The sequence below is a fragment of the Corvus kubaryi genome, unplaced genomic scaffold (genome assembly GCF_017639235.1).
Source record: "Corvus kubaryi isolate FWS band 111438036 unplaced genomic scaffold, C.kubaryi_AGA036_p1.0 split1-131, whole genome shotgun sequence".
In the NCBI taxonomy this organism is placed as follows: Eukaryota; Metazoa; Chordata; class Aves; order Passeriformes; family Corvidae; genus Corvus; species Corvus kubaryi.
This window is the reverse complement of record NW_024582073.1, coordinates 492,524-560,403: the sequence shown is the minus strand read 5'-3', so window position 1 is coordinate 560,403 and position 67,880 is coordinate 492,524. Positions and strand designations below refer to the sequence as shown.

General features: G+C 37.8%; 1 protein-coding gene across 1 annotated transcript; it reads left to right on the top strand.

Annotated features, from left to right (window-relative positions):
* Window positions 1–8,442: 8,442 nt before the first annotated feature.
* Window positions 8,443–65,475, top strand: MTNR1A (melatonin receptor 1A). Its single transcript, XM_042053461.1, has 2 exons — window positions 8,443–8,907; window positions 60,195–65,475. The coding sequence occupies exons 1-2, from the start codon at window positions 8,487–8,489 to the stop codon at window positions 61,061–61,063; spliced, it is 1,290 nt and encodes a 429-aa protein (XP_041909395.1). The 5' UTR covers window positions 8,443–8,486; the 3' UTR covers window positions 61,064–65,475.
* The last annotated feature ends 2,405 nt before the right edge of the window (window positions 65,476–67,880 follow it).

Sequence of the window (67,880 nt, the reverse complement as noted above, 5' to 3'; positions counted from 1 at the left end):
ATGGGGAAGGCAAATCGCTGTCATGAACCCTATGATCATCTACAAACTTCATCCAAGCCTACTCCGGGAATAATTGGGGGATGTGTGTGTATGTAAGCGCATGTGTAGGGGGAGAAGGGGGTGTGTGCAAACAGAAACAAACAAATGAAAAGCCCCCAAACCTAGAAGTTGTTATTTGTAGACTCAAGCCTGAAAAGGTCTCTGGAAACACTGCAGACAAGGCAAACTGTTTAAAAATCTCTTCCTTGATTTGCTGATGATACTCAAATTGAAGAAAATGGCTCAACTCATATGTGCTGAATAAAAAATTAAAAGCAACTATGTCGCTGATTCTTTTTTTTGGTGAGATTCTATAGTGACAAAACCATTCAATACTTAGTACAGCATCTGAGGATTTCAGTTCAGATTAAATCTTCGTGTTTTTCCATCAATTCTAATTGCAAATGATTCCATATTTCTTAAAGGGCCCATTGTGAAGTGCGCCCTAGCATTATATCATGGAATTGTGTCATCACCATTTCAATCAAGTCTTATTCCGCTGATTTCAGTTCTTTATTAACAGCCTGAAACTAGAATATTGACTACACACAACAATCCTATGCTTCTCCATTTTAAGCATTTTAACTTCTTCCAATCCCCCAGACTCAGCACCCCACCCTACCCTTGGCTCATTCTTTTCTTGCTTTATGCCAAAGACTACCAATTTCAATTTTTCCCATTCATTTCAACCGTTTCCATTGTAATTTCTCCATGCACTCTCTGAGGCTGTATGCATTTTTCTGCTTTTCTACACTTGGTAAGAACTGCACTGGCTGGATTTTAATACTTAAGCTTTACTACAGTCAATTCTTTCTGTAGTCCCTTTCCAGTTCAGTGATTTCAATTCAAGACATGTTCCTTTTATTCCCCATATTTAAACAAAAGGAAAGCCAAAGAAAACATTCACTCAGACTGACAAAAGAGTCATATAAAAGAATACAAGGGGATATTGAAAGGTTTTAAAGTAGCTGCCAAGGAGGAAAAAAAAAAAAATAAACACACAACAGCAGAATATTCAAAGGTGAATATAAAAATATACAACAAGAAAGTGAACGTTATTTCTATTTTAAACCATTCTGTATGCTCTGTTAAAGGAATATGCTATTTCCCTGACTGTAATAGATTCCTGTATAGAAAAAAAAAAACCAAAACAAATTTAAATGTTAAGTAGACAGGCTGGATTTGGTCAGCACAGTGAGAACATCAGAGAAATGGGTGGGCTGGAATCACTGTGAATTTTTGAGCTTGCTAAATAAGAAAGCTCCGTAATGGCATAAAAAAACAGGCAACAGCATTGCAAGAAAAGAATACCAGCTAACAATCTGAATGTGCAGGTACATTCTGGCTTTTGGCACAGCTTTTATTTTATTGCAGGAGTATTTAAACCTCTATAGTTAATGCAAGTAAATGGTATCTACCAGGAACTGTGGAACTGTGCTCAGGGGGCAGGGCAGAAGAGTGACATGTTGTCATGACACTGTAAAATGCTACTGCCATGGAAATCCTTATTCTTAACATTTTAAATGCAGAGTTGAAGGAAGCTGAAGGCAACCACAAATAATAGGACAGTTCTGTTTCCTTGGTGCACACACGTGTGGTAATACAGAGTGCCCTGTCTCTAGCAGCCTTGTTTGTTACTGGACTGGCTCACATTGTGGAACAATCTACATCAATCAGCTCTCAAAAGTAGTTGCTGGGGCCAATATCCTGAAGAATCCCAGGACAAAGAAATGGACCTGGCAAAGAAATAGACCGGAAGAACAGTCTGAGGTAGCAAAGTAGGTCTCTTAGTGTGATCTACAACGAGATGCACTGATTTAGAAGTCTTGGAGCCACTGAAGATAAAGCTGAGTATTAACTCATCTATCGCAGCAACTTTGGTCTGTGACTGTGGGCATCAAAAAGTATCAGCTTCTGATCAGGATTTATAGCCCTGAACCTTACCCACCCTCATCTCCCCGACTTCAAAATTAGCTCCAAGTTAACCTTTAAGATCAAAATTATGAGGTAGCATGCTTAAAACAGTCAATTGCAATATACAGCATTGCACTTTCCTACCCTAAAATACAGATAAGCTGAGATTGGTTATCTTTTCTGCTTGCAAAGTGTCATAGGTTAGCAAGCATAGTCCCGGAAGGGACGTCCTTGCTAAGGGGTGCTTACAGTGTCCTCTGGGAACTGACAGAACCTATCAGCTGGCCGGTTTGAATATGGACAATTCTCTAAGCCACTTAAAGTTGTGATCACCTCTGTTATCCACATTTAAGAATAGGCAAACTCCCCCTCCAAGCTCTCTCTCGTTTCCGGCGCTGGCACAGGTGGCTGCAGGGCCCGAGCAGGGCCCAGTGGGCCCGGCCAGGCCCTGCTCGGGCCAGGCCGGGCCGGGCCACGGCCATCCTGGGTCGATGGACCTGTTCCAGCCATGGAACCCCCCCCACTGCCTTGCCGTGGGCAGCCGGAGCGGCTCGGCTCTCCCCCCTCTCCACTGCGATAAGAAAAATTCAACATTCCAGCTGCAAAGCTGCAAGGCCGAGGTGAGATTAACCCTTTTTATTGCTGTAAAGAGCTGAAAACCTGAGGGAGAAGAAAGAGGAGATGCTTAAAGCTGAAATTCTGTTGTGAAGCTATGATATATCAGAGTATCCTGTTGTAATTTCATGAAGATATGGGGGGTGGAGTGTTCAACTCGTAAGCAAAAGCACCTGCGCTGAGATAGGCAGATGCTGACGCAGCTGTAATTCCATGAGAAGTTTGGACAGGGAGAGATGGACCAGATGAGGACTTTTGCTCCAAATGGGAAAGGAGAAAACCTCAGTCCCTAGAGATGCTCCCAGAGATAGTCCTAACAATGAAGATGATGAAGACCCTTTGCTCCCAGGGAAGGAGAAGGGCCTCTGTTTTTGTTTCTGAACGGCTCAACCTTAAAATTGTACCCCAAAAAACTTCAAGAGTGGACCCTCGAAAGCAGTTGCAGGAAAAGCTGCAAGTCAGGGGAAAGGACTCACACGCAGGCAGAGAGACTCCTCTTCCTAAATGGACTGAACAATATTTGGAAGTGGGCGGCTGTCTCGTTGTGATACTGTTTTCATTCATAGCATGAGCAAGAAGAGACTTCTCTTTCTAGATGGAGTGAAAAAGGTTATTATGGAAGTGGTAACAGACTGAACATCTTAAGGGTTGTCTTTTTACATTGTCAGTGGGAGAAGGGAGGAAGGTGGGGGGAGGAGGAGAGTTCTGAAGGTGGTATAATTTTTTTTTTTTTCTTCTTTTAGGTCTGTTAATAAACTTCTTTATATTCTTTCAAGTTTGGTGCCTGTTTTGCATTTCTCCTAATTCTTATCTCACAGCAGATAAACAGTAATGAGTATTTTGGACCAAACCACTACACAAAGTTTCAAAGATAATTTTCTAATCATCATGGAGAATGCTTTAACAATTATATAAAATGCCATTCCACAGTGAGAAGCTACTATTTCTTCCTTTTGAGGCCATTTCATATTGCAGGAGAAGAGAGTATTAATGCAGAGAATAGTCCTAGGATGTAGTTTCATTTCTAAAGAACATTGGTCCCTGTCACAGCCATGTGGTGAATGACATCTCACCTTAGAAACCCCAAAGCCAGAAGCAAAAGCAGGCTGTGTTGCACAAGAATTGTCATAACAGCGCTCTCTGAATACAAAAACTGGGCTCTAAGGCAGTGCTGAATGAAGAATTAAAGAGCTGGCACATTTCCCATCAATCTCTTACATCATCCGCCCAAACCTGATACTCATAGAGAGGATGCAATTTACAGTTATTTTATGACTTACAACATGAAGGCAGGAGATGCCACAGATTGTAAGTAAGAAAAAACCACTGAAATAAAAGACTTGTCAGGGAAAGAAAGCCACACATCACAAAATAAAACATGACAAAATTGCAGCACTCTGAATCACTCCTCTAAAAGACAAAAGAAACAACAGCCACGATTTTTTGTAGTGCTGCATCACAGCCAATGGTCTGATGTAATGAGGAGTAGATACCTCTTTCCATGGGATGAGCTGCAGTAAACCTGCTGCCACAGAAGTTTAACTGTTGAGGAAGTGGAATTGCCCCATAGGTGTGTCAGCAAGATTTGTGTACTGAACAGCAGCTGTCAAGGCAGGTTTATGGGGAGAACTGTGACAGTGTGCTGGGAGAGCAGCCCAAGAGGCTGCCAAATGTAATGGTGAAAATGTCTCCAAGCACCACAGTGGAGAGGAGCTGTGAGTTTCCGTTCTTTCCTAGAGTGCTCAAGAACCGTCAGCATCATAACTGTTCTTCAGCATAACAGGGGAATTATGAAGGTCTCAAAACAGTAAGGAATGGCACCAGACAGAATCTGCACCCACTTAATTTAATGCTAAGCATTCAAATGGGCAGCTGCTCCTACTCTCCACACTACTGCTCACCACAGAAACACACTGCCAGTTGGCTTACCTCATTTTTTTGCCACCTCAATTCTAAGATAGTTTCAGCTTTTCACTACAGAAATACCTGTTGTGATTGAGCAGAATAGAGTCTGCATTTATACATTTCATGCAGCTTCTGGGGTTCTCTGAAGGAGAGAAAGGCACCAAACCATAAAGGATATCAGAAGCTGCTGCTTCACTGCTACAGGTAGCACAACTTACCTACCTCCCTGCTCCAGTACAGCCCTCCAAGGCCTTCCTCCCATACTTGTATTCAAGTCAGCCCTTTCCAAGATATCTGTCATCAGCCTCCACAACTATTTCCTCTGATGTAAGAAAACCACACCGTACCATGGTGAAAACTTCTGCAGAGGGAGACAAGTGTTCTGCCTTTTACTCTCCCACTCCATTCTCTGCCAGGCACCCATACCAGCAAGCTCTGAGTACTTGCCCCTGTTACTGACCATCTCAGTCCTGTCTGCCAGGCAGTCTCCATTCTCTTACTCAGAGAACCAGCTGAATTGCTAATTTCTTCTCATGTTTTCTACATTTCAGATGTACGGTGCTCCCTCAACTCATCTAATGTGCCTTGCTGTGTAGCTTTAAGAGCTTCTCCACAGGAAAGACAAACCAGGAGCCAAGGAAAACCTGAACCCAGGCACTGCCCACATGAATGAGCATGGTCTCACAGGACCTAAGAGCAGCAGGCAGGGTCAGATGCTGGCAACAGGCTCAACTGACAGCCTTAGTCAGGACAAAAACAAGACTCAGGCCTAGCACTCACCCAGAGAGGCCAGGTTGCATCAAAAGGAGACAGGACCAAAACCGAGATTACAACATCAGTTCAAGATCAGCCAGGAAACTTGGCTGGAGACAGAATGGGCAACAGGCACACCCAAAACATAACTCAAGCAAAAACAAATAAGGACTCTTTTGTGACAGATCAGACAAGTTCTGTGTTTCTGCATGTAATAAAAGCTCTGCCAACTTTGTTCATTACAGTCAACCCTGATTTAAATTATTATAATATGGGGTGACTGGGACAAGTGATGTTCTTGTGCCTTGATCTTATCTTACGCTGCTTTAATGTAAAGCATCGTTTAACACTCAGTTGTACTTTAAAAATGCATATGTAGAAAAAGTGTAGAAAATGTGAGGGGAGAGAGACCAGCCTCAGAGGATGTAACAAACAGTACCAAACAGCCTCTAAGATTGTCTGACTGACTGAATGTTGATCAGTGTGAAGTAACTGATGTTGTTAGATCTGCTCCTCTGCAGTTTTCACAGCTTGCTTGTTTTGGGTGGCATCTAAGAGTCTAACTCTCCAGAATGTGAGTAAACACATGCAAAACCTTAAAGAGCAGCATTTTCTAGTATGAGGTGTCTCTGTCAAGGTGAGAGGGAGGAAAGAGAAGGTTGTCCCACTCCCTGGTAGGGAATGGGAAGGTGGTTCTTGCTGGAGCCTGACCCACATCCTGATGCTCATCTCCCACTCTGCATGAAACAAAGCCAACACATGGAGCAGCAGCACAAGGGCTTCTCAATGTATCATGGTGCTTGCTGCTGCTTGGGTCACCCTTAGCTCTCATGTAGGGTTTTCTAGTAGGACATCTACAGTCCCCTTTTCAGGAAGAGTTCCCTTCCCTAAGCATTGCTCTCACCAGCACAAGCAGCCTTGGTCCAAGATACACTCTTGTCATTAGACTAAAATGGGATGGATTGAATGATATCTCCATTCCCCTGTGGGTCTAAATTGTAAATATGTCACTGAACATCCCAGGAATGAGGCAATTAACAGCAGTTCCTGCACGGACCAGATTCCCTTTCTTTGAAACAAAATCATGGGCTGATCCTCATCATCAATCTACCTTCTGGTTAAAAATACCTGACCTTGTGAAACTTCACAGCTCTCTCTGGGCAGCCAGCCCCTCCCTGTCCAGTGAAACACCCGTGGAGGTCTACTGAGGACCAGGCAGTTCTGCCTGTATCCACGTGTGCCTGTCCTTGATCTAGTATCCCCCTGACACTGGCTCCTCCTATATTTAATCTTCTCCCACAGCTTGCTAACCTACTTGTTATGCACCTACACGGACACATGCACTGAGCTAGCTGCAAGGGGGGATGGAGGGCGGGGGCTGGTGGTGGGTGGATGTGGATGTCAGGGCGTGCTCACCACCACCCTCTGCCCAGGAGCTGCGGCGCCGCTCTGAGGGGTTCCTCCGGCAACCTCCTCTGTAGTGAGGGCTGCTGCTCTCCATCTCCAGTGATGGATGGGCTTTGCTCTCCTGGGAAGCAGTTGGAAGGAATGCTCTGTAGCGCCGACACTTCTCCCCGGGTCTGCCGTTTATCGGGACGGCGGGGAAACACGCTGCCGGAATATTGAGCGTTTAATAAGTCAGTAGGTGATCAAATAAATCAGCGCTTCCCCCACGAAACAAAAGCGGTCTCATTCACCAGCGGGAGGCTGAGCGGCGGTACTCATCGCTCCGCTGCCCGCGGTAGTGAAAGAAAACCGTGGGTGAATGGGAAGCTCGGGGTTTCCCCGGCACTCAGTCGTGCAGGCTGGGACTGCGGCGCCTGCCGGGGCGGGGGTGCCGCTGCTGCCGCCGCCGCCCTGCCTGTCCGCGCCCCTCCGCGGCTGCGGGCTGGCCGCTCCCGCGTTCTCCTGTCACACCCGCCGCGTTAGGCGGCAGCTGGTCACAGCGGTGGCTTTGGTTATCCCTCACCTTGGGCTGCCACCGTGAGCCCGGGCGGCTGAGCGCAGGCTGCGGCCGCATGAGCCCCTCCCGCCCCGCGTAGAGCCGCGCAGAGACACCGCCTGCGCTCCGCAGCGCCCGGCGGAGGCTGCGCCGCCCAGGAGCAGCCCCGCGCTCCCTCTGCGGACTCCCCGCTTGCTCCCAGTCGCAGCACCCCCATGAGCGCTCCGGCCGGGATGGCCGTGGGTGCGCGGGGCCGTCCCTGGCCGCCAGCACCGCGCCCAGTCCTGAGCACAGCGGAGAGCAGCGCGCACTGCCATCCGCGCTGGCAGCCCGTTACCCTGAATGGGAGACTGATCCCCCAAGCCCAGTTTGCTCAGAGATTTTCAAAAGCTCTGTATCATGCAAGCGAGAAGACTCAGTCAGAAGAAAGTGCCTTTTTTTGTTTTTTCTTTTTAAAATTTATTTAGCAGAGCGCCCACCGCACGAGGGGGTGAGGGGATAGCCTGTTTAGTCAGCTGGGTCCTCCTTACGGCTGGGCTATGGCTCCCTGTTCCTTCCTTTCTTTGAAGCAAGTGCTGCTTTTGGGGAAGAGGGGAGCCAGACTTCACCGGGCTCATAGGGGTGGCACAGGGCATCCCCGCTACCTTTCTCTCTGTCTTCCCTGTGCAGATCGTCCCCGCTGCCGAGGGTGCGGGGGAGGAAGAAGGGCTGCAGGGGAGGAAGGGGGGGGTGCCGAGGTGGTGCGTGTCCCCCCCGCCGCCCCCTCGCTGCGGCGGCACGTGGTGCTCCCGGGACGCGGGTCCTCAGACGCCCCCCGCCGTCCCCCCCGCCCAGACAGCCAGCCTCCTTCGCGAGGAGCTTTTTATAGCAGCCCCGACCCGCTCCCCAATGGGAGGTTTCTCGCCGCGCTCACGTTACCGTGCGGGTGCGATGTTAAATAAAGGAGGGGGAGGAGGGGAAGGGAGTTCGGCGCGCTCCTAATTAAGAGCCGGCGTTAACCAGGAGAACTAAAAATAGCGCCGAGCGCTGCAAACCACCCAACCGCAGACAGCAACCCCCGTCGATCCCTGCCGCGCCTCCGCCGGTGAATGGAGCGGCCGGCGCTGAATGAGCGGCCGGGAGCATGAATGGAGAAGCGGAGCGCGGCGTGAATGGGGCGGCGGGGGCCCGCGGGGGGGCGCTGTGGCGCCGCGCGGCAGCAGCTGGAGCCCGGGCCGCGCACGTGCCGGCGCGGGGGCGGTCGGTGTCACCTGGCGGCAGCGGTGGCGGCGGGCGGGGCGGCGGCGCGGGCGGGCTATAAAAGTGTCCCGCTCGGCACATGCACGCTTCGGGGAAACTTCCTGCCTGCAGTGGCGGCGGCGGCGGCCGCCATGGGAGGTGCGCCCGCTCCCGCCAGCCCCGCTCCGCCCTAGGGCGGGCAGCCCACCGGCACAGGGCGGCCGCGACCCGTGTCCCGACCTGCCCTGCCCTGCCCCCGCGGGAGGCAGCGCTGGCGGGCGCACCCCCTCCGCCGGTACCCGGTTGTGCCCTGGGAGGCGGCGGCAGGATGAGAGTGAACGAGAGCGAGCTGAACAGCTCCGTCCTCCCGCGGGACCCGCCGGCCGAGGGCGCCCCTCGCCGCCAGCCCTGGGTGACCTCCGCTTTGGCCGCCATCCTCATCTTCACCATCGTGGTGGACCTGCTGGGCAACCTCCTGGTCATCCTCTCCGTCTACCGCAATAAGAAGCTGCGAAACGCGGGTAAGGGGCGGCGGGGAGGCCCGGGGGCGCCGCCCGGGCTGGGGTGGGTGGGGGTCCCGTGGCCCCGGGATGCAGCCCCGTGGCCTCTTCGTCTGCCCGTAAAACTTTCCCCGGGCGCGCAACTCCGGGGTTGGGCTCTTTGCCTCCATCCCCAGCTGGCGGTTATAGACTGTGACAGATGCCAAGAGCTCCGTCTTTCCTGCCGAGTCGGTAATCGAGCGGGAAAGGGTATTTTTAGCTCCCGCCACCAAATCCTGGTGTTATTTTTAGCGCTCGGCAGTTCCCACCTAGCAAAAGAGAATGGCAAGTAAGTCGTATTTAAGAATGAAATTTAGACATGGTACCGGGAATGCTGCCTTGGCATACAGTGTGTGTCTGTGCATGCTGGATGCTCTTCTTCTGATTGATTTTCTTTAAGTTACAGAAATGTCTCCAGTAACATATTCTATGGTTGGAGCTTCAAATCAAGCGAATACGAAGTTATAAACATTGCAGGATTCAGACAATTCCCTCCCCCCCACCTTTGTTCACCTCCTACTTGCTGTCTAGGTGTTTGGGGAATGGAAAATATCTAACAGAAAACGGCTTTAGGCACTTTAAAAAAAAAAAAAATCTCTAATTTTGACAGGATGGAATCTGTGCTGGTCTATTGAGTAAATCCCTCTTAGTTCATGGATTATTGGTCAGACAGGCAGGAACTTCTTCAGATTCATTCTGCTTTATCATGTCAGACCAGCTGCTGTGCACGTGTACCAAATCTGTGCACTCCAAACCCTATGCATCTTTCATTGAAAAAAATACAGGAGCATGTGAAGAGAGCTGCACTGGTAATGAAAGCAGAATTTCACTCCCATGACAACTGAGAAGCTTGTTTTTTTCACAATGGAGCTGTCGGGGTTCTCATTGTTACTGCACTAAGTTCATTAGTTAGTGGTTTAAAATTCATCTGAGGGGGAACTTGAGCCTGGGCTTTGCTCTGAGCTAGACTAAGAAAGGTATCTAGTATTGGACTCTGGCAAACAGTGGCATGCTTATCTTTCTAAGGTTAATTCAGGTAATTCAAGTTTCAGGTTTTTTTCAGCCATAGTGGAATGCCTCACACAAGATCAAAATGAAGAGTAACAGATTTTAATTTTTTCCTCCCTATGATTGCCACTGATGTAAATTCTAAAGGCAGTATTATCTTCCTGCTTTCATTGGCAGAAACTTCATTCACTGGAGCTGGCATTGTAACACGTGCAGTAGCATATAATTGAGAGGAGATTCCAACTCCAGAAGTCCACGTCAGGACTTGACTACCCTTCTTCCCCGGAAGATTTTTAGATGGAGGGAGAAAGGGTTAAGACAAGCATATTACTGGAGTTACTCTAGGGAAATGGGTGATATTCTCCTCCTCCTTAATTAGTAATTCTGTACTTTAGCACTTCTGTGGGGAATTTGCAATATAGACAAGTCTGGTGAAGTCCGAAATAAACGTGGTATCTGTTTTCTGGAGATGTAACTGAATCCTTGGGCTCTGTGTGTGTGCATACTCTCTGCTGTAGATATCGTGTAATCCCTCCTGAATCTCAACACGTGCTCACTTGCTCACTCTTACTGCATTTCTTGTTCTTGCCTTTTCTGTCATAGTGACTGTTAAGAACTGCAATAAACTGGCAACAGCTAGGAGAATAGAGCATTCTTCTGAACATAAAGTCTTTGAGACTGGAACATGAACTAGATACTGATTGACCCTCTGAAATTAAGGATTAATTAAAACAAGTAGATACTTGGTACAAGATCGTAAATAGTTTATAGTCTCAATTTAGGGAAAAAATAGGAGCAAGCTTTTAAAGTTCTTAAGTTTGGGGTTTTTTTCTTTAAAATATAGGGGCGTTTGGTACATGGATTAAAGGAATCTTTGGAAATAACACAAGTTTTAAAAAGGTCTTCTAAGTGTTCTTGACTAAGCCTGGGCATAACTTTACTTATGTGAGCACTACTGTTAAATTGGGCCTTCAGTTAGGAAGGGGTTACCCAGGCAAATAAATTTATAACAGAGCATACATATTTAGAAGAACCTGGCCTAATACCTGTAAGTTTGAAGACTGAAGTCTCCCAACTCTTGTTTATCCTAATTTGGATTATTCAGGAAGAGATCACATTGAAAACAATATGATTTATACATACAACTAATTTGTAACATGGTAATGCCAAAGGCAGTTATGACTTTTTACAGAAATGTAATAAGAAAGAAACTTCTGCTTTTGCAACAACTTACGTTAATTAAGTCTTGCTGGCACATTTATTGAGGAAAAAGGACACAGGATGAAAATTCCACTGGAAAAAGGTCAGGGAGGAACAGAAGATGCCTCCTGAAGAAAATGTATCTCACTGAAGATTTTCTTCCCTCTTGGCAAGAGAGGACTAACAGAAATAAGGAGTATATAACCCTTTCACAAAAAGGTGGATTTGGTGGGGGAAAACATCTTGCATCTCTGTCCTACTCTCTATTATATACATATTTATTGGAAGATACTACAAATTGAACCTGTGGACTTATGATTTAAAAAGTGCATTGGGGAATAGTAGGAAGGCCTAGAAAAACCTTCTCAACAAGTGGTGTAACCTTCCTGACAGTCAGAAGGTTAGTAAAAGACACTGATCAAAGCAGAGGAGTCAGTAACTCGAAGTTTGTCTCAGCAAGCGAGGAGTGTCTGATACTACAGACTCCTTCATAGGCACAAGCATGGCTTCAATAGATGCTCTTCTAGACACAGAAGCTGATGATGCAACTGGTAGGATCCTCTTTTATTTAATGTACTTGACTTGTAATAAGTTTCATAGTTCTGGTCTGTTATTTCTTTTATGGTGGCTTTGTAATCCAAGAGGTGCCTGACACCAATTCAGTCCTGATGGGAGCAGCTGCAATTGAAAGCTGACCTACACAAAGACTGAATTTGGTTTATGATATCTGTAATCTTTTGACTTTGAAACAAAATTCAAGGGAAACATTCAAGGCATAAGGATTTTAATGACCGTATCTTGATAGCATATTCATGCAGCTTGAACTTAAACTGATGTGCGCCTTTAATAACTGATTTTTAAAAGGAATGAGAATAGAACACTTTAAAAAGAAGTTTTGTGTAAATCCTTGTCTCATTTACAATTACTGATATTCATAGATCAGAAATAAGGTCATTCAACAGGTCCACCCTGGGAAGATGCAGTAACTAGCCTTAGGGAATGTGTATTTAAAAACTGTTGGTACTTTTAGCAACAAGTGGAATTTTTACTTGAAACTGTCAACATCAAATCAGAACATCTCAGAAAACCGAGGAGATCATTCAAGTGATTTACGTAATACTGCACGCAAATTTGGTGATTGGTGGTATCCTTATGCCTTTGATGTTACCCACACCAAGAAAAACAATGCATCAAGAACAAGGTGAGGAAGCAGTTCTAAGTCTTTGACTATGGAGAGTAGTTTTCTGGTAGTGACATCAAAATGTCAGCTTACACCTGTTCTTTTGGTGAAGGTGGATTTGGGTACTCAGTAATTGCAGGACTGGACCATTCTTAAGGTCAATGAAGAAAGTTTTCTTGAATGGTAGTACACCTCTTGCTCTTCTTTCTCTTCCTTTTGAAACTGTTCCCTTGGCCTGGTGGGTTGCTTTTTTTCTGGGTGCTTTGTGTGCTGAGGTCAAAGGTTCCCTGACTACCCCTCCAACAGAGTCCTGTGTGGGAAGGGAAGCCTCCAGCAGGCAAGAAGGGAGGCTCAGCAGTCTCACCCTCACTCCTGTGTGCCTGTCCTGTCTGCTAACACCTGATATGGGTTGGGATAATCCAGGGAGTGGTGCCAAGCTGGTAACTAGCACCTACAAAATCAGGGCAGAAAGCTGCATTAACCCTTTTCTCACCAATCTCTGTTCTGTGTTAGGTGTATTTGGGTTTTTGTACTTTTTTTCTAGTTTTCCATGTCCTTGGCCCAAATGCTTTGTTGCTAAAACTTTGTTTTGTTACTGGTGAAGAAGGCAGAGAGGAAGTTTGACATAGCTGAGGCCCCAGGGCCCTGAGCAGCAAGACCAGTTAACTTCACTAGGACTGCACACATGCTTAAACTTACCTATGTGTGGTAACTACTTTTCAGAATGGGATGGCAATGAAAAAGGGAAAAAACCCCAATGTTTGTATGCTCAATCTGCCTCACATGTTTTAGATCCCCAGAGTTCTGTGAAGACAGCACTGTGAGTGCTCAAAAGAATAAAATGAACTTGAGGGTAAACGCTTTAAAATCTCTAAGATCAGTGAAGTTGCTTTTGAAAGAACTAAGGAACACAGCTACTTCATGTTCCTCAGCCATGTGTTGCAATAGGGATGTTGCAACACTTCAATTTTTTTTTTTTCTTTGCTAAATAGTACAACCATTGCAGAATTAGGGATGGGAATCTATCAGTAAGAATTTAACTTCGGAGGCTTTTCAAGCTGGCCCTGGGTTTTGATTTGAGCAGTGTAAGAATCTAGTTCAAGAGTGCTCCTCTCTTAATGCATTCTCTAGAATAAAAATTTTAAAAATAAGGATGGAGCTATCATCAGCCTTTTCAGAAAAATATTGTTCTTGATGATGTTTTGTTTTTTAGTTTTAAAATTATAATGTTAAATGCTCTAGTAAAGATTGTTTTATCTAATAAATGAAACTCTTGTTGTGAATTGAGACTAATGAAATCATTCTTTTTGTCACAGGTGATCCTTGGACTTCGTTTTGTGCCCTGAGAGACATGGTAGCCTGAGAAATACTTGACTCAAGGAAGAGAATTTAGAAGATGAAGTTATAGCACAAATTCAGGGTTCTGATAAAAACTGAGATGTTGATGGCAATGAACATTATTTCAGAAATTAATAGCTTCCAGTATTAAAAATGGTAAGCTGTTTGGGAGAAGGGAAAATGTCTAGAGGAGATGCTGAACTTTGCAAATTGTTGAGCAGAACTGAGCATAAAAAAATACAGTTTCAATAAAGTTGTTCCTCAGACTGGTTTTGATTGAATATTTTACTGAATCAGAGGTTTGCTTCAAAGACTTGTTTAAATAGGGCTGTGCTGCTAGTGACCAAAAGTAGAGGTGAGTATTTCAAATAATTAATAACTTATTCTTACTAATGAATTTGTCAACCTCGGGTATTTATTCTTTTTGCAAGATTCTGCATTTTGAAGTTTTTAGAGACATTGCTTTTTCTAGTTAGCTGCCAGTGGGCAATGGTACTTATATGCTCTACTATTTGCTGTCTCATTTAGGTTATTTTTGAGGGGTTTTCTCTTTATGCAAAAAGTTTCTTTGCATCTTTAATTTTCTCATTAACAATTTCTGATTTGCTTCTATTCTTATCTCTTTCCTATTTCTTTTTATGCTATCTACTTTTCTTTCATAACATAGATAATTGATGTCTTTCCAGCATTCAGACATCATCAGCAAGTTTAGGTTAGTGACAGAAAATGCTACCAAGAGTAGGCATCCGCTGCTGATGTGACAGTGTCTGTTCTGTTTCTCTGGTGAGGCTTGCTTTCCTAGGGCAGTAAAAACTTTGCAGTGTCAATTCAATGCTATACATCACAGTTTAGTTTTGCAACGTCAATAAGAACTTGTCCCCCTTGCTGTTAGCAGTTTTTCTTCTAGTCACATCTGTGTGCTGCCTTAAATACCATATTTCCACTCCGGAGAAAAAAATTACAGACCTCTGTTTCAGGAGGACAGGTCTTACTTAGAATTCCACAGGATAACAGAACACAAATTGTTAACAAAGCAAAAAGTGTTTGCTTATTGAATGAACAAATAAACATGTATTTAATGTGTGTAGTTAAGTAATGCTTGGGACTATAATACACATTCTACTACTAAACAAGTGTTCTTTCCAATCTAGCCCTCCTGAAGTCACCGGTGGGATAATCAAGGTTTCTACTTTAAATGACAGAATAAAGGTCTGATTAACTTCTTACTTATTTTTTAGGAATGGATAAAATATGCAATTGAATTTTACCAGTGCCCTTTAATTCAGATGAGAAGCATGCTGCAAGCTTCTTGATAACTTTTTTTTTTCAGCTAGAGTGGCAACTGAAAGTAATCAGCAAAGCTATTTATAGTGTTTAGATAGAAGCTGCAGAAGTCACTAAGTAGCTTTGTGGTGATAACTGACCAGTATGTGTAAAAAGTTTCATGTTCTATGGTTTTTTTTAATGAGGAGGCAACTTTTTACCCCTTCCTTGACGAAACACCTAACACCAGAAGTAAAAGATTTTGAGCTCATTCTTTTAATTTCATAAATTTCCTAATAGACTACCAGGTCATATAGTTATATGTTTTTATATATATTCTTCAAAAATAACAGTTTTTGATGAATAGGTATTAGACTACTGGTCTTTGTAAAAACTCAGTTCTTGATTACATCAGAGAATCCATGCTTGAGTTGGGGACTTAAATTTGGTTGTTTTAGTTTTGGGCAGGGTGGTGGGTTGGGTTTTCTTGATGGTGGAGAACTCATCTTTTCCATTGATAGAATTTCAAAATAGTCCTTCAGTGTTTCATTTGGACTCTCTACCCTATCATAAGAACCCGTTCTCTAAAATGAGAGAAAATAGAAGCAGCTGATTTTAAACACATGTGTGACCAAGCACTGAAAATAAAATTTGTCTCTAGACAAATACATACTAATCAGCTGGAAGGGTTTATGGTTAATTTCGGATTAATTATATTTTTCAGTTTACACCTTTAAACTGACTGTTCAGCTACCTTTATTGTGTAAGTTGGACTGGATATGTACTTTTTTCATTTAGGCCTACAGAAACCCCATTCAGAATGATGTGTACATGATATTCTACATGTGGTGCTGAAATATAAGGTCTATTGATATCATATCACCTTGGGGTCGTTGGTTTGTTTGTGGGGTTTTTTTGGCTGCAGATGCAAGGTTAGCAAAACTAATTTGTCTTCAGGGAGAGGTTACCAAGCAGAGGTGGTTTGCCCCTGTGCTGACAGAGGTCAGCTCCATGCTTGGTATTGAGGTCAGTCAGTAATGTGACTTCTTTTTTAGTCAAGTATAAGCCTATTGTGGTTATGGTGCAGCTGCCAGAACTTTGTTGTTTAGCCAAAGTGCCCAGCTCTGTAGAGATGAACCAAAGTGGTGAATGGGCATGGGTACAGGGATCAGCTTTGAAAATTGGTATCCAGTCACACCATGCAGAAGTTTCTCCAGATCTTCACATTCTGCAAAAAATCATGAGTTTTTTTTTCTCAGTAGTGACTACAGGTTTCATTTTATGTTTCTGTTTTCCAGAATGACTGATGAAGAGTTTTCTACTCTTTAGTCTAACTTGACTTTTAAGGACACATTCATCTCCCTGTGTGTATTTGGGAGAAGAAAGTGTTTTCATTTTCACAGGTAAAAGAGCCCAATACAGTTAGGGTGTGACATTTTTGTTAGGAATACTTTTAAAATATGAGACTTGCATATTATGAAGAACCAAAGTTTGCATAAATGCAAATGAATCATTTACCTCAGTTGCATTTTGTTTCATTTTGGATGAAGAATTAATGGTCTCTAAATAAGTTTGTGTATTTTCATTAATATGCTCTGTCTTAGTTATAGTAATTATTTACATTAAAGATGTCTCCAGATTATCTCTGACTGTGTAATGCTGAGATCTGCCTTCTGTAATTGGAGTACTGCAACAGGCTGCAACTATCATGCAGGTTCACATAATTTTAATCTACTTTTTAAAACCAGGTTCTTCCCCACATTCCCATTATTCTGTATTGCAACTCTGAACCTTCCCTGAATCTGTTACCGAATTAGTTCTTACTTAGAGCACAGGATTGAATGGGACATTTTTCAATCTCCAAATACAGCTTTCAGGTGTTGTAGGTGTTCACAGAAGTCCTTTTGGAATCACCTATTTCCTTACTCCAACTGAAGAAGATTGTTGAGACACTGGAAGGTGGCTCAGTGAGGTTGTGGATGTCACATTCCTTGTTCAAGTGTTCAAGGCCAAGTTGGATGATGGTTTGAGCAATCTGGTGTAGCGGAGGCTGTTCCTGCCCATAGCAGGGGATTGGAACTAGATGGTCTTTAAGGTCCCTTCCAACCCAACCCATTCTATGACTCTCACTGCCTAAAAATATTTCCTGTCAGTTTATATGCTTTTGCTGTTGTACTTAAATTACATAGCATTACTTAGCACCTCTCTATTCCTGTAATGAGAATAAAAGTATCACCTCTTGGCTGTTGTTTTGTTAGTCAAAGACAGGTTGGTATCAAATTCTGTTAGTCTTTCTACAAAATAACCTTTGCCGTTTGCAAGAGAGCACCACCTCTAGGAGTATGCCTGATCTCTGGAAATAACTTCCCTAAAAGTGGTTTTACTGAAATCAATAGCAAATCTCTTATCAAGGTCAGTGCCTGTCTTGCTTCCATTTTTATGTCTGCAATACTTGCCAGGGAGTAAGAAGGCTGCTGCTCACAGCCTTAAACCCAAAGTGTGGTAAGCAGAGCAATCTTCTGTAACTGGACTGAGAATAGGATTTTTGTTGGATCGTGGATAGTCTTGTAAGAAAGCTGAGTACAGGTAAGGTCATAAGTGCCTGACCTATATATCTTGGGGTGGGTGCACTGTAGGAAGCCACTTACAATTTCATGTGGAGTATGTATGCAAGCTATTAAGTCTGAAAATTGATGCTTCAAGAACACACTTGGGAATAAAGAAAACACAAGAGGCCACCAAGGATTGCTACTGCAGTGCTGTCCTTTGTAGGGTTACAAATGGGAATTGTTACTTGGGTCAAGGACAGTTAGCTTGTACTAGAGTTTTCTGCTCCAATCACATATGTTCTTGATATATTTGTCTTCTTCTACTTTCTAGGAACTCATTATTCTTTATTATGTTCATTAATCAGAGTAAATTGGGGTTTTGCTGCCTCACTCTACAGATGGGTGGTTCTGTTCTGAATTATATTGTCTTATATGTGTGTGATGTTCCTTTGGAAATTTCTCAGTCTGACTGTCTGTGACCACTAATTTTTCAGTTCTCCTTTGTTGGGTTTTTTTTTTTCCCTTGTCTGAAGAACTGTACTGTTGAGAATCTCTGCAGAGCTTATAAACCCATCTTACTCTCTGTTCCTGATGAGGTAACACATTCCAACACCTGTCACTAAGGATTTTCATAGCATTGGCTGTGTCTTTCCTTGGGTGTGTACAGAACCACATTTATATTAAAGCATATGTAAATCTTACTGGTTTTTACCATGTTGCAGAAGTCATTCAAACCAAAGGTTGCTTAGTTTTGTGTAGTTTGGGTTCTTGAATTTACAGATAGAGATACATCCAGAAACATTTGCTCTGATTTGGTGGTTTTTGCAGAAAGGACCTTTTCATTTAACCTTTTTTTTTTTTTTTTTCTGTAATGCAACATCTGCTGCCACATCGTAACTCATATTTTTGTGTATTGTTTTTGAACTCCAGAAATTACAATCTCTCATACACAGGAGAAGAATATTCAGCATTCCTGAGGGAAGGGAGGACAGTGATCTTTCCTTACTTTCCTCCACCTAGACACAGGTGCTGGCTTTAGTTCTTAGGATAAATTAGAAGAATTTTGCTGTTCTTGTAATTTGTGCTTATTGAGACAGCTTCCACAGGAATTTTTGTATTGGTGAGTGTTGTGTACACATAACCTTCATTGGCCAAGCTCATTCTAACTATTCTGGATGCAAACTTTCAGGGCTACAGAGTTAACAACGTAGTCCTCATCAAGCTCAGTAAAAGTGCTTTTCATCTCCTCTTTATACTAGTAAGTATGGAGAAGACAGCAATTTGTGTCTTAGCATATATTAAATATCTAATGTAGAGCTCAAAATGCAGTCAGATTTTCTTGCTCTTGCAGCAAAGGTTTTTGAACAATTTTTTTGGCAAATAATTGGCGTTTCTTTTGTGTCCTCACAAATTTGTGTACATACTACCATTTTTTTGCAGCTCTTCTGATTCCTTTTTCTCTTGCCCATCCAGTGCATCCCACTACTGCAGTGCCTTATGATATTCTCAACTACGAACATTTTGTTGGTTGGTGGGAAATTGCCTTGATTTTCATAATTTTTGTGGCACAATACTTGTCTTGCTTGTAGGCAATCCCCAAAAATATTTTGTATTTACCTAATGTGCCCACTTTTCTTCATTTACTTCTGCACGTTCCTATGAATTTGTTGTGCTTCTGCTCATCATACATTTGTACTTTTTCTTTGGATGATCCATACCCATTGGGTATTATGCTGAGGATGGCATATCTCCTGTATTGAAGAAAAATTTTGCACTTTTCTTCCTAAATTATTTGCTGCTGAATTTTTTGTTTTGTTTTTCTTTGGCTTGTTTTTTCCCTATGTTTTGAGTGTGGATGTCGGGTTTTTTCTGAAAGGCTCTTGTTTTAGAGTTATTGACTTGGGTCTCTCTCATGGGATCCTTTACACATATTCTGTCAAAACTGGTATGTATACACTCTAAAAACAGAATTCTAAGATGCTGCCCTATTCTTAGGGGCATTATGAATACTAGTATTTTAAACAAAGCGCTGCTTTTGTTATTATTCCTGGTAAGAATTTCTTATGCATAATTTGTGACAATCTAGGGAAGATTATACAGTTGTGCAAAGCTCGCACTTGTGCCTTGTTAATACCTCTTGCAGCTATTGTTACCTGCAACGTGACCTAAAGATGTGGCTGAATCTGACAAACATGGGCGTGCAGAAGTATGAATGGAAAAAAAATTGAAGTGTACACGATAAGTTTAAGTAACCTAGTGGGTGTAGAATTTGCAATCTGCTTGTTATTGGTGCTTGTTTTGTACTGGGATATCCCATCTGTCACAAGAGTGATACATCTCATTGCAAGCTTTTCTAGTGGGTGTTTTCTTTTACTTTTCTCAAGCTATTACTTTGCTGCCAGAATGCTTCCTGGGGTAAAGCTGCCTGAGCACGTCTTTCTAGTGCAGCCATAACTATCACCAAAGCAGTGAATTGTTTTCAAAGTCTTTTTGCTTATATTTAGATATTCATATTATTTCCTGTCCCCATATTTAGTCAGAAAAATTTCTTGATCATATTCAAATTTCACAGAGATTTCACCTCTTTCTGTGTTTTGAATTGCTGATTGTTCTCTGTGATGACTGGACAGAATGTTTGCTTACTTTACTCAAAAACAAGAAATTGCTTGTCTTGCAAATAAATCTCCAAAACATGGATTTGCTTGTGTTGTTCTTTGGTCTGCTTTCTTATACAGGTATTTCAATGAAGTTAATGAAATTTTCAGTAGTAACACTGTGAAGCAGCTCCAGTATGTTTCATGTAAGCTAATACCCATTCTGAAGAAATATTTACCAGCATTATTTTAAGAATTTATTTTGTTGGAACAATTCTGCATATTCATTTGATAAGTGCAAATCCAGTATGTGATCAAATACTTTCTATAAAAACACAGAATGTTGACTCTTTAGTACACTGGAAATAAAGTGACTGTCTAATGATCATCTGTAAAGTAAAATTCTTTTGTGTCTTCTATATTCAGAAGTGCTGAGCCTATACTGAGGTAAGAAAAGAGTCATGTGATCTGGCAAATTAGGAATGCAGTGTAACTGGAAAAATTAGATTACTATGTCAGCTGTAGTAGGGCACTTACTACTCTGTAATCCTAAACCTTCTTCTCACAGGCGTAATTATGGAGTTGGTTACTAGAAGTAAGGTACTACCCTCTGCCTGTGCACCTGTATGACTTCTTGGGGCTGGAGTCTCTCTGTCTTAACAGAGAGCTCTCAGGATTAGAAGCCCCACCCCACACCCAGTGATTACCGTAATGCAGTAATTGCCGTGCTCATGATGAACAGAAGGGGACTCACTGCAAACTGATTCATTCGAGGTGATTTCAGTCCACAGGGTGTCATTCAGCTAGCAGCCTCAAAATGGTGCTGTTCTTTCTTGCTTTCTTTAATTCCTCTTGCTTCTGGAAATCGGCGTACAGAATATTTCAGGACAAGTTTTTTGCTGCTAGTGTCACTTGATAAGTATAGCTGACAAGTATTGATATAGTTAAGTACCCTGACTTATTTGCCCTGAACTTAATTAATCAACTTAGTTTTTAGCTCCAACTTGAAATTATTCTCAGCCACCATGCAGAACAGTACATCTGCTCAAGGATACCTCTGCATCATCTGTGAAATGGGTGCGCATGGAACTAGATGCCAATCATAAACCTTGTTACAAAGAGGCTTTCCAGAAGGGATTTCTCTCTTGTTCACAACATCTTGCTTCCACCAGGTTTCTGATCATCTTAGATTGCACTATTAAGGGAACCCATTTGATTCAATTCTTGTACCTGATAATTGTCTGACGGGGATATGAAACATTTTGTTGCTCATAACTAAAACAAAACAGTACATTATCCAGCATGCCCTAAAGTTCTATATAATATGTACGAGTTGACATAGTTAATTTTGTCATTTTCTCTTCCCCTTTATTTGTCTAGTGTTAAGCAGCTTTAAGTTGTTTTTCCAGCTCTTCAACAACAAATGGCAGCAGTCTCTCCAATGCTGTTATTTTTATTCCTTTGGAAGAACAGACTTAAAACACCTTCTATTGAAATTCTAATAAAAGGGCATCAGTTGCCCTTTTCCCTACTGTCCTCCAGAACCATCTTCCCAGTCCTCTGTAGACTTCATTGACTCCATATCCATACTCAAAGTTCAGATGTGACCTTTATCTTTCAATCTCTGTCCATATGTTGAATGCTAAATTTCTGAGCACTTGCATATGTGTGACCCCTCTCTTGTTCTCCCTGAGATTTTTGCTTTTAGGACTGTCCTTCCTTTTGTACTTCTATCTGTCATGAATGTTTTTCCATATTTGTTCCCAGCCAAAGCTTATAATTAATTACATTTCATTTGATCCTCTCATAGATCTTGCTTTTTGGAGTCTCTAGACAATTTTTTTCCTACATGTGTTTTCTATATCAAACCCTGTTTCATTTTAAACTGTGATTACATTTAGGAAACGATGACTTTAAAAATTACACTTTATCACCTCATATATTCTGCATCTACATCAAATCCCTTCAGTTTACAAATCATTGTGAAACACCAGGAATGTTCAGCTGTGAAGTCTTTTCTACATGTACAGATAGGCTTGATAGCATTTCAGTTAATGACTACTACTGGTAGTGTCTGGAAGAAAATACAGCAGCAATGCAACTTCAGTCAAAACAATTTTGAAAGATTGGAATTTTACAGTAAGTAGGGGGGAAAAAAATTGAACAATCTGAAATGTAGCATTTAGCTTTTACTGACAAGTGTTGATTCTTGCTGTTCAGCTTTTCATTTGGATTATGGCCACTGGACAATACAGTCTGCTTGGAGTTAAGCTGTTTAAACCAGTACCTACTGCTTTGTTAATTGTCCAGACAGATGGCTTATTTTAGTGAATCAGCATTGCCTTCAAAATTTCATGGTGTACTCTCACTCTTCAGAGAGGAGGGGCTGTGGAGAAAGGAATTAACAGGAATTTTGAAATTAATCTCAGTGAAGTGAAGCAAATGGTAGAATAATTCTGAACCTGAAATTCCCATTTGCTAGTTTTGGGCATCCAGAAAAAAAATTCACTGCATGTTCTTTTCTGTCACTAGTGACTTTTACTGATGCAGTTAATTATTGTGTGGGTCTAAACTGATTTCCCTGATACACCGTAAAGTCCTTCAAGCAGTAGCAGTGTATGCATTGTGCAAACTACTGACACCAAAAAAAAGGTGACAGAAGTATGTAATGAAATAATAGGAGTAAGGCCTTTCTAAGTGTGGAACAAAATATTCCAACCATATGATTTTTTTTCAGAATTCTTGTATTAGAAAATCTGGACTCAGCAGTAGTTAAAAGTAGTGACTCTCATTTAAGGTCCTGTGTATTCCCTAGAGTCTATTCTGTCCAAGCCTAATTGGACTTTATGCCTTTGGCTCTAGAACTGAAGATGCCACCAATGCCAAAGGATCTTACGCTTGCTTAGTTTTCAGAGCTTCTAAAGCTCTGTACGAGTCTGTTATACTTTTTCAATGCGACTTGAACAGTGTAAAATATTAGTCCAGAAAATGAAAAATATTAGATTACATGCTGATTTAAGATAAACAGGCAGTTATGTATAGGAAAGTCGTAGGCAGAGTTAGTCGTGTATTTGAAGAAGAAAAAGGACTAGAATGACCTCCTAATTTCCTTCTATACAAACTGAAATAAGAATATGACTTTATGAGCAATTTTTGGCTGAAGTAATGCTCAACATAGCTTGGGAAGCATTTTCCAGGAAAATTAAATACCACCTGGAATTGACATAAGTCTGTTTTATTTGGACCCATATTGTTTATATGTTTGTTGACTTTGTTTTTGAGGCATATGAAATGCTAAGTAATTTCTTATCAGCTGAAAATCAGTTTCATTCTTATTTTACAACTGTCTGTCTCCTGTTACATCTACTGTTGTAATATTGTAAAATCCCAGTTTCTAAGCCATTTTTGGTCTTCATTGTTTGGGTGATACTGGCTTGTATGTAGCATTATAGTTCTGCTACTGAATTCTACTTGTTCCAGTACTTTATGTTCTCATGAACATTTCCCAGCTGCATTCTGGGACAGTCTTTTGTCTCAGTATGACAACCAAAGATACTTTCTGCAGTTATTTAAGATAAAGAATCATTGACAGCACCTCTGTGCCATAAAGAAGCCTTGTATTAGACTATAACGGCAGCTTTTCTTCCAACTTGGTTTTTCATAGAAAGAACATCTAGGTAGTGCTTTTAATTTCTTTTATTAAATCCCCAATGTTATCTGATCCATCTTTCTACTTTCTGTCATTTGCTTTCTTCAGTGTCTCCTCATATGCTCTCTGAATTTGTGTCATGTCTTTAGCTATTGCATGGATGCCTGTAATGTCCCTGAATTAGTCTCTTTAGTTCTTTTGTCAGTGTGTTGCACTAATTCACTGTTTATTTTATCCCCAAAAAGAATAAGAAAAAAATTTTAATTCTGTCTAGCATGCACTGTTTAGCAGTGTCTTTTTTTTGTAAATATCCTTTTTTCAGAACAGTTAATTTATTTTCATCACGTTTGATTATCTGATCTTAAATGTTGCTTAAGTTATGTATATAGACTCTTCTTATTTCTTAATAGCTGTGTTAGGATTTTCAGGATCAATACGAATTGTAGTTGGGAGGGTTCCTTAGGGCTGTCCTATTAAGCTTTGTCATGTCAAATTCACACTAATTATGGTTCTTCCATTTCTAGGTGTATTTGTGAATTTATTGGCCAAAATCCATTTTTCCTAAAACTTCTATGTTATTCATATGCTCCTTTAAAATATAATTATACGATACTCAGGAATGCCCACAGCCCCTCAAAGAATTTCAGGTTCTGCATAATGAGCTTTATTTGAGTGATGGATGCATATTCTGACCATGCTTAGTTTAGCATATTTAGCTATAGCAAAGATTTTCAACTTTAGTGGCACTGTAAAACTTTTTGAGAGAAACTATTAAGATGTATCCTTATTCTGGACTGTTGCTTCCACCGAGGTCATCTCACCTCAAGCTTTCTGGATCCTTTCACATCTTAAAGCACAGTGTCAGACTATCTTACCTGTGTGAGACCTATTATCTCTGTGAGTATCCATAATAATGCAGTGTGTTAACTTCAGTCACTTGAAAAAGCTTGAGAGAATCTCTAAGTACTGTGAAGGATACTAAGTGTCTCTGAATTCCAAGGTTTCTGTGTTATTATTCTGTAGTACTTTAGAGCTGAGGTAGAGATTTCTGAATTTGTGTTTGGGGTAAGTCACCTGTTCTGAATATGACAAACTGTGATTTTATTTCCTACATTTGTGACCCTTTACTTCAAAACCTGAGGCTTTACATAGAGTTGTGCAGACTGTTGTCCTGTGCGGGGCCAGGAGTTGGACTCAATGATCATTGTGGGTCCCTTCCAGCTCAGTATATTCTGTGATGTATCATTGCACATATTAATTTCTGATTTTCAAGTTTTGTACTCTCCCTGCTCTTTCGTTAGTGTTTTATGAGTCTGTCAGTATGCAAATCGGTCTTTATTGTCCCATATGTTTTTAAACAATTTTTGTGCAGCTTGTGAGATTCTGTAAATGCACCTTGTACGATGTATGAATAACTTTGAAACACTTGAGTTTTTCCTCAAATATCCTTTTTTATAAAAACAGAAGTGTTTTACTCAATGAATATGTCTAATACACCTTCAAAAAATGGAGTTATCTATGTAATTAAATGTTTTTTCATGATCATGTACTGACACAGTTTCCTACTTAAGTTGCACAGCTCTTTCTGGGTGAGGTGATAGAATGAAGATAAACATTTGGGGGTGTTTGCTTAATTTTTTTTCTGGGATTATTCCAAAATGTATCATTTTGAGAAGCATCAATTAGATGGCAACAATAGGGGACTTCACGAGACTATGATTCAGCTGATCCTTGGTTCAACTACAGCACAGTCTTTTCAGTACAACTGTAGCTAAATATTTGTTACTGGGTTACAGGTATTGGATATTCTGACCTTCCTTTAAAATGTCTTAATTTCCAGCATTTTCATATATTACCATTTAAAACTCTTATGTCCATTTGTCTCTCTTGATCTAGGTACATCATGAAGATCATTCACTAGTGATACAAGTTCCAAAGGTCATGCAAATTCTTTTAGCTTTTTGTCAGCCCCTTTAGCCATGCTGTTTAATTGACTTTTCTGACTCAGATTTCCTATCTTTAATGAAAATAGAGCTTTTAGACATTTTTACTCAAATGACAATTCAAGTAATGTCTAAGATGTCCCAGGATGTATTTCCTGTCACTTTTTGCATCAGTACCTAAAGCTTGTGATATTCTTCACAGAGCTGGTCCTGAAGTCTTAATTTTACTAGGTGGAGTAAATTTCCTCTCTTCCACCACACTTCCATAGCTTTCCATACTGTTGAAGTCAGAAACTTCACAGGAGATACTGTACTCTGCCACAAGCAGGAGATGGGCTTGAGGTGCAAATCACTCCTTGCTACATTGCTCCCATCAATGAAGTTAGCATCGTTTTAAATTGTCCAAAAAAACCAGTCTTCTGTACTTGCTGGGAAACCTACAATGCTGCTTATTTACAGGCAGTTTTGTCTTTTTTCTCTTAAGACCAGCATGTCCAATGATCGTGTTCAGAAGACTGCAGGATATCGGTGAATAGATTTACAGTAAATTTTACAGGTCTCCTTTAGCTTGTGAATTTTTAAACTTCTAATAAAATTGTTTATGTCCTTGTAAACAAGGTGAAATACCAGTCAATGGTGACTATGCATGTGTGAAAATTCTACTGACAGCCATAAAGTAGTCATAGAATATAGGCTTGGCATAGCTTTAAAATCACTACAAGAAAAGCTAATACTGTTTGCTACTATAGCTATGGTCTTTGCCACTTAAATTGCAGATATCAGAACTTTCTAGAAAGTTTCTGTTCTGCTGACACTGATGTTTATCACGTTGATGTTAAGGGCTAATGAGTGACTTTGGCTTAGAAGTATTATCATCAGAGAATTAACAAGATTTTTACATTAAAACATTAGTCTGGTACTAGCAGCCAAATGTTCTCTCTCATAAAAGCTAAGTTAATCAGAGAAGACTCCTGAAAAATCTTGTCCCTGAAGAAAATAAGTAGGAAAACTGAGGTCACTGAGTAAACCACAAATCAAGCCACCGGCATGACTCAAAGATTTTTTTAGTACAGCTGTAAACTGTAAACAGAAATTTTCTAAAAAGCATTGCAATGGTCTCTCTGTTTATAATGAGCAATTAAGAATTGAAACCATTGTGACCATTTTAAGGGGAAAATACAAATATGAAAACAGTCTTTTTTTCATTTCCACAAGCCTTATCTACCACTTTGAGAAGTATTTTCCTAACCATAGGAAAAAGATGAAAGACTTATGTTTATGACAACAGAAATTAAATTACACAGTGGTAGGAATAATATTACCAATTTCATGCTTTTATGTATACTGCTCATCATGGATTGAGCTTCTACTTAGTAAACATTGCAAAAGCACCAAAAAAAGAGTTCCCTCTTAAAATGGTTACAATTAAGCCATTATGAACTTGGTTTGTGCAATTGTTTATTATTTGAAGTCTGATCAAAGCAGTATTCCAGAATTCTCTTCTGAGCATTCATTCCAGATGTGTGTCAGAGCTATAACTTTTATTATGGTTGGGCAAGACATGTGACAGTGAAAGACTGTTTAGTGTTTATATACTGTGTATACCATATACTAAGGGAGATACATCCCTGTTACGTGATATCTTCTGTATTGCCCAGAGCAGCACCCCTTACAATAATAATTTAGTTTTTAATTAACTTCTGCATAGCTTTGGCTGCAGATTTTCTGCCCTCTCTGTATGTAAGAATACACCTACTGATGTATTTATCTTCCAGCCTAATTTCAGATGGACTGAGTATTTCAAACTGTTCTTTTCAGTTTATATTTCATCTACTGAATGAAAATCCAGAGCCATCTGCTCCCTTGAATTCAGCTACTTTGGGTTTTTTACCTTGAGCTGAGATTCTCACAGTAGATTTTAATAGCAGTGGTATTGCCCACATTTTGGTGTGTGAAAGTAGGGTGTCTGTGCCACTAGGGAGTTTGGTAGTTTCCTCCTTAATCTGCTTTAAATGAAAAAACCACATCCTTAACTCCTGTTAGTGTCCTCAGCTTTAGGTACTGGAAGGCTGCTCTAAGGTCTCCCCAGACCCTTCTCTTCTCCAGGCTGAACAGCTCCAGCTCTTTCAGCCTGACTGCATAGGAGAGGTGCTCCAGTCCTCTGATCAGCTTTGTGGCCCTCCTTTGGACCTGCTCCAACAGGTCCATATTGTTCTTACGTTGGGTATCCCAGAGCTGGGTGCAGCACTGCAGGTAGGGTCTCACCAGAGCAGAGTGACAGAATCCCTGCCCTTGCCCTGCTGGCCACGCTGCTTTGGATGCAGCCCAGGACACGACTGGCTTTTTGGGTTGCAGGTGCTCATTTCTGGGTCATGTTGAGCTTTGTGCCAACCAACACCCTCAAGTAATTCTCCCCAGTTCAAAGTTATTGACACACCAAGACTGAAGTTCAGAAAAACTGCGAGGTGGAAAGCAAGTACCAGCTTCTCTACCCCAACTTTGGAGTAGAGAAAACAACAGGAAAGTTGGACTCAGAGAAGCATTCTTGAGATAAAACTTTCCAGCTGAAGAGTGTACAGTGTACAACCCTCCTGTACTGTTATGGGCAAGCATAGAGTTGTGAAGATCTGTAACTATTATCGATTTTCTTTTTCTCTCCTTGAGATAAAAGATTTGTGTTTTGGGAGCTACTGACTGGGAAAAAGTTCATTCTGTCCTCTTCAGAAAAACCTGGATAGGTAGGCAAGGCTTTGCAGTTTACAGTCCTTACAGCTGTAAGGACTTTTTTAGAAATTCAGTTCCTGCTGTCTTTCGAATATAGTCACCTCACAGAGGACTCACATGAAGTTTCTGGGTTTTGTTTTCTTTTTTCACATTTTTTGTACAAGTGAAGAAGGAGGAAGGTGGTCACTGACGCATCATTGTGGTTTGGGGTTTTTTTTCAAACAGATTATTTTTCAGGGCAGTTCCATTTAAACCCATAAGCATCTTAAGGATATGAATGCCCCAGTCAAACAATGCTTATCCCTGAAGCTAACATATGTTGAAATACTTTTGCAGCACTTAGCTATGTATGTCACTACTGAAGTGTCTGGAACTGAAAGGCATTATGAAGATTTGGGGGTTTTTTTTCTTTTTTTCTTTCTTGTCTAAACTGAACTTAAGATTCAAATGTAAACAAACACAGTGCTGACACTAAATTTGCAACAAGTCCCAAGAATATTTCAGTTACTTCAGATAGTTCTGTCTTCATCTTATTGCAGCACCTACACAAAAGGAGATCATGATTGATGTATTAAACATCTAGGGAGAAAAAATAGCTTCAGTGCCAGTTATACTTGAGAAGAAGAGGCAGAAGTATTTTGTTTTCCATCCAGATACTCAAGGCACTTTCTGCTCAAATGACTCGACTCTTCTTCTGGTAAACAAAGTATTCAAAATGAAGTTCCTAAGACATGTTTTCTAGCAATAGTAACTGAAAGATTTCTTATGTCACTGTATCTACATGCCTCCTCTGCCCATGCTCCAGTCACTCAAATCCATGGATTTATCTAAAATCAAAATTTATTCCAACACACTGCATTCCCCTTTGGCTTATCCTTAGCTGCTTGAATTGTCACAAAAGTCATATTAATAAAGGCAGCTGCTTTTCAGCAAAATAAAGTTTGTGATGCTGTTTCTTGAATACTGAAAGGCCAAAGCTGTGCACATCAATTGCAGTCCAAAGTTCAGAAAGAAATTTCAGCTGAATTTTCTGGTATATGTTTTTGTTGTTTTTAAGTTATTTCTTAGGTGATTTTACATTTTACCTTATCTTTCAAATATTTTTCATATGAAAAAGTTCTTATGAATGTGATGAAGCAGCCAGAGTTTTTCTGGTTTCTAAAGGCAAATGGATGGTTCACAAATGACGTATTTGACCATTTCCAGCAAGAAAATAAGTTGACCGTTTTGTGTCAGTGATTCCTTTCCCTAATCATATCTTTTAAGCTAAATGACACATTCTGCAGAATTTTTTTCTCCCAAAATTTTAAAGATCTTGACTGGCATAAGGGAGCATCATTTCTCTTTAGAAACAAGATGAGGTTGCTACCTCAAGGACTGTCAAGCCCAATCTGCCTGATGTATATGCTTTGTGAATAATATCATTAACAACTGCATGAAGCAGAAAGTCTCTTTAGACTCCATCTGCATTTTGGTTATCCAGAATGGAAAAATTTCTCACAGCAGTATTTTCAACGGTTTAGGAATTATATAGCCACAGTGATTGCTGTCTGATTTCTGCCTGGCAGATAGCAGTGGCTGAGAAATGATCTATGACATTACAATGGCTTTTGAATACTGAATGCAATGTATAAACATGACCTTAAAAAGATATTTTAAGACATTTGGGTACCTAAAATACATATGTATTAACAATTTTTTTTTGTAGTTTGAAATTTTGATTTGTTCCACTCTGTCTCTCTTCAACTGTTTAGTCTTTGGGGAATGTAGAAAGTAGCATTAGTAGCTGCCAAAATACTGGATATGTCAAATTCTGTAGGGATGAGAGAAAACAGCTGTTGTAAAAATTTCAAGGAGTCAGTCTGCCTCTTATCCTACCTAACACAGGATCAGCTCTACTACCATGACCCTGAAAAAGCATCTCCTCAGTCAATTCATTACTGGATTTTAGAATCTTCCTGCTTAATTCTGTGCTGCAAAGTTATGGAGTAAAAACGGAGTTTACATCTATGCATACAGGAACTACTTTCTAATTCTCTTCAGAGTCGTTTCTCTTCCTGCTTCTAATGACATATGAAATTGATGAAGAGAACTCAAAAGTATCACCATCAATCTCTATCTTTTTCACGTCTGTGAGGCATACAGAGATTAAAAATACATAATCATTTTTCCAATAACATGAGAAATATTCACTTGCCCTTTATCCTTCACCCAAGGCTTTATGAAGAAAATTCTCGAAAGATTTTGACCAATTAGGAATCTTGGACTTTGGGTCCTGTGAATCATCTTATTGAGGTTTATGACAAAAAAATGCTGTACATGTTGAAGTGTTTAAAGTTTTTGGAGGCAAAGTCTTTAATTTCAAATTATATTATGTTTTTGTGCTTCAATATAGATTATAATTTCATGATTATAAAAAAGAAAAAAATACTTTTAATATTATTACTTTTTTTTTAAATTAAAATAATAAGGTTTTTTTTCTATAGCTTGAAAGCAGGAAGATATGGTTTAACAATGAAGTTTCCATACTTATGTGTTGAAAACAATCTTTATCTTCTTGCTGAAGTTTAGTTTGGTTTTTTTTCCCCTGAAAGTTTTTTCCAGCACCCTACCGATGTTAATGATCCATTACTCCTTCAGTTTTCTCATAGCCTAATTATGAAGGCTTAGTAAGCTTGATATGTTGCCAAATTCACTTTCAGATTCTGTTTCCTTTTTCCTGGTTTAGGTTTGTAGAATTTATTTAGTCTTCGTAATAATGTCCAAGAAAAGCACCTTGGTCTGTTGATACTTGAGAAAGATAAGAGGATCCAACCTTGGATGATTACACAAGTCACTGTCTAGAACAGTTCAGTGTGCTTTTTGCAGGCAACATCTAAAAAAATTACAGAAGAGGGGAAAAAAACCCCATATTTTTGATTGCTTTTCATTCTGCTGAGGCTAGAAAGGGCTGTTTCTTCTGTTGCTGATTTCTGAGAGATTAGTTAATGGTTTTGGCATAAGGTAAGCAAATTAATATCTGTAGAATCAGAACTTTTTTTTAACCTAACAAGTACTACATATTTTTTTACTGATTATAGGCTTGAAAAAAGTCTTCCAACCTTTTCACATATATCTTGCCCCCTTTCTTACATAAAGTACTCATTTTTTCAGCCATGATTTTAATGACAGTTCTTCTGGAAGAAAAACTGTGTAACAATTCCTTGGTAGATATTTATAACATTATTTAATCTTGTTTCATCTTCTGAAATATAATTTCAGGTATTCTCTTTTGAAAAACTTTCCCATTAAATTATGAAATAATAACTCTCTATATCTAATTGAATCTGAATTTATTTCAAGGGCAGTATTAAGATGATGAAGTAAGTGCTGGTTGACCCTTCATATTTGGAAAGGAAGAGTGAATGGCAATATTAAAACAATCATGAATTACGCAGCAAGTCAGGACACCGGTGTAAAACTTCAGATGCTTGAATTTGACTAACACATCAATCATTAATAGACAAAATTAACCCCTGCAGCTCAGCCCCTAACTCAAATTGTTGCTTTTGATCCATTTTTTGGGGGGTATTTTCCTGAAGTCTTAACCTTAATCAGCTTCTGCTTTACAGTCAGTAGACAGCTCAGCCCATTATCTTTGCACCATTCAGCCTGTCAGAATTCATTAGCATGCCATCTACAGAGAACTCCCTCTGCAACCAACCGTTTGTTAATTCATCTACAGTAAACTCTGAGGAATTTTGTTAAAGAGCCATTTTAGGCAAAATATTTGATTTATACTTCCTTTGGCACCATTTAGCCAAAGGTTCAACAAATGTCAGATTTTTACAGCTCACCCACACTTGGTAAGAGTTTTTTCTTCTCGAGATTTTGGAAGTAAAGTACTTTGTTAGCAGTGATTCTGGCAGTGGGTAGATACTACAATAAAAATCACGCAATATTATTCCATCAAGCTGTTTAGAACTCTCTTTCCCCTGTAGGGAATTTATCGTCAATCAAGTACGCTAAAAATAATAAGTTACAGTATCTTTCAATTTGGAAGTCCCGTAAGAGACATTAATTACTTCATGTACCAATTGCATATTTTTCTGAGATTGCTACAGGGCGTTGAAACTTTCTTCTTTTGGAATGCAATTTTTTCATTTTTGTTAAGCCTGACTTACTTTTGTAAGAATGTCTCCATGAGGATGGCCAGCATCTTCTTTAACTGAAATGAGCTATTTGATTTCATTCTTATGTTGGAATGCTAAATACTTTAAACAATAATGGACTTCAGTATTGTATTTAAGTTTATAAATAAAATTCCTATAAAAATTTTTCACCTTTTCTTGTAGACTTCATAGGAGTGTCAGAATAAAATGATCTGTCATATGCAGGAGTTCTTTCTCCTCCATGAATATTTCCTAGGCAAAAAATGCTTAGTTTCCTGAACAGGGGATATATTCCCTGTGTTGCATCAAAGAACTAGACACCAAAATGTCTACAGATTAAAGTACCAACCAAATTTGCTGTAAAGAATCAATCAAAGTACCTCAGTTACGAGAACAGTATCAGACACATCTGTAAAATCAATGGAAATGCCTCAAGAAAGCTGGTCAGCTGAGACAGAATGTCCCATCAAGTTTTTTCACAAAGTCTCAACTCTTCATAAGAGTGCCATACAGAAGGTTGATAATAATGAGCACTATTATGAATTTTCTGAGAGCCGTAATTTTCTCATTAATCAAACATCTGGTTGCTGTTTGCTCCCTTCCCCTAGTAACTATTTCTGGGTTTCAGTTTGGTTACTGGGATAACTACTCATTCTTATAAACATACAGTGTATGTGAATCACTGAGAGGAAGAGGGAGGCCTATTAATTATAACGGAGAAGGAACAACGTGAGAGGTTTCATTGAAAGGTATGAAGTTCCATTTTTCTCAGTTAATACACAGTAATATGGAACATCATTATGAAGACACCAGAAGCCAAAACAATGAATACATGTCTATGCAAGTTGGAGCAGAGGTACAGAGGGACAAAGACAAGAAAGACACAACTTCTTACTTCTCTTTGCCTCTTTTTTTTTTTTCAACTTGATTAGAAAACAAAATAATTGAAGCTGTCCTTCTTATTTTTCACCTCTGGAATCTGGGTATGCAGGAGTTAGCTGTCTCTCTTTGACAGTCAGCAGATCTTTAGGAAAAAAAATAATAAACCAACACAGAAATAAACAAAGGAACAAAAATCCCAAAACCCAACTCCAAAAACCCAGTAAGAGAAACAATGTTCAAAATCTGCCATTAACACCCATTTGAAAAAGTTACAGAAATTTAGTTATCTGAGTTAAATTTTGTCCAAAGGGATAAATTTCACTAAAATAATGCCTGTAGAAAACAGACAGACTTCCAAATGTAGACTCCTCTAATGAGAGCTGAGAAAAAGCAGCAAAATCCATATAAGTCCCATGTACACACAAAGGCTTTTATCTTAATTGTACAATGGTTTGTAAACCCTGTAGGAATGTACACTCAGTGCAGAAAATTAGAAACATTCCATTGCTTAGTCTGAATTAATAATATTTGCCACTTGCTGGGTGCATTCAGAGAATGGACTCTCAGGCCTGTGAGAAAGTCTGGTCACTACAGTGACACTGCAAGTAGCAGTTAATGTTTTTCTCTGCTCCCCAAAGCACCCGACACAGACAGGAAAAGGCCACACATCTGCTTTAAGTCCCTAGACCATGTGCCTGTTTTTCTCTGTTGACTCTATAGGGCTCCCAGGTGATGGGTACAGGTGGCAGTCACCTTGAATTGCTCTTCTCAATTTCTTGAATTTGGCTGCTCTAGTAAGTGCCAGGATAAATCTATGACTTCACTGTGTTAAATATATAAAACCTATAGAGGCAAACTTGGATGGGGCAGATCAGGCTCTGACTGAAAGTTAAAAGATGCTAGCTATTCCCAGAAACTATTACTTTGTAGTGAAGATTATGATGATACATCTGAAGATTTAGAGCTTTTCCAAAAGTTAAAGATCCACATTATCAATATAAGTTCCAATGAACATCTGTTGAATTGCTTTTAACTCAGTACTATGGTGTGACTTTAATCTGAAGTTTCTGAAGATATATCTTTTCCCCACTTTCTTATTTTAATACGGAATTAAAAGCCCTTTGACATCAAAAATAAAACTTTCTTTAGTAAAAAATTCAGTATGAGTTGGGTCTGATATTAATTCTTCATTAGAAAATAATTTCAAAATAATGCATTAGCTTAGACTTTAACATGGTCATATTTAAAAAAGAAAAAGGTATAAGTTAAAAAATATACCTTTTTTTTAATTAAAAAATGCATTCAACCCGTTGTCATTTCCACTACCAGACACTAGAGGGGAAAAATGTTTCATGTTTTAAGACCATTAAGATGGAAACTAAACTGTAATGTATTCCATTTTATGCATCACTTCTCAGAATAAGAATGCAGTCTAATACATTTCTTATAGATTTCCTAGCTGTATCAGGAAATGATTAATTATACTGTATTCATATTGTTATTGATTCACTGAATTAGCATTCAGACATGAAATTCATAACAGTATTCTTTACTAAATAGTCAGCTGGTATCAAGATGTGATTCCATGTGTTTATTTAATCCTTACAGAGTATGAAAATCCATAAATATACAATGTATTTTAATTACGACGTAACAACTTTGTCCAGGTGATGGTAGCTGGTTCATTTAATTCCTATCTACTCATAAGTTCTTGTGAACATGTTCATTCGCAGAAACTGCATTTTTTTTCTTTTCTATGAAATATATCCTAATTTTCACGAGTTTGTTTCTGATTGTGTTTCTTAAAGCAAGTATGACAGGTTTTTTTTCTTGAACTCCACACTATGTTCTGCTTTACTCCAAAAAAAAAAAAAAAAAAAGGAAATTTGGAATACTTAGACCTTTGCAAAATCCAAATACTTTGAATATTTATATCCAAATATATATAAAAACACATTTTAATGGAAATAATCAGGAGATTTTAGAAAATTCAGTGGTGTTTTCCCCCAGACAGGCACAGAAAGCAGAAATATTAAACAGTGATGGGTAACAGGGAGAACAACAGATGTGTGCAAGTGTGCTCCACAAACTAAGCCAAAAAGTATTCTAACCTAGATGCTGGAATATGTTTAGTACTACAGGGCAGATGGCATTATAGGACAGTATTAAAACCCGTGGGTTGTTACCTGCTTTCTTTCTCTATGGTTGTTTCTGTTACAACTCCTTAATACAGCCTGCTGTTTGTACTGCTGACGAATGCAATTGAGATTCTCAAAGAAGCCCAGAGATAGTAGATTTCTGGTTCCCCCTGAACCTGAGTGAGGTCTGGGCATCCAAGTCCCTGAGGTCCATTTTAGAAGCTCAGACCAGGAGCTTTTATGGAACTATGAAGACATCTCTTACCTTACTTCCCTTGCTGACTACAAGCAGGTTAGTTTCAGCAGAAGGTCTAGGGCAGAGATGCCCACATAGGGCACAGATGCATGTTGTTCTGTTTTCATACTGACAGATGCAAGAAACAGAGTAAAGGGGAGGAAGGATAAATAGAATAGTCAGCCAGGAGAATTACTCAATGTAATTGGTTACCCCTTGTCTGAGTGCTACAGTACAGTGAGAAATGATGCTGTGCTTGTTCTACTAGGTGACAAAAGATGAATTGACAAGTAAAGAATGATATGAACTTCTGTTTGATACTCATTTGCCAGGTGAGAAAACAAGGCTGCAAGTACCTTTGGGGGTCACGAAGGTAGAAAAAGGTGATCATAACAAGCAAAAGACTGACACCTTTCTCCAAAATTATTCGGGTTGTTTGTTGTTTATCAGGAGTCCCCAAATTTGTGATGAGATTATATTCTAAAGTCTAAATACATCTGAACATGAAGGAAAAGAGCTCTAAAACCAGGCTTGTTGGTTTAGTCATCTGGAAGCAGATAATTTTATAGAGAGACAGCCAAATACAGAGTTTAGAGAGGATACCATATAGCTAATTTAAATAACTGGGAAGATTTAATACTTTTATTCTTTTACAAATGTAAATTTAGAGAGATTTTTCTGAAAATTCTGTTAGCAATTTTTCAAAATTCCAGTGCCTCTCTCAAATTAAGTGTTTTATTTTTAATCAAAATGTGCAATTAATTAGATAAACCAAAGCAACACATACAGAAAAGTAAAACATCCCTAATGGAATGATATATAAAAGGGAGCACTTCACATGTTTTGAACAGCTTCATTCACAATGTATAGCAAATGTGACTACTTAACAAGGCTGAAACAATTTCCAGATGCAAGTGTGATTTCCAAAATGAGTAATTAGATTATCTGAACACATATCCATTGCTGATGTAGTTATTGAATGTCATCTTCAGTTTTAAACAAGCTTAAATCACTCCTGCTAGTATCAATGAGACTGATGTATGTTCAACAAGGAGAAAATATATCCCTAAAGAATGAGAGTTGTCACTGAGATTTCTGATTATGTCAAATAGCTTAATTTTCTACTATCCTATCGCATTGTTTTCTAACATTATTAGTCAACAACTTCGGCTATACTATGAGTCTTGATCAAGAAAATGCACCTAAAAAAATCAACTTGGTTTGTAACAGAGTCAGGCTTCTGCCATAAACTAACTTGATATAAACTTAAACTTCTCTGATACTCCTAGAGGCATCTATCACAGCTACCTCCATTTTATTTCTTGTTCTATATTTATACCAGTGACAATTTGGCATCATGTACCTGTCTATAATACAATATATGTGTATATAAGCATGATTTTTACATGTATATAAAGACAAGATTTTTCTCCTATAGTTGCAAAACTATACATAGAAGTTTTTAAATTATCCTAGAAGGGAATAAAGAGAGCTTCCTATTGAAAAGACTGTATATATTCAGCAAAAATTTCATTTTGTTCTGCGACACCTAATTTTTTGTCTCCACCTATTTTGTAGAGACTCTGTCAATTGCAAATGCAGTGTTTTTCCAGTATTGAAATCATAACCAATAAAGCTTTTGGTACTGGGCTCTAAGCTATGCCAGTTCTTAATCACTAGAAACATTTATGTGTAATCTAGAAGAAACAGGACAATATATTTTGTTAATCTACTATCAAAGATTATGTGCAATCTAAAATGGATTAGCCTGCTGTACTCAGTGTGAGTCCTCCTGTTTCGTAGTGCTACAGGTAATCCTTAGTGGCACAAAATGTTACTGAGAGAATTAGCAGCACAGTAGCTGAGAATTAGTACAAAAAGCCAAAATGAAAGATCTGGCATAGTCGTAGTTTCTTCATGTTGCCTCAACAGTGTTCTTTTCTTTCCTGTTGCAGCAGTGTGAAATATATACATAGTCCTCAAATATCGGCCAGCTCTCCTGGACCATTCTGCTCTCCAGGGCCATATCCTCTGAAAAGGTTGAAATGTAGGGCTGTGATCCTGCTTTTGTTTTGCTAACTTTTTCTCTTAGCATCCTGAACTCCATCATTTCATGTTCACTGCAGCCAAGGCTGTCTCTGACTTTCAAGTTCCTCGCAAGTTCTTCCTTGTTCATAAGTACCAGGTCCAGTGTAGCACCTTACTTGTTGGCTCCTCAATTACCTGTGCCAGGATGTTGTCTTCAGTGCTCTCCATAAACCAAGGTTGCTTAAGTCCTTCTGTATTATCCTTCTGGCAGGTAACAGGGTGGCTGAAGACGTGCTTGAGAACTAGGGCCTTGTAGAAACTTTGCATAAATGTCTTAGAGACCCTCTTTCAAATTTGATTGAAAAGTTTCAATCATGAGAAAAGGGAACGTCCAGACAGCAATGACTTTAAAGCATTTTTTTTTTTGAGGTTTTATAATATTTAAAGATTTTACCTAAAAAAGGATTTCCTAATATTTAGAATACAAGATTGATCTTTCTGCTAGGAAATGTATTTGTCAATGAATTTTTCCTCCTCCTGTTTTTTCATCATAATGAAAAATATTATGTACAGCAAAAGATTTTCAGTAGGTATAAAATATGAAAAAAAATCCAGAAATGTTCTATTTTTCTGTCTTCATGTAGATGAAAAATATTTTCTCCTCTATTTTCTCTTGTATTGTCATTTTAGTTCTAACCCAACAGCTTCAGGATTGTGCCTAGTTTAACAACTAAGACATTTTAGCACAAGCTGCTGATAGAGTAGAATAGTAATTGGTGGGTAATATTTGTAAAGCCACCTCAAGCTGCTAGATGGCCAATTCCAGTTAAAATTGGTAAAAAATGTGCGTCTAAAGATTAAATGCAGCTTTCAAAATCTGAACTAAAGTTATTAAAAAAGGCTATGATTGAATCTGCTGCAGCTTCTTATCCCTGTTGTCTCTACTGTCAAATCATTACTAAACCCACTCTTCAAATGGTATGTGTTGGCTGTGTAACCAGCCTACACAAACAGTTCTGTATGAACAAAATTAAAGTCTACATTATGCATATTCCTAGTGCAGCTGCATGGTCCTTTCTGAGGTCTGTGTTGTACATTAGGGCCATTTCAGATGCAGCTAAACTGACTGCAGACTCTGTTCTAGCCTGTTCCCCACAGAGTAGTAAGAATCAAACTCATATCTGCATCTTGACTAGCAAGTAGGTTGGAAAGTACTTCTTTTATATGTGTAGAGCTATCTTTCCACTGCAGCTCACAGTGCAGGAAGCATGTTTGTTTGCTCCTTAGAATAGACCACTGTCAAACATTACAGACAGCTTTCATAATATCCTAGTTTAAAAAGTGGCAGTAGAGATGCAGTACTGCCATGTGTTGGGTTGCTAGCCTGTATACTTATTTGATCAGTTTTGGAATATTACTAAAGAGCTTTCCATAGTAATTTTTTTTTCTTAAAAAAAGCAGTTTGTACATAAGTTAAATTTTTGTTTTGAAAGGGAAGACTGCTTGATCAGCTGATTACTTATCCAGTAATCATTTCTCTTATAAAAAAATCAGAAACGTCCAGTCACTTACTTCTGCATATTCTCCTAACTGAGATATTTTCATAGAATCGTAGAATAGTAGGTTGGAAAGGACCTCAAGGGGGATTAAACTTTATTGGCAAGAGCATGGTAAAAACACAGTCTCAGCAAGATGTCTCAGCACCATATGCAGCTGAATCTTAAAAATGTCCAGTGTTGGGGAATCCCACACTTCCCTGGGGAGATTATTCCAAGGCAGATCGTTCTTATTGTGAAAACTCTTGGAATCTTCCCAGGAGTAACTTGTACCCATCACCCCTCATATTTTCCATGTGACTCCTTGTAAAAAGGGAGTTATCTTTAGCCTTTAAATACAGGGACATAGTGATAAGGTCTTTCCAAGCCTTCTTCTCTGAAGGCTGAACAAACCCAATCCCCTCAGGATTTCCTCACAGCCTTCCAGTCATTTGGTCATCTTTGTGGCCCTTCTGTGGACTCTCTCCAGCCTGTACACACCTTTTTTGTAAAGTGGGGACCAAACTGAACAGATTTTGTCAGGTGTGGCCTGACAAGCACTGAGCAGAGTGGCATAATGACTTCTCTCTCCCTGCTGGTGATAGTCTCATTGGTGCTACCCAGCATCCTTTTGGCTTTCTCTGGTGCAGCAGCAAACTGTTCACTCATGCTGAGCTTGCTGTCCACCAGACTTCAAATCAACAGAAGTGAAGCAGCCATTGTAGTCATCAATCCAGTACTGATTAACTTTTGAAGATGGACTGCATTTAGATTACAGATGCAAGCATTATGAGAGAGCTGCCCTGTGTTCAAGTCATTAAGTTACTACTTTACTAAAATATTTTTGTGGACTAATTCACGGATGCAGTTGTGAAATGCTAAATTTAGATTATTGGCTCAGAAAAGATTCTTGACTTCAACTTGGACACCCATCTCTTTTTCCAAAAAAAAATTTTTAAAGATGTCATTACTAATTTATACTTGACTTTTCTTTGAGTATTGAATTTTGAGAGCAGACTGGTTTTTAATCTCATTTGAAATGAGTGGAGCTTGACAGGCATGTAAATACCATGTGTAGTTTATTGCATGAAAAAAGTACCTAGGATATGATTCTCCCATTATATTTTAATCCACACTTGAAAGCTATCTAAAATATTTTTTAAAACATATTTCAAATGTAAATTTAAACTTCATGAAGCAACAGAAATCTTCTCTATGGAAACATTATTCACTGGATTAATGGCATCCTTTAATTAAACAAACATATTCCGAGCGATGGCTTTGGCTGGGTCTTTGCAGAGTTTTTCACATAGTCGTATGATCATAGCTCTCAAAAAGTCAGTGGGTGGAATTATGGTGCCCAATATGCAAATTCAGATTGATTTGATAATTTTGTCTCAGAAAAACTGAGGATCTTGAGAAGCTAGTCTGCTTGGATGTGACTGATTCCAGAGTCTTCTGTTGCATACAGATATCATCTGGACCTGAGCCAAAGCTTTTATCTGTATACTTTCTAGCTTAATGGAGAAGGAAAGTGTTTAGAAGCTTAGGTAAATTTCCTCCAAGTCTGATCCCTGTCTGTATCAAATATTTCGGCATATTGGTTCATAGACATGCATTCAGGGCTCTGAAGAACTTACCTTTTCCTTCTATGCAGATCTTCTTACACTGAGTGATTCTGATTTAGCTGACTATAAGGGCTGTTTGTTATTTTCAGTGTATAACTCTGTTCAAGTTCACAGTCATCTACCAAGAAAAATATTAAGGATTAGCAATAATAGCTAAGAAAATAAAGATTTTTCCCAAAATTATAAACTATTGCTTTTGCAAAATTATTTTAATTTAAATGTACAGAGTGAGATCTGAACCAAAATAAAATGTTGCTAATGAACAGAATTCCAATGGGTGACAATTGCAATATCCCCTGAAATACTATACTATTTTTATACGTGTAGGGAATAATTAGAAATTATTATTTCCCAAACCTGTAGCTCAAACAACTGCCCAGAAATTTCATATATGCTGAGCTGCTATGTCTCCCACTAGCATGGGATTTGTGAATATCATAAATAAATACACCTCTAAAAGCCCAATGTTTCATAAAATGTATATCTGTTCAGGTTATAGAACAGAAAGTTGTTCCTGTGGTAAACATTGTAACTTCTGAGGTTATACTTATTACAGTAGATAGCATATGTCATTATGAATTTAGAATTACACATACTTCATTTTTTAGTCCTTTTTTCGTTTGTGCATGTTGTTCCTAAATGACCAAAAAGCCAGAAATGTGGATATCCTGCATCATGATGGATGAGGTGATTTAAAGAACATTCTCGCCCTGTCTGCACATACAAAGAGCAGTACAGATGAGAAACAGGCCATAGAACCAGTGGATTATTTATATTCTCTCAGCTTTCTGAAAAGGTGACATGCACAGATCTAAAAATGCTCCTGCTATTTGATGTTAAAACTGAGGTTTTTTATTAAACAAAAGTTAGAAACAAAACTTGTTAAGGATATGAACATCACTTTTAGTAAGAGTTTCTATTTTTACCAAGGCATTATGCTGAAATAATTGGATAGATTTTAATATAATAAAATTGGGGTTTTTTTGAAATCCTATATGAGAATAGTAATGATTGATTTTAGGCCTGATAAGGACACATTGTCAAAGGTATATGACTTTAAATTTGAGAAACCACTAAATAGATTTATTCTCAGTGCCTGTAACCCTGCACGGTTTCCTCAAAGTTGCTGTGATTATGTCAATTAACTTGAGCAAACATGTTCAGACCTGAAATACAATACAATCACAAGAAAATACAGAGAAATGGTGCGTAACAGTCACTGCACTTTGTCTTCCATTTACCAGAAGGTGAACACATACCCAGTTGCAGTACTTTTCTTACAATGATCATTGCAGTTACCCTTTTTAGAGATGGTAGGATGAATGCATATTAGCACAAACACTGGCTCTTTCACTTTTTATGTTCTTTTATAGCTGGCCTTTGCCAAAGGAATACAGGGTTATAACTGGAAGATTCATTCAGGCTACTAAATCTAATGTGTAACTTGCATTCATTCTTAAACACAACACAACTGAGAGCAAATAAGAAAATTCTATTCCCAGAACAGTTAACTTTGCAAGAGAAAATGCCAGACTTGACAGATTTGTTAACTTCAGTGACTGCACCAACATTTAATGACAAAAAAAGTATTTGCCAGGTAGAATAAAAAATTACCTGAAAGATTGAAAGTAAGCTTAGTGGTAAAGTTTTGATAAAGGACATTAGCATTTTTTTTTTCATTCTGTCAAATATTTAATGGTTCTGATATTTTTTAAGAGACATTCTAGTACAACCTCCATGAGACATTGCCATGTGTTTGTAATGTCAAGATCACCAGGCTAGGGTACTTAAATTATAATTTCTGAAGTTTTCCAGCAGCTATATAAGAAAAAAATTCAAATTCACTTCAGTTTACACTTGCCACTGGCAAAGGCACCAATTTTTTATTCACTTAGTGACATAAAAATTCTGGACAAAAAGCTGTCCATCACTAAGTGTGATATTCTTTCATATATCTCCTAGACTAGGGAATATGAAACATTTTTCTTCAGAGGCTGTCTTTCCCCATATGCCATCCAACATCGATATATCTTTATGAGAAAGAAAAGAAGCAAAAGGGTTGGTCCTAATTTGATTAAATTATCTCCAAATGCCTCATTCCTTTTGTTTTTGGAGCATCCATGCACTGAAAGCAGCGCTTGTCATTTAGAGTTAGCATAACCTCCACTATTTGTGCTTCAAACTGTGGGAAAAAGAAGGGGACAAAAAAACCAAAGAACAGAGAAGTAAGCAGAATAATAATAATAATAATAATAAAAGCCAGTATAATTTTGGAAGTGATCCATCAATTTACTGTCAGTAGAAGTGACATATGTTCAATATCTTCTGCTGGCTCAGGTCAGGCTGGACATGACCACACTGTAGCTCTCTTAAGATTACTGGAAGCCCAGAATTAGTTACAGCCCTGTCCTAATGAATGCAGCCATTCTTTTGAAAATAGAAATTTTGCTTTTCTGACCTTTTAGCAAAATCTATAACACACAAAGTTGTCTGTACTAAGTGCTAGGGTTTTTAAAATTAAACTCTTGATCCAGCCTCATAAACATGAGATTTTTAAAAAATAATCCCTTTGCGCGGAAAACGAAGGTAAGGCTATACAGCAAACACTGATCCTATAGTAAAGCAAGGCAAAGCATCACCCATCAGCCTAAAAGACACTTAAAATAAGAACATAATTAACAATTTTTTCTCTGAAAAATCTTGCAGACTGAGGGACGTGTCTCCATAATTCATTTCTCTGGTATTCTGTATGAGTGTTTTTCACACAAAATTTTAATTTATTTCTGCATACAAAGTTCAGCCCAGATAGTGAAATATTTCTGCTTTCTATAAAAAGCATTATTTTCTTTTCTATAATCTTTGTCATGAAAACCAAAGCATTGAGATATCTGGTTTTTTACCCTTGAATTTACTTCAAAAGATTATTCAGAGCCTTATATGAATGAATCTATTGGGGCACTTTTATTCATTCTCAAACACACTTGAGTGCAAAGAAATGAATTCAATCTTCAGAATAGTTAACTTTACAAGGAAATAGGTTATGCCTGTTTTTCTTATTTTGGAAACTGAATCATAATGAATTAGTACATAGAAACACAAAAGGTACTATGTTAAAATAAAAACCCAGTCTACTAAGCCCCCATTAAACATTTTATATTGATGCTACTTTTTATGGATTTGATTTAAAAAAAAATTATTTTTATTGCTTCTCAGGATTTTCTTCTAGGAAATAATTGCTTTGATATCACTACACTCTAGTTATTTTTTTTGGGGGGGGGGAATGAAAAGACTAAAATAATAACATGCAGTAATAGCTGCTAATGGAAATTTCCACATGTGTTCCTTGAAGGGCTTGACTGTGTGCAATAACAGTAAGCATGAGTAGTATACAATACAGGACGTATTCATGGTGGTTTGATAATTCTTCTAGATTTCTGTCATTGGTTCTTTTGGGGATTCGGATTTCTTCTCATTTCCATGAAATTCAATAATCTCAGTGAGTAAGGTTCTGTAGGGAGCCCTAAAAGATCACTATATAATAATGTGTGCTCAGTAAATCATTTTATGCATGAACAATATGCTTATAAATTATAAAATACTAATGCACTCATTTAATACTTTAAACCCAATACTCTATATTTGTACAATTAACTGAAATGGATGTGAGGGTGATTTGTAGTTTGAAGCCATGTATCACATATTTTTAAACCTTAAATCTTGAATGGACTGTAGTCAAATTTACATCAACATCTAAATTTTTATTATGAACTAGAGGCAACAGTGATTTCAAATAATCTTCCCTATTTATAGAGACACAAATGCATTGCAGTCCCTACTATTTTCCCACCATATAGTTTTGTTTCTAGCCTTGTATAGCCTGTATTTGTTTTACTTATATCTTTTGGGGGACTTCAACTTGCCAGATGGAAATGCAGCTGGAAATGCAGCACAGCAGAGAGGAGGCAATCTAGAAGGTTCCTGGAGAGTGTAGAACTGCCTGACACAGCTGGTAAGTGACCCTACCAGTGGAGGTGCCCCATTAGTGGGTGCTGAATATGAGCCAGCTGAACATGAGCTAGCTGTGTGTCCAGGTGGCCATGGCCAATGGTATCCTGGCCTCTATCAGCAACAGTGTGGCCAGCAGGACTAGGAAAGGGATTGTCCCCCTGTACTCAGCACTGGTGAGGCTGCACCTTGAATCTTGCATTTCATTTTGGGCCACACACTGCAAGAAACACATGGAGGTGCTGGAGCCAGTCCAGAGAAGGGCAACAGAGCTGTGGAAGGGCTGAGGTACAAGTCTTATAGGAGAGGCTGAAGGAACTGGGATTGTTTAGTCTGGAGAAAAGAAGGCTCAGGAACAACTTCACTGCTCTCTACAACTACTGAAAAGAGTGAAGTGGGGGTTGATCAGTTCTGATTTGTCTCAAGTGAAAGGATGAGAGGAATTGGCATTAAGCCATGCAGGGTAGGTTCAGATTACATATTAGAAAAAAAACCAAACCACTGATAGAGAGGTTGGGTATTGGAGTAAATTACCCAGGGAGGTGGTGGAGTCACCATCTCTGGAAGTATTCAAAAGACATCTGGATGTGGCACTTGGGGATACAGTTTAGGGGTGCTGGGTTGATGATTGGAGTAGTTGATTTTGAAGGTCTCTTCCAGCCTTGATGATTCTGTGATCTGAATGAGAAAAAATAGGCTAAAATGCACAGGATATTAATTACTCAAAAATAATAAAATTTTGTAATTATTAAAGGACATAGAAATTATATTTCTGCAGTTTATGGTAAAAATCACAATTGCAATACTAACTAATAGCAGGAACACTTGTTTAACAACCATTTTACTGTTGAGATATGCTAGAATCCAAGCATGAGAGGCTGCATTTCACAGTGAACCTGGCTGCTCTTGTACTTCAGCTGTGGAGGGACTTTCCAAAATGCAGTTCCCTGGAGCAGAAGGGAAGTGGAGCAAGTCTCTCCTCATCATCCTATCAAAAATACATCCATTTCTCTGCCCATCTCTCCAAGCTGTCAAGGTCCTTCTGAAGGGCTGCACAGCACTCTGGGTTATCAGCCACTCCTCCCAGCTTTGTGTTCACTGAACTTGCCGAGGAGGCATCTGCCCCTTCATTCAAAGCATTGATGGATAAGCTAAACAATACTTGGTTTGCTCCTTTCATACTGGTCCTGCTTTTCCCATCTTCTCACTTTTATACCTCTACCGAAAATCTCGTATAACTAAGTACTTTTCTCATGCTGGAAGAATGGATGTGTTGGATGTGTTTGTTCATTTGTTTGATTTAGTAGTTTGGCATAGATGTTTAATTCCTTGCAGCCTTGCAGGAGACATTTTCAGGGACTGTCTTTAGAATGAAAAGTTTAACTACTGTTCTTCTCTCCCTTAAGTCTGAATAAGGTCATTTGTTACCTTTTTCCTCACTCTGCTTGCCACATTTTGTTCGTAAAGGCTTATGTGAGTGAGGTTTATCTCCCAGAAGAAAGGGGAAGTGACTCCTCCTCAGAAGCAGCTGAGCAGGGTCAATAAAAGCAAACACCAGCCAACAGGAGGATCAGGCACAGGAAGGCATCAAGAAGAGAGCTTCCAGCTACAGCAGGAACTGAGACGGCTGAGAAGAACGGAAAACACATCAGGCCTAAGAAATGAGAAGAGGACCACAGGAGACCATTAAAGTACAGAACTGATGGAAATCAATCCTGGAAGAAAGGAGGTGCTTAGAAATGCAAAAAAAAATGCAGGGAGAAACTGGTTTGTTTTTACTGTTCTTGGACTTACATGGTTTTCTTTCTTGAGTTCACTGTAAGAAGGTTGATTGATCTGTTTTAAAGCTCTGATGAGATCAACACCCTTCCACACAAACTTACAGGAAGCAAGCTTGTTAATAAAATATATCTAAAAATACTGTAAAGAACTGACACAGTCCTATTCCAGATACTGGAATTTATAAACAAAAAATCCACTTTGACTTTCCTAAAATATGAATTCAAGTCTATCAGGAAGTGACTATAATGCCAATAAATTCTATTATTGCCCAACAGTGGTTTCAACTGACACACACGATTTCAATAAAGTATTTAGAAGGAGATTTTTTGCCTGTTACCAAAATAATTAACTTCTGATTTATGAACTGACCAGTTTTACACAACACGAATGAATGCTGTTCGTCTTGAGTGAAGACTTTTCAGAACTTTAGGGGAAGCCCTTCTGCTATTAGTTTAAAAAATACATTAATGTGCTAAAGCAGACATTTTTTGTGCTCGTACATGGAAACAGCTAAAGTGGTTCTCTGAGGAGCTCGAGCTGTCTTTCAAAAATTTTGAACAAATCTTCACCTACAAAGCTAAATACCAATCTTTCTGAAACTAAAGAAAATCTAGGAGGTTTTAGACGAGATGTGAAAGACGCTTTCCCCTCTCCACCATTTTTTTTAGCATGCGGTCACCTGTAGAACGTTTTACAAAGATATTATTTAAAAAATGAGATGATTATTCCCTAATAGAACAAAGAAAAGAAATGCATGAAATAAAGAACTACTGTTCAGTGCTGTCTGAAGCTAAGGCTTCCTTACCATTCTTCTTCACAATAAACTTCATGTCAGGTTTTGTAACACAAGAAAAGTAGATGGCATCTTTGACATACACTTATTGTACAGAACCTCTACTTTTTGGCATCCTTTCAACATAGAAATACTTTTTATTAATATTCATTGAGATAGTTATCCTACATTTCTTTAAGTTTCTTATTTTTAGTTTCATAAGTAGTAGTGTTGACTTCTGGTTTGCTAAATTTTGTTAAATAATGAAGTATGTTGGCACATAAAAAGCTTGTGCCTAAAAAAAGATGAAGAACTGAACAGTAAGGTTCAGAGGGAGAACTGGAAACGTTTTTACTGAATATTTAAAAGGATACTATCTTTAGCTGTCTATATATAGCTTTTCAGCTTGCTTAAAAGCTTTTTTTTTATTTAAGATTCTTGCTAACATTTAAACAAAGATAGAAAGGAGTATAAGACAAAAAAGAGGCATTAAAAAAGGAAAGGAGCTCCACAGCCAAGATATTATATACATAAAATTATGAGATTAACATTATAATGGTGGTATAGTTTTCCAGATTTATTTTATTTTCACACAGTGAAAGGATTCACATTTTTACACAGGAGGCATTGAACTTAATTTTACAAATTGTGTTTTGTTTCTCAAAGTGCAGTTAGGATATTTCTGAGTCATAACAAAAATCAATAGGTACACATAGCTCAGATGAGCTATCATAACACAGCTTTTAAATGCACCCACACTGAAATTACTATAATTCAAAATCCAATACTTTTGACTGCAAGTGTAGGTTTCAGCAGTTTTGTGTCATTGGACTGGACCGTCTTGTGCAACACGTTAAGTCAGAACACTGAGTGATAAGTTCTGAAGACATATGTAGGTTCTGAAAGTCAACGCCATTTATATATTTCTTTCGTATTAGCTAGTGCCATCGACTCATAGTTTTTTGACTACATTCACTGATAAACAAGCAGTTTAATCTTAAGCAATTTAAAAAAATGCTTTCTGAGAAATTCTACACCACTCTTCATGAAAGTAAACCCCAGAGAACAGGCAAATAACTAAAACAACATGGAGAGGAATAACAATTCAATTATATAAGAAATATTCAATACAATGACCCACTTGCCTGCTCACTTACACTACTTCAACTTGTCAGTGGAGTTAGCTGAATCATTATTTTAGCCATTTTTTTCCTTTTCAAAAGCCTTCTTCTAAGGATTCAGTGGTTTGGCAAATTCATCTGTATGCTGAATTATGTGTCTCCATGTAAGGGACCTCTCAATAAAGAACTTCATTTAATACTCTTAAGATAAAAGGCAGAAATCCAAACCCCATTTCATTTCTAATAAGCATTAAATGTAAAAGTAATGTATTTTCTAATTAAATAATCAAAAGGATATTGAAAAATTTGGGACTTCTATGCCAGTAGTTGCTAAAGAGAAGAAAAATCCTTCAAGTTCACCTCACTTATGTAAGGTACATGTTGGAAACACATGAAATCCTCTGTGATGTCAAAGGGCAATCATACCTCACTATTTCTCTAACTAGTTTTCTCTGAAATAATTACTGCTTGAATAGAAAATTTTATTCTGTGCTGTATGAGAAAACCCATCATGCAGGGAAAAATTAACCAAAACCAAAGAAAAAAGCAATAGATGAGGTCTCCTTATTATGACTTCTAGAGACCTGGTCAACCCAGTGCCAACTTCCATGGAAGTTTTATCATTCAGACCAATAGCAAAAAATAGATCATTCAGTTAAAATTTAAGTGGAGATATATTAATTGCCTGCAAGTATAATATTGCATCCAGTTGCAAAATAACTAGGTGATGTACATGAGCATCAGTACTTTTTGCATCATTGTATACTGTAAAGGCATTGGCATGAATTTAGGATAGCTTCGTCTTTTTGCCTGCAGTGATGTCACAGTGTCTAACTTAGGCTGTCTAGAAGAAATACTGAAAAAACGTTCACATCTTTATTTGTTTGAAGAATTACAGGAGAAATTACTTAAGATTATTTTTTAAAGTTCTTTAAAATCTATGGTCAGCTTGTCCCTGCTGTTTAGTCTGTTCTGACAGTTGCTTTTGTAATGAAGAAACTAAATTGTACAAAGATAAGAATCCCAGGGAGCCTTAGAATAAATGAAAATATTTTCATGTTCGTTCAAATGTCATAAGTGTTAAACTTTATCTTAAATTCTTTATAGACTGTTGCTACTAGCAATGAAGATAACATTAGAATACTGAGAATTTTATTTTTTCATATCTATTTTAGTTGTATTAGTGGACTAGAAGTTAGATCTTTAGGTAAAAAAAAAACCAAAAAACAAAAACAAGGGGGTTTAGGTGCAGATAAAGTGTATGTTTCCTGCAACTTTTTTGATATAAATTTTACTTAAGGTAGTGTTTCATTCTTTCTCCTCTAATACAAAGTTTCTACTGTAGGTTTAACGAGCAACATATTTTAAAGTACACATATAAGCAAACGAACATTTTTTCTGAGTCAATTATACTGTACAGGAGCTAAAAAATTATGATTAATGAATCAGGGCAATAATGAATAACCTTCCTTAATTTCTTATAAATCTATCCTATATCTAAATCCATTTTATTTTGAATAATACAAGGGACAAAAATATACTCCTCTAAGCTTTTGACAGATTTGAATTGCCAGGGCTATCATTTTATTTGCTTGCTGCAACAATCCAGAATATCTGCTCTAAGAAAGTTGTCTGAAACCTAAATTGTTGTTTTGTCATATTTTGAATTTGCCTGACACTCAGTGTGACCAGTTTATATTTAAGTTGTATTTCTTACCTTATTTTTACCCCATTGTGGATGGTGCAGAACCCTGCAGTTGGTGTGGGTACCCATCAAATAACAAAAGAATGTGTTAAGTAAAGGATTCTCCTGGGAGGCTGTGGACATATACAAACAATAGAAAAAGGAGGAAAATGTAGGTGTCTAGCATTGGGCTGGAAGAGTTTATTTTGGTCCAATAGCTGGAGCAAATGTCACAAGGTTTTTAAATCTTTTTACAGAAGAAAGGAACTACACATCTTGGGGTCTTCATCTATTTCAATCTAGAGTTTTTTCCCATACCCTGTTTCCTTGATTCGATTGTCCATCATAAAGAGAAAAAGACAAACAGTAGAGGAGATGGGTATTAAGATCCTTCACCTTGCTGCCATGCATATGGAAGTTCCACTTGTTTGCCCATCCTTCAGTTTCCAGTGGTAATGCATTTCTGATCATGTAGAAGAGTAAGAATTCCTGATACCATCGGTTACTTTCATAAACAAACCCCACTAATATTGCAATTAAAATAGCATTTATTCTGGTGAATTCCCCATGATACTTGATACCATTTCACTTGCCTCACCCTTATGGGGGTCCATTCAACTTGACTTTTGCTGTAGCACAATAGAGAAAATGAAGAACTGAAAGAAAGGGAGGATGAATTGAAGTCATCTGGGTCTGTGATAATGACACAGTGGAATACACTCTAAAAATCATCAAACTGATAAGGTGGGAATGAATATGATAATCATCTGTGTCTTCTCACCTTTTCTAAGGAACTTGGGGCAACGAAAAAGAAGGGAAAAGAGGGGAAAACATGGAGGAAAAAGGCTTCTGTCAGAAACAAAATATTTTGGGTTGTAAGTCAGTGAGCAGAGAAAAAACATGGTGATGGAATAAATATGAAAAGGGAAAAAAGGAAGAATAGAGAAATAGAGAATGGATAGAGGAGGGGAGAGTAAACACACGTGTGTAACTACATATAATTGATTTTTTCTATAATGCTATTTTCCACTTTCTTGGCAGGTGTCTTACCACAGCTGATTTTAAGCAAAAGAACTGGGAAGACTATTTTACGAACTCATTTAACTAGCTTTGCTGTCTACTGAGAACTCTAGTTAGCTATGGGATTGGCTGAATGACCAGCTACACAGTTATTAGTCATAACAGAAAGAAAATGAAATCTTTTGCCCTCTTGAGAGTTTTTTAACTTCTTTTTCATCCCATGAATAATTCTGGACAAATTCAGCCACAAAATCCTGTTACATAAAAGTGTGACTTTCAAAGAGATTCAGGAAAGTGATTTTGTGTTTGCAATGTTTTATCCAGTACAGAAGCCTTTCCTGTCAGGCTCTCCTGTCAGTTATGTGGTTGCAATTTCACTCTCCTGTTTTCTCCTACTTGTTTTCTCAAAATACACATTAGAATTTGTAAGGGAATTGACTGCATCTTCACATTTTCTAGCATCAGTCCTGACAGATCTGTGAGATTTTGTACAGACACAAAACATAATTATATCTCATAAGCATCCATCTCTGCCTTTTCCAACTTTCAAACTGTATTACTAGTTTTATTTATCTGAGCTCTGATATTACTGTGAACAGTATAGGTTTTGCCTTTCCATATATTTCCAGTCTATAGTGCAAATACAGTTGAAGGAGAGAGAGAATTCTTACACTGATTTTACTGTGATGCAGTTCAGTAGCGTGATCCTCTGACATCAGCAGTATTGTTATTCTAATCGGTTTCATACAGCTTGCTGAACCTCAGTGTTCTGTAACATCTAGGCAATACCTTGTTGGAGAACAGGCTGTCCACAGGATTTTTTTCCTCCCAAATGAATCATAGAAATTAGAGATAGAAAAGATCAAGTCAGAAGTGGTAATATAATTCCCTTCTGTAAAAGTGGATAAGTTATTCAGGCAAATCTATTTGATCCCTGAAATATTGTCATCATGATCGAAGAAGCTGATATTCAAAGGGGATAGATGTTCTGACCTTGAAAACACACCCACCCAGTGAACTGTAGAAAGAACAGGCCAGGCAGATACCAGAGCCAAAACCAGGGTCACAGAACTTAAGACATCCACCATCTGCCTGCCTTGCTCTCTAACTTTCACCTGCAAGACAACAGGATTTGTTGATTCACTTCAATGTCTGTACAAGCCTTCTTGATATTTTATGTTATGTCTTAGTTCACTCTTGGCTGGGCAACAAGAGTCACTTTTATCTTTTATTTCTATATTTTAAAACTATAAAGCCTCGTGACAGTGCCAGTTTAATACAATCTTGTTACCAAAGTAAATATGTATTAGCTGCAATAAAATTTTAGACATTTCTGTAAAAGAACAGAAGTCTTGTTCAATTTGCTGCTGCTTCTAAAGCAAAATATCTTGGACATGAACCTACTATGTAAAATCTCAAAGCAAAATATTTCATGCCACTGCATAATGTAACAGAAAGATGAGAGTATCCTGAGGTGCACTGTAGCTCTGAGAGCTATTTAAAGTACTTTTTAAAATGGCATTTCCTAAAAGTTGTTAAAAAAGACCCAAACCCTGACCACTTTTAGATTTTTTTAAGTTCAGTTTCACAAAAGATCTTCAGTCAATGTCAACTCCTGTCTAGTCCTGTTAGGTGCCTAAATGAGCAATGGTTGTCTAGGCCTTTTCCTTAGTGCTGCTTTCCTCGGGTGCTTTATATTTCATGTCAGGTAAATTCATCCAGTAGATAGTGCTACTCCTCTTGGCATACCCAGACATACCTCAGTCTTTTCAGTACTGAGATACTCAATATCCCATGCACCTCCTAAATCTGCTGCATAGTACAAACTAAGTATGCCTCTCATGTGAGAGGTCCAATATAAGAGATATTTTCAAAGCAGCCCTGGCATGTCATACAAAACTGCCAGAGGCAAGGAACATCCCCAAGTCTGTAGCACTTATCCAGCATATGGATTCAATTCCCTTCTGTGCTTGACAGTAAACTCCACTTTCCTCTCAGGACTGAATAGCCAAAAATAGCACCAACAAATATTTTTAGACTGTAAGAAGGAGAGCAGTAGCTTTCTCACTCACATAGGAATGCAGAAAAAGATGGTAGGTGATAAAACCACAGAAAATGGTATGTTGTTTGGGATATCTGAAAACTACTCAATCTTATCTTCATACTCTTTGGCAACAGTCAACTTGGACCTGATACCCAACCATTCCTTTGTTCTGAATACTACATAATTTGCCACTGCCATTTTCTGCCAATTACTCTTTCATGCATCTGATTTTCTTGGCCAGAAGATGGCATAGGCATTTCAAATTTATTTGTTGCTGCAGCTTCACTGGGAGATTCTCTGTGATGATTAATCTAAATACAGTATAGCATTTTCTTTTCTGAATGCATCAGTAATCTTTCATTTATGCTGTGCTGATTATGTAAATTTTTCTTCAACTTTCAGCACAGTGAAACAAAACATTACAATATGCATTATTCTGATAGCTCTTTAACAAATCTATTCTTCAATATCTCTCTAATATACTGTTATGTAGTTCTCCAGCTGTCCAGACCTGTAAGATTCAGGACCCTGAATTTCCATTAACTGGAGTTAAATGTTGAGGTTACATAGGTCATTTTGGTATCTGAACTTACCTGACACTAAGTATTTCTATTTTAGTAAGATTGTAAATGATTTTAAACCTCAAATATTTAATACTCTCCTCAGTGTTAACAAGCTACCTGCCTATCATCATTAATTCTATAGGCAGTGGCAATGTCTTTAATTGCCCTGTTGGTTTCATTAGTGTCCCAACTAGATGATAGAAGGTCTGAAAGTCCCTTTTATGATGTGACAGAAGTGTACATTTGAATGAGGTTTTATGAAAATGACGAAGTAATACAAGGTCTTTTCTCAGCTTAAAAGGAAAGAGAAAGGTTTTCTTACGTATGCTTAAAGCTAAAAGGTTGACTATGGGCTTTAAACCATTCACATTTCCCTGCATCACCACCGGCAACATCAGGGTTAACTTGCTAATGAGAACCAAAACCCAGAGTCCCATCATGGTATTCAAATTTAATGTGCACGTGGACTTCTTGAGTCAGGACAGGTTTATAAATAGTGCCTTTAGTTTAAAAATAGACTTTTCAGATCTAGAGGAGTTGATACTATGATCTGTAAAGTGAATGAAGCTCCCAGGAGTAACTAGAGCTTATGTAATATTTATTCCTACATTTTTGCTCAGCTGTTTTGGGCCATTTTGATGCTGAGCTGCAAGGACTGTTAGTTTCTTAGACATTTCAAATCTTTCTTCAGTGAAGCTGGGGCTGCCTACATGCTAGGTAACCTTACTTGACTTTGGGATTTTGCCTAAGAAGCCATGGTTATTGTCCCCAGTTACAACTATTTTAATTTAGCAATTTTTGTTGTGCATGACCTCCAGGGAAACCCAAACTGCGCTGCTACGTACAGCAACTTTCCAATATTAATTTAATGCTAGAAAAATTATGAAATTATCTTTTTCTTGAAACATTGTTAATCTCCCAGGTAGAAGAAACACTGAGTAGAGCTAAGATCTGTCTCTGGATACACGTACAAGAAAATTTTATTAAATTTGTATTAGGTACTCCTAAAACAAAAACAAAAACAGCTTTCACTCCTTGATTTTGTAGTTGTTTATGATGTTTTACAAGTGAAATATTGGTGCTAATGGAGCAACATTCAGAGCAAAAATGTTCATGGAATATGAAACAAATCTAGCTTTAGTATTTGTCATTGGGACACCATTTTATGCATAGAAACATCATTAAATAAGCAGAGGCCTGACAAAATGCCTTTCTAAGAAAGAAGTTCATCTCTCTGATGCTGTACCCAGTTATGAGGTATCACATTTAAAGTTTCTGATGCTGAAGGCATTCGCTGGTGAGCACCTGTCATACTCTTGTTTTCAGCTAGGAGCATAAACTCTCAAATTAACATCCTTATCAAGGGCTAGATTAATCAGAAAGATTTCATAATGCCAAAAAATTCTGTAAGCTATCCTTGAGGAAAATCAGTAGAAAAATTAGAATGATCAGAAACCAGTGCTTAAAAGAGTAAATAAATTTTTTTGTTCCATTAGATGTATAAAATCTGTGTACATAACAAACTTGGCAGTATGATATTTAAATACCGCTTGATGTCTACAAAACATGATTCATTTATAGGAAAGCATCCTGTTAATTAAGGCTAGCTATGAGACAATTGGAAATGACTGTTAACATATCTGGCAGTATCTTACAAGTAGTGAAAAGACAGTAGATAAGAATGAATGCATCTGATCATTAGAAACTAGGTTTGTTCTTGTAAAAATTAGCAACGTTGGACCAATTACACAATCCTCTTCCTTTAAAGATATACTCAGCAAGTTGCCATTAGAGGTCTGAGTCAATGGCCACTGAAACAAAATCCTTGTATGTGACTTCAATGACTGCTGCACATACTGTTTAGTCTTATCTATAAAAGATAAAGCAACTCCATTTAGCATAAAGACTAAACCTCCCTTACCTAAAATTGTTTCAGTCTGAAGCACTAATGGAAATGTGATGGTATGTGTTTCAAAATATAGCTGTGTGATGAAAACACGATGGCTTGTGGAAAGCATTTGTTATAAGAAGCCAAAGCATTATTTATGCAGGAAAAGCTTTGAAATAGGTGAACAAAATAGTGACTTGGCAGCCAGTATTAAAAGGTATAGAGTATCTTGGGAAAAAAAGGAGGAGAAAAAGTAGCCTTACTGATCCTGCCAGCAATATGAGATCTCTAAAATTCACTCAGATTTTCTGAGTACCAAATATTCTAGCTGGAATTCCCCTAATGCTTTAAAACACTGGTTTTTTTGTTCCATACATAAGCTGCTTCCCTCTTTTACAGTAGGTTATTTTACCCAGACTAAACATTTCAGGAGAGTAAAAGTACTTCACAGTCTTAACACTCAAGAAAATAATGCTGTAGACCACATTTCCCTCAGTTCTCCAAAAATTTTCAGAAGAATTAGTCATTTTTGACCTGCTGGCAAAGTGTTCAGCCCTCCATTCTAAGTCTATGGCAGGCATTCAGCACCACCTAGTCTATGTAACTTTAATCTTTTTCCATTAATATTCTGCACATATTTAAGTTGCTAGAAATTTCTGGAAACTTTCTAATTGTCATTCAAGACATACTTAGCACTAAATCTAGGGAATAACAACCCACACAGTAATTTGTATATGCTCTGCAAATACAGGTTGCTACTGATACAACTACATCATGTAGTTCTTATTGAGGCTCTTGTATTCATTTTGATATGTTGGCAATCTCATAAGCATTTATTTTAATTATCTGTCAGGGTCACAATTTTTACACTCAGTTAATGTTGTATTGTGCTCTTGGAAAAGTCATATTGTCTGGGAAAACACTTTTTCATTTTCTGTTGCTTTAATGCAGCTTTATATTCAGCAGGTAGATTTGATATTGTTATGTCTTTACTGAGCAGAAAGGCTTCTTTTCCAGTAAGGGTGGTGAAAATATTTAGTGGAACATTGCTTTAGACAGCATCTAAAAACATAACCTGCTCAAGTTGGTTACCAGTAGATTATCTTTCTTCCACATACATCCATTGCACAACATTTGCTTAAATTTATTAAAGCTTATTTGGCTTATGTCAAAGTCAAGAAATTCAACCTCTGCCTTCTCAGTTCAGCCAGCTGGTGTTAATGCATAATAATGTATTCTTTAGGTACAAAAATCACATTTTTTCACAGTAACGTGATCTTACTCTCTAAGGAGGATGAATACTTTTTCTTCGAGGAAGATTATTCAAGATTTTGATTTTGTGGCCTTTTTAAAGTTTCAGTATAGAGCTTCAGGCTTCATTTATAGCATTCTATTCAAACCTAACTTTGAAGATAAAAAATTAACCCCTTCCTATATATATTTTTACGGTACTCACCTCTAAAATAGAAAGTGTTCTACAAACATAAGTGTTTAATTTCACCATATGCCATTAAAATATAGGAATTTCTTAAATTAGCAATATTTGCCAGTGATTGTGGTACCTAAAGCTAGGAGCATTTTTTAAAATTGTTTATTATATAACATATGAAAGCTCAACTTCATTTCAGATCCAGCTTCAGGGTCTGAAACAACAAACCTCAAAATATACAACAAACATACTAATGCCAAAAATTTTTTTACTTGAATTTTCTATTCTGTCTTAGCAAGAAAATTTCCGTCCTTATAAGCAAAATGTATCTGAACTCAAGTTTTAAGATAACCCTTCCTGAAAGGCAAATTAAGAGTCCTCTCTGCAAACAGGTATCTGGTTTCCGAGCAGCTTCCAGCCCCAACGCTTTATTCATTCAGCTGACATGCTAACCATGAGCTGGCAGCTTGGGACTTGATTTCCAAACTCATGCTTTCTTCTTTTTTTTTTTTTAAGACAGGCTACTAGGATATCCTGCTAGCCTCCTGCTAGCCTCCAATTTTCACATGAAACAGCTTGTGTTTCCAAGACTTTCAGTTTGTCACTCTACAGCAGCCAGTTGAAAAAAGCTGGAGCAACCATGATGCATGAGTTTATGGAAGCCTGAAATTTGATTGATTCAGAGACAGAGTGCCTACTCTTCCTAGACTCATTTTTTTCCAAAGCTAAAATGATTCAGATAAATATATGCCATCTGTCACCTTTCAATACGACACCTTTTAAAAGAGAAAAAACCCTTTTAATTTTTTTCCTTATTATTTGGCTAAAGTGGGTAAATAATGACAATATTAGCAATAATAATGATGAGCAGCAGCAGAAGTTTTAGTGGATAGCAGAGAAAGAAATTTAGGATGGACAGTCTCCAGCTAAGCAGTAAGTTAATAAGCCAATATAAATAGAATTCTTCCAAGTATTACATTTTAATAAGTGTCTGGAGTTTGTATGTTACCATTTCATCAATCCTGCAATATTCTGGACAGGGGAAAAAACCTGCCAACAGCACCTTTTCATTTACTTTCCTCTTCTTGATTCATCACATAAACAAAGAGCTCTAAGTTCCATACAGTCTCTTGTTCTTGTATCAGTTGCCACTACATCAAGGATAGAATCTGAAAGCAGTGCTTTTTTTCTGTGTCATCTTCTGCTTAAAGGAGCTCTGATGTTTGTGCTGAAATGATCTGGAGTTCTGCCAAAGGCTTCAGGATAAGCATATTTCAGTCTGGCAGTGAATCCCCAGTACAAGACGAAACCACTACAGACACTATCACAAGAAAGTTATTTATAAATCCATATACAAAACCTATGATAACTAGTGCAGCAGTCTTTTAATTAAGGCCATTTGTTCCAGCTGCCATTAGTATAAACATCAAATGTGGTACTTTGTGCATGTATCAAAATTTAAACACAACAGTGTAGGTAGCATCCGGAGAAAGATAATGTCTATGTTTTCCTCTGTCAGTATTTGCAGATTGAACATTTCTAACTGGACATTTAAAGCCTAAGATTGGTAAGAGACTATACATTTTAAGATATTTGAAATAATATATTAAAAAAATAATTTTGAAAATTTTAGCAGCTAAAATACCCTGTTGGTCCACAGATACTTTTGCCTTTCCTACTAACCTGTTATTATGTGTTTGTACTTCGTATGCTCAAAATAAATGCATAAAACAATTCACCAAGTGTGCCTTGATTAATAATGAAATTGTACACCATCTAAAGATAATAATATATTTTATTACAGGTTGCAATAGAAGCTTGCATTTCACCTTCCATGAATAATCTCAGAATTCCAAAGCAGAATCTCAAACACACAAATGCCTATGTATCTATGCATTTGTACACCTACAAACGTGTATAGATAACATTTACAGCTTTCTGTACTTATGGACATGAATAACTAGAGCTTGACATGTAATAGTTATTTTAAAGATATGAATAAAAGTGACATCAATGTTTCTTGTGAGCTTCTTAGAAATTAGAAGGGTTGGGAGGCATTCAGATGCCTCATTTAAGGTTATCATTTAAGCAACCAAAAAAAGAAAATATAATCTCTTCTCAAAAAATGAATTATAAACATGATGGATTCCATTGTCTTTTAAGAATATCATCTCCCTTTGTTAAAAAAGGAAGCAGCAGAATGTTTCATTGCTTAATTTTCCAGTTTGGAGGCAGAGAAAAATGGGGCATCAGTACTGTCTGGGAACTGTCTAGGTAATTGCTTGCCCAGCATCTTTTCTTTTACTGAAGAGCCTGTCTTCAGGAAAGACAACTAAGTCTCTGTTCAACTAGACTTTTAGAAGTACTTGCTAGCAGATTCAAGGAGAGTAAAGTAAAAGTCATATTAAAGTCATGGGAGCTTGAAATATAAATGGGAGAAAAGAGATTTTAATTTCAGGACTGGAAAAGTTAACGGCTAATGTAATGAAAGAAATTTAAAGAAGATAAATGTGAATTTGGAAATCTAGTAGAAATATTATTTCTGCTGATTTTTCAAGAGAGACTATTTAAAACCAAAGCAAGCCTTACAGTTCTGAATATTTTAATTTTATATGAATTCTAAGTCTGCGTGATTGAAAGAATCCAGATAAATGACATGATAAAAATAATAGGTCACGGTAATTAAGCTTAAAGACAGTTTATCTTCAAAAGGTGCATCTTTAAGTTAAGCTACCTTTTTAAACTAAAAATGAGTGTCTTATTTCTGATATATGACAATGAATTTTGAGCTAGAAAGTAGAAACTAATTACATTTAAATTGTTCCACTGAGGCTGCTCATTAATATATCAAGAGCAGAAATGAGAGAAAAAAGCAAAAGAAAAACTAATACTTGCCTTTTTATATTTATTTTACAGGAAATGTGTTTGTTGTAAGCCTGGCAGTTGCAGACTTGATAGTAGCTATCTACCCTTATCCACTGGTCCTCACATCTGTGTTTCACAACGGATGGAAACTGGGATACCTACACTGCCAGATTAGTGGCTTCTTGATGGGCCTAAGTGTCATTGGATCAATCTTCAATATTACAGGCATCGCTATCAATCGGTACTGCTATATCTGCCACAGTCTCAAATACGACAAGCTGTACAGCGACAAGAATTCATTGTGCTATATTGTTCTTATATGGGTCCTAACATTTGTTGCTATCGTGCCCAACCTGTTTGTGGGATCGCTACAGTATGACCCCAGGATTTACTCATGTACATTTGCACAGTCTGTGAGCTCAGCATATACTATAGCAGTTGTGTTTTTCCACTTCCTGCTTCCTATAGCCATAGTTACTTTCTGTTACTTGCGAATATGGATCCTCGTTATTCAGGTAAGGCGAAGGGTTAAACCAGATAACAACCCTAGGCTGAAACCACATGACTTCAGAAACTTTGTAACCATGTTTGTGGTATTTGTACTGTTTGCAGTCTGCTGGGCTCCTTTGAACTTTATAGGCCTTGCTGTGGCTGTCAACCCAAAAACTGTAATCCCTAGGATTCCAGAGTGGTTGTTTGTATCTAGTTATTACATGGCATATTTCAACAGCTGCCTTAATGCTATAGTATATGGACTCCTGAACCAGAACTTCAGAAGAGAATACAAGAGAATTATTGTCACTTTCTGTACAGCAAAAGTTTTTTTCCAGGATAGTTCTAATGATGCAGGAGACAGAATGAGAAGTAAACCTTCTCCATTGATTACAAACAACAATCAAGTGAAGGTGGACTCTGTCTGAAAATGGGACTCCTACTATTACCACTCAACAGCATCCAAATAAAGCGTCCGTTTTATTAGATCTCCTGTTAAATATCATAGTAAAATATAACTTCTACACTGAAAGCACTTTGATCAAATTCCTTGCATGGTATTTGGGACCTTGTTACAGAGCCTTGACATACAGATCCTATAATACAATGGTATATCCCTTGTATAATGACATAATGATATCCTTGAGGGAATAAAAAGTTATAAATGACTAGTTTATTTTTTTAGGTGGAGATAAATACCTAGAAAGAGATTGAATCAGAAGTATCCATATTGCCTGGTGCAGTAAAACAAATCATAAAACTATTCCTGCCACTTTCCACATACTTTTTCTGGGCCAGGTTATGGTCCTGATTCTAAAACATCTGAAAACTTCTTTTAAAAGATGAAATCAGACCTTTATGTAATATATTAGGAGATGTGAAGTGAAAAATAAAGGTAATTGAAAGTTCATTAGGATTTTTGATAAGTACTTCTATCTATATTTCTTTGCTACTAACATGGACACGAATATAATTTTTTTGGATATTAAACCTCACCAGCCCTCCTAGGAATGACATTCTCAATTGACTTCTCAATTTTAAAATAGCTTTTAGGAGAAGAAACATGCCTGAATGATTATCTTCAAAGCTCCAAGGGCAGGAGGATAAACAGCAAGGAAGGAAAAGAACCATGATTCATCAGCTCAAGCCATTTTAGCATGAAAAAGAGGTGTAGGAGGGTTGGGAAGAGAAATTTAAACGACCATTATTTCAGAAGAGGTGGTAACTCCTGAAATCAGGAAGTGCCCCAAAGGAGTTTCTGGGGAAATACCTTCTAGAAACATAAGTGAGGAAGAACTGTTATATATCACTTGTTTACAAGACAGAATTCTTAATCTCTGTGAGAAGATTAATGCATTTAATAGGAGTAATAGTTGAGTATGACAGTTTTGTCTGGTTAGTGGAATCTTAAGGCCATGAAACCCTGGGAAATGAGACATATATACAGGATGAGTACTTAACATCTTTCTGAAACCAATCTCCTGAGAATAACCTGAGACTAGTGGTTATTTTTTAATCTGCCACAGATAGATTTTTCAAATTAATAATTAGGGTTTACCACAACTATGAACACAGTGTAATAACCTAGAACAATTGGACCCCTTTAAATAAAGAAAAGAGAAGATACTACTTGTAACAGTGGTACAAAGAGGAACACGTGGTTCTCAGGACTTTGCACAGACAGCAGGGACCTCTTCAGTGAGGGGAAGTACACTGTGAAGTGAGGAAGAATAGCTAGACAGGCTGTCTCCTGCAACAATGAATCTATCTAATGAAGTCCTCTGGCGGAGAAAAGCAATTCACAACAACAGAAGTCACCTTCAAATTGACCTTAAAAGGAAAGAGCATTTAGTTCTGGAAAGAACTCTCATACCTTTTAATGCTCAATTGTTTATACCTACAGTGACGTTCAAATACACTTGGGCTTTTCCAAGCCAATTGCAACAATGTCAGTGGGACTAGGAGCTTCTGAATAACTGTCAGACTTTTGTTAGTCTATGTTAAAATGTGAATTTTACTTAAACAGTTATTTGAAAATATTATTTACTGTACTGGAGATTTTCTTGAGCTTATATGTCTTAGAAAACAACAGTCATTCTGTCATAGAACTTCTTACAGTGCACATAAATCTAACAGCATTTCATCTTTCTTGGCTCATAGATTATTGTACTCTTGGTTTACTAATGAACTAAAATGGAATGGATTCATATTTACTTGAAAGCCTCACTGACACTTCATCATCTGACCAGTTTCTTATCTTAAAAACAGGTGCCTCATGTCAAGATAACAACAGAACTAAATGAACAACATTGTAAAACCTTGGATATGAACTAGCAAGTCAATGCATTGCTGAGGTGCTTGACTCATCTTTGTTTACATTTTCCAGTCAGAACCACTGTGTAAATAACCAGCTCTCTTCTATTGTGGTATCATCATATGATATGATACAACATGATTTACAGCATAAAGTATATCACAGCTTTCTTCACTGTGATTTCATCCTTGGAGGATGCTTAGCTCTGTAATTTTATTGCTTTGTGTGTAGTGATTTTAGAATAGCAAGGGAGGCATGACCACCTTACAAGTAAATGCATTTTTCATGCAAGAAAAAATACGATTTAAATTCTCACAAAAATTGCCTTATTTTAAGCATATTTTCAATGAAAATAATGTCTTATTATATATCTATGAAAGTAGCATAAAGACAGTTAAAGTAGCTTAACCATTAGTAAGTTTAGAATTCTCAAAGATCTTTCACTTTCCATTTCTAACAGAAAATGTACATCTGTATCACATCTACATATTTATGAGCCGGTTCAAGATACTGTATCCAATACATGGGTTATCTGAGGAATTCAAGTCCCCTGTAATTCGCAAGTGCGAAAATATATTTTTGATGACAATGAAAATGGTTTGCTATATACAACAGAACATATTATACCAAAGGTATATATTTTATTGAATAGCCCTGTAATAAAAATGGAGAGCATTTTTCAGATCTGTATTTTGAAATATTTGTATTAAATCTAAATCACAGAAATGTGCATGTTGGTGATGTTATGAGCTGCTAAATACAGCAATAATTTTAAGAAATGTATCTCTTGTTCTTCTTTGGGGGGAGAGTTGATAATTTCGTTTAAATTACTATGGATGAAAAATCTGGGCAATATCTGCTGCCCTCTTGAGATTACTTTTGCATTTACTGCCATTCTGAAGTATGTTTTAGGTAAGGATTGCAAAAGTGGAAGAATAATGATTCTTAACTCTGCAGTAATGGTTACTTTTAATTCAAATCTATTGCTTCAAAAGAGTCAAAGTGATTCATGCAAGACAATCAGCAGCCTTGTCAGCTGCTCACTGACAATAAGAACGACAATGTAAGTCAGCACCTCACAAGATCTGACTCTTCATGGTTAACACAAAGATGATTGGTGAAAATAATAACGATTTCTATCCATTCTAAGGAGATGGAGTTTGAAACATCTGAAATTAGCTGCTTCTGTGAAAGTGGATGAGCCATGGCATGTTTTCTTTTATTCCAAGTCATTAAATTTTACCCTGTTTGAAAGGTTAGCATAGCACAACTGCATTATAAGAGTTCTATCTGGGTGGTGTAGCTAGTGTACTTGTCCTATAGCAGTCATCAGGCCTGGATAGATTTATTCCTAAAATGCAAGTGTTGGGAGTCTGCCGCGTCTGCAGAGGCCCATCCCTTTCCTACTTCCTATCCATTTCTGCTCTGAGCCCCAGTGAAGCCAAAGGACCTCTGTGAAGGAGCAGTGAAACACCTTGGTCCCCCTCCCTGTATGCAACACACTGAAGACTTACAGCCTTATGGACCTCTACCTTATCCTACAAGAATTTCTTTCCTGTATCACAGTCTTGATTATGTTGAGAATCTAAATAGGATCTCATCAACACACCTTGAACCCTTACAGATAGATAGTTTTATTGGTGGTCATCTAAACTGCAAACCTCACGCTTACAAAGAAGCTTGGCATTATTACATATTTACCAGCAAAGAGAATCTTAATGAATATATTAATATCAAACAGGGTAATTATTGTATTTAAACTGTAACTGTATGCAACAATGTAGTTTCATTTGGAGTAGCTTTGCACATTTTCTCTTTGCACATTTTCTTCTACCACTGAGCTAGTACAAGTGCATAGATATGAAACAAGCATATGTTATTTCAACAGACATAATATGTAGCAATGATTTTACTTCGTTTTCTTCTAATTTGTTTTAGAAGGCAGACATATAGATCATCCATAATAAACAGACTATCATGAACAATCTGTATCAGTGTATAGTGCATCCTTCTATGATCATCATATCTTTTTCTTCTTCTTGATCACTTTTGAAATGTTATCACATTAGATCTGATTAATTATGATACACTGAAGGAACTTTTATTTTCATTACATGACACTGAAAAAAAAAATAAAAAAGGATCCTTAAAATGTAACACACAAGTACATAAATATATGTGGTCATCCAATTTAAAATATAATTTCAAAAATACCTTCTATTTTAATAACTTGTTTGCAAACTGTAGTAATATAGATGGTTATTCTTTAATTATTTTCTAATAACTGCACTTTCTAAGTATCATTAATATGGTTTATGAATAATTAAGAACTGAAAATGTCTGTGATTTTGTCACTGAGGCTTGGGAAATCACACATGCTAAAGCCAACTTTCTTAGCAGAAAAAATATTCAAGTAGTGGCCTGGTTTATAGCCCATGTACTGTATCTCAAATTTTTGCCTGTAATAAGAATTCCATTATGTGGTTTTATGAATTTACTTATTAAAAATATTATTCCTACCTCAAATATGTGTCTGAGAGATTGCAATGTGAATAGGGTGGAAAAGACTCACACTATAAGTCAATAGCCTTTACAATTTTTAATAGAAACAAAAGTAAATTCAGCAAAGAAATACATCTATTAATAATGGTCATAGAAAATATTTTCCCAATTGAATAAAATACTCATCACTCAAACCATCCAAACTACCAAACACTGACCAAAATATGCACATTTGGGAACCATGTTATTCATAAAAGTATATACAGATTATTACAAAAGTTATACCCAAACAGCCTTTGAGACACGGTGTCTGAGTTTCATCTCACATAAACCAGTATAGCTTCACTGATTCATGTCAGCTGAGGATTTTGGTACATTGGAGTTCATAAATCTAAAAATTAGCTATTTTACACTATTACACAAGCAATATATATTTTATATATTTGAAATTCCTCAACTGTCAGATGTACAGGTTGTGGTAGAATGTGAATTTGCCTGCTAATGATCTGCAAAATTACCCTCATCCAGTGGAACTCTCTCTCTGATTTGTCATTTTTATAAGTAAAGATAAAAAATCAGCAGTCTTTTATGTGGCTTCATTCTTAATTGTAGAAGTAGCAACTATTTAGCAGAAAATTATACCAAACTTAAGAGATTTAGAGACAGGAAGTCTACTTGCCATTTTTCTTTCTGCTTATATTGCATGTGTGCACACGGATTTCATTTAATCACAAGAATTTTACTTTGCACGTTTGTTTCCAGATTCTAAAACCTTTTAGACTTAAATACATACTCCATACTCTTCTTCAATATGTAAAAATATTCAGCTAATTTATAAAAGTCAGAGAAATACAATGATATTATCAGGTGTATGTCTGAGACCAAAGTATTATTCCACACAACTGAGGCTGTGAAATGTTCTGCCACAGAGCACAGAGCATTGCCTACACAAACCCCAAAGAGGTACAAAAAACACAATTGCACTGATTAACAGAAAGAAGATTCTGCTCACTTTTTAATGGTACAATATCAGATGCTTAAAAATTAACATGGAAAAAATTCACTAAGCCCTTCGCGATAATTTAAAAAGTTACATAAAAATATTTTTTAGATCTATGGATTATATCTTTAGAAATCTCAAGTCATGTAAAAAGATATGTCCTCCAAATATTACATTCAAATAGCTGTTTACATCCAGCGTAAAGAAACATAGCTCCTACAGGCACATTAAACTAGCTATAAAGCCCTCATATCCCCAAACTTCTGTTGCAGACTGTCTGAAAAGCTAATATGTCAATAATTTGCTCACTCTGTTCTAGTCTTTCCTGGTAGTTTATTAACATGCAACATCTCTCTCACCGTAAACTTTGCCTAGCTTGAAAGCAGAAATACTAACTGTTTCATTAATATTTATGTTTATACCAGTCATCTCTCCCACCCAATTTTGATGTAAATGCAATTTTTCAGGACAACTCCTAGAAATACATCTCCTTCCAAAAATAATCCTTTCTCCTCTCAATCCCAGATAACATGTTTTCCTTCCTCGGTTCTGACCATGCTATCAGCTTGGCTGTCCCTTTTCCAGCTGTTCATACCAGTGAACATATGCCATAGCGCTCTTGACTCTGAAATGTCCCTGTCCTATTGTGATCTATTATGACCACTCATGTTTTTTAACAGTAGCAGTATATCAATTAAATACTGTCTTACAGACAAATTAAATACAATAGTTTCAGTTCTAGTCACTCTGAAAAATCTCTGGTTTAATACAAGCATAAAAATTTATAGCGTGAATAACCCCAAGGGGTTCTAATCTTTAAATACAAACTTTGATTTATAACCTTTTAACCTTTATATTTTTCTTTTAGGTGCTCATTAATCCCATTTCTCCCCTATCTTTTTCTCCACATGTCAAGAACCCAGCTTCTGTGCAGAGGCAGGAATTAAACAGTCGCTAGAATAAGGGTTGCACCTGAAGTCTCCTATGGGCTGTGTAAGGAAGGGAAATCAAATTCAGTATTGAAGCATTTGACAAAAACTAAGTGTCTGTTAACCAAGATTTTAAAGAAAGAAAATAGACCTTCTTTCAAGAAGAGCTCAGCAATAAGGAACAGTTAGTAAGAAATCACCCCTGATGTTACCATCAAAAGACTGTTAGGGGAAAAAGGGAGCCTGTCATATATGAACCAAGATTTTACTGCTAGTCTAACTAATGTTTTATTGGTCTACTTAAAAAGTGCAAGTTATTTCTAGTTCAGTTACAATTAAATAAACACTTGAAGTACAAACCATCTAAATATTAAAGAAAATATTTATTACAAGATTCAGGTCACGTATATATACTTCACTTCATGTGAAGTATAGTTTTATACATAGCGTCTAACATCTAGCCCTTCCTCCTCTTTTAACACTCACCCTTTCTCAGTACT

What these genes read in the sequence shown, in the direction of transcription:
- MTNR1A (XM_042053461.1), top strand. Translation starts at nt 8,487, where the DNA reads ATGCACGCTTCGGGGAAACTTCCTGCCTGCAGTGGCGGCGGCGGCGGC. An exon ending in TAAGAAGCTGCGAAACGCGG is followed by an intron (nt 8,908 to 60,194) that starts GTAAGGGGCGGC and finishes TTTATTTTACAG; the next exon opens with GAAATGTGTTTGTTGTAAGC.